Source organism: Rana temporaria, chromosome 2 (genome assembly GCF_905171775.1).
Source record: "Rana temporaria chromosome 2, aRanTem1.1, whole genome shotgun sequence".
NCBI classification, from domain to species: domain Eukaryota; kingdom Metazoa; phylum Chordata; class Amphibia; order Anura; family Ranidae; genus Rana; species Rana temporaria.
In genome coordinates, this window is record NC_053490.1 from 504,098,599 (window position 1) to 504,170,687 (window position 72,089).

The 72,089-nt window shown below is 45.7% G+C and overlaps 1 protein-coding gene across 2 annotated transcripts; it reads left to right on the forward strand.

Annotated features, from left to right (window-relative positions):
* The first annotated feature begins 13,067 nt into the window (after positions 1 to 13,067).
* On the forward strand, positions 13,068 to 49,825 carry LOC120927900 (interferon alpha/beta receptor 2-like). 2 transcript variants are annotated; one of them, XM_040338889.1, is made up of 8 exons: positions 13,068 to 13,230; positions 19,885 to 19,938; positions 24,350 to 24,476; positions 25,522 to 25,691; positions 28,373 to 28,551; positions 31,888 to 32,056; positions 41,256 to 41,389; positions 49,212 to 49,825. In XM_040338889.1, exons 1-8 carry the CDS (start codon positions 13,179 to 13,181, stop codon positions 49,377 to 49,379), a joined length of 1,053 nt encoding a protein of 350 aa, XP_040194823.1. In that variant the 5' UTR covers positions 13,068 to 13,178; the 3' UTR covers positions 49,380 to 49,825. The 2 variants fall into 2 exon arrangements, with proteins under 2 accessions (XP_040194823.1, XP_040194824.1); XM_040338890.1 differs by lacking the exon at positions 19,885 to 19,938.
* Positions 49,826 to 72,089: the final 22,264 nt, after the last annotated feature.

Consider the following 72,089-nt stretch of genomic DNA (forward strand, 5'->3'; position numbering starts at 1 on the left):
CACTTTTCAGTACACAATGGGACCAGAGCATGTATGTAAAACGAAAATGTACTTAAAGTGAAGCAATACCTTTCTTCACTTCTGGGGTGTCAGGGGCTGTAGAGGGGTGTCAGGGACTATGGTAGGGGTGTCAGGGACTGTAGTGGGGGTGTCAGGGAGTGTTTTTCCAAGTAGCAGGGAATCTGAACTATCCGTGCACGGATTACTCAGCTGCAGCTTTAGCTTGAGAGCCACTTTACATACACTCACAGTTATGTCCTTACTCGCCAAGTATGTAAAGTGAGTGTACTTAAAGCGGGGTATGCCTGTATACTCAAAGAATGAATATGATGAGTATCCAAACACACAAATAAATAAATGAGAATAAAATTCCAACTAAAGCCCAATGGTAGGAGTCAGTTCATATAAAGGTAAAAATCTCATAGGATTAACTTGATATAAGCAAAAACAGACAAACCACCAATCCAAACATCGATTGTTAAATTTTTGAATTGGCCGCTCACCTCCAACAATGACCCAAGGGTCAAACAAGGCTCATCAGATAGTCAGATAAGGAATCCCGCTGATGGATCTGTAAAGGCATCCAGGTTCCACGCGAAGACGAAGAACTACGTGCAAAACTTGGCATTAAAAACATCTTGGTAAATTCCATATATAGAGGAAACAACTCGCTCCAAGGAATGGCACTTCTTGTATAAATAGCGCTCAAAGGAAACAAGGAACAGCCATAGTGCAATATTGCCAAATGAAAAGTAAATGGATTTAGTAAAAGAAGCTGCTTGCATCAAGTAAGAGTAAAAACCGAGGATCATCCCTGAGGAAGTCACGTGACCAGTGATGCAACGCGTCGGGTGGAGCCTTGTGACGTCAGTTCCGGTGGTGTTTTACGGAAGTACAGTGATGAGGCCTGTATGTCACTACTCCCAATGCCTTTTACTGTGGTTTTTACCGTTATTGATGCAAGCAGTTTATTTTACTAAATAAATTTACTTTTCATTTGGTAATATTGCACTATGGCTGTTCTTTGTTTCCTTTGTGAGAAAAACATGGGATTGTGGGTAAAACTTATACCCATAAACACATGTTTTTTCCTTGTAGTTAAGAGGGCTGGGCTGGAAGGGAGTATTTGTCTTTTAGACACATGCCCCCTTCTATGACACTGCAGGGAGAGGCGTGTTTCCACTGTAGCATTTTTATTGGACAGCTTGGACCAATCGTACTTTACCCTTGGTCCAAGGCTTCCAGCTATCCATTGAGCTCAGTGCTTCTGATAATAAGTGAGAGGACATTTTCATGGGATGAGGACAGAGGGACGCAGTAGGATGAGAACAGAGGGACAGGGTGGGATGAGCACAGGAGGACAGGGTGGGATGAGGACAGAGGGGCAGGGTGGGATGAGGACAGAGGGACAGGGTTGGATGAGGACAGAAGGACAGGGTGGGATGAGCACAGGGGGATGAGGAAAGAGGGACAGGGTGGGATGAGAACAGAGGGACAGGGTGGGATGAGAACAGAGGGACAGAGTGGGATGAGCACAGAAGGACAGGGTGGGATGAGAACAGAGGGACAGAGTGGGATGAGCACAGAAGGACAGGGTGGGATGAGCACAGGGGGACAGGGTGGGATGAGCACAGGGGGGCAGGGTGGGATGAGCACAGGGGGGCAGGGTGGGATGAGCACAGGGGGGCAGGGTGGGATGAGCACAGGCGCTTTTTCGCCGCCCCCCTGCAAAGTGCCGCCCTAGGCCTGGGCCTTGTCGGCCTAGGCCATAATACATCTCTGTACCTACCCCTCAAATTTGGGGTGTCTGTGACCCCAGATTGCCAAGCTACGACCCTCGAAGCTTAATCGTTTTTTTTTTGTTTGTTTAAGTTTTTTTTTATGTTCATGGCTAACTGCACGTCCCTGAGAAAATAACCTGTTTACTTCCAACGGTGGAACTCGCTGGCTAATAAATCACACACAATAATAATAGTAATATAATAACAACAACATCCTCCTAGTATAATAGCCTAATCTAGATACATTGTGGTGTAAACAGCAGCATGCGGTGAATATTACGTGGCATCCTCCATCATCATATGAATGCTGCCTTAGTTTCAGGATGAGCAATGTGTAAAGCCACTAACTACTGAATGTTCCTCACACCTCTAAATGTCACAGTTCCTACCATAGGTATGAGATGGAGACAACAACGAAGATCACTAGAAGGGGGTCCCCCTGAAAAACATTTGTCTTTACAGCAATAATACTATCACTATTCTTATGTTTAAAGGTGTTGTAAAGGTAAAAAAAAAAAAAAAATCTCTAAATAGCTTCCTTTACCTTAGTGCAGTCCTCCTTCACTTACCTCATCCTTCCATTTTGCTTTTATATGTCCGTATTTCTTCTGAGAAATCCTCACTTCCTGTTCTTCTGTCTGTAACTCCACACAGTAATGCAAGGCTTTCTCCCTGGTGTGGAGTGTCGTACTCGCCCCCTCCTTTGGACTACCGGAGAGTCAGGACGCTCTCTACGTTGCCAAGGGAGGGGGCGGGCACGACACTCCACACCAGGGAGAAAGCCTCGTATTACTGTGTGGAGTTACAGACAGAAGAACAGGAAGTGAGGATTTCTCCGAAGAAATAAGGACATTTAAAAGCAAAATGGAAGGATGAGGTAAGTGAAGGAGGACTGCACTAAGGTAAAGGAAGCTATTTAGGGGAACAAATTGTACCTTTACAACCCCTTTAACCCCTTTGCACCTAAGGCTACAATGTATCTCTCTCCTCCGTTAACAGAGGAAGAAAACATGGGGGCGGGCTTCAGCTAATCAAGCCTTGTACACACGACCGAGGAACTCGACGGGCGAAACACATAATTTTCCTCGTCGTGTTCCTTGTTAGGCTGTCGAGGAACTCGACAAGGCAAGTTTCTCTATTCCCGTTGAGGAAAAATAAGACATGCTCTCTTTTTGGCTCGACGGGATCCTCAACAGTTTCCTCGTCGAAAAATGTACACACGACCGGTTTCCTCGGCAAAAAAAAAAATCCCAGCAAGTTTCTTGCTGGTTTTTGCTGAGAAACTCGGTCGTGTGTACGAGGCCTCAGAGACTATCACAGCGATCAGGTGATCTGAAATCTTGAGTTCCAGGTAATGATCGTTAGTACGGGGCTGGGGGCTCGCGGTGAGACCCCGGTCTCTGTGCTGGGAGAGCGCTGTGCCCAGCACAAAGATTGCACCCCAGAAAAAAGCCCAGTCTAGTGGGGCCGCTTATTGTGTTACATTGGCGTGAGAGAGTTAAAATTTAACATCAAAACTTCTCTTTAGTCTTGGATAGAGTGGAGAGGGATTCGAACACCCTTTATATTGTAAGGCGCTGCGTAAACTGTAAACGGCATTATATAAATCCTGTATAATAATAATATGATAATATAGACATAGGTGTAACAACCACCCTAAGGCCTCGTACACACGACCGAGAAACTCGACGGGCGAAACACATCGTTTTCCTCGTCGAGTTCCTTGTTAGGCTGTCGAGGAACTCGACAAGCCAATTTTCTTCATTCCCGTCAAGGAAATAGAGAACATGCTCTCTTTTTGGCTCGTTGAGTTTCTCGGCAGTTTTCTCGACGAAAATGTACACACGACCGGTTTCCTCGGCAAAAAAATATCTCCCAGCAAGTTTCTTGCTGGTTTTTGGCGGGAAACTCGGTCGTGTGTACGAGGCCTCACATATTATACTTATGATTGGCAGTTTTGCCACTAGGTGGTAGTGTTCTTCCCGGAGGAACTACGTGGTTATAAAGTAATTTCCTGTCTCTGTGTTCCTGTTGTCTAAATAAAGCAAGAAGGGCTCAGTCATGTATCCAGCACCATCGGACTGGTGGGAGTCCAATCAACAGAAGTTTTACAACAGGATATAGGCCCAGTTACAGCCAAAGTAATAAACACTGCTGCAGAAACTGCTGAGATACAGCTAATAAAAAAAAAAAAAAAGGTTAGAAAGCATGTATGATGGATACATGGAAGTGTGTACATGAAGCCCGGAGTAAACCTACCTATAGATAAGTGGATGCACAAAAATCAAAAAGCTTGAAGTGTTATATCCTTGTGAGCCGTCCCCGGGTGGTGAGAATACTGTTCCGCAGAGCTTTTTTACTAAAAAAATAGGTGCAGGAACTCAACCATGACCCCATTCAATTTTCCAACAGTAGAAGGGTCTTAAAGGGGCATTAAATATCAGGATTGCATTACATACATGGTGTAGAGTTCAGGGGGTTACACACAGAGTGCAGAGCTGTCACTTGTAAACACAGAAACCAGACTTCTGTGTTTACAAGTGATTGTGGTGAGCAGGCACATAAGGGTCTGAGCCAAAGGTGGTGGAACTGAGTTCCCCCAAGTTCCCCCTGAAAAAAAGCCCTGCTTTTCCGGTACTTGCTTCAGTTACTCACTGTGGTCCCTGGTAACAAGGTGGATGGATAGTGCCTTAGTGGCGACAGCTTCACCTCTACCTCCGACCACGATGGGTTCTCCGGCCGGCAGAACCGGCACTTCTGGTTGGACTACAAGCCGCAGTCCCAACCCTACGCTGCTCTCTTGCTTCTGGATAGGCCCTCAGACAGCCTAGCAGCCAGATGTCCCGGGATAGGCCTCAGGCCGTCCAGGTGGCACAGAACCCCGATCACCTGACCTCACCCAAATAAAAACATTCCCCCTGCAGGCCAAGGGACCCAAGAATAAAACTATCCCCTATTTTGTAACTGCTATAAATTTTGCGCAAACCAACCGATAAACGCTTATTGCGATTTTTTTTACCAAAAATAGGTAGAAGAATACGTATCGGCCTAAACTGAGGAAAAACATTTTTTTATATATATATTTTTGGGGGATATTTATTATAGCAAAAAGTAAAAAATATTGAATTATTTTCAAAATTGTCGCTCTATTTTTGTTTATAGCACAAAAAATTAAAACCGCAGAGGTGATCAAATACCACCAAAAGAAAGCTCTATTTGTGGGGAAAAAAGGACGCCAATTTTGTTTGGGAGCCACGTCGCACGACCGCGCAATTGTCAGTTAAAGCGACGCAGTGCTGGATCGCAAAAACTGTCCGGGTTCTTTATTTGCCGGCGTATAAGACGACCCCCAAATTTTCCAGCTAAAATGTTGGTTTTGGGATATACTCGCCGTATAAGACGACCCCCTTCCTACTAGTCATGCCTCGCCTCACCTCACTGTGCCATTACATGCCTCACTGTGCCACCATTACATGCCAGACTGTGCCACCATTACATACCAGACTGAGCCACCATTACATGACTCACTGTGCCACCATTACATGCCAGACTGAGCCACCATTACATGCCTCACCATACCTCCCAACTTTTTGAGATGGGAATGAGGGACACCTATCAGCAAAAGTATGCAGGCATAGGACACACCCCTTGCCACGCCCCCTTAAAGGAGAATTGTACAAAAAAACAAGATTGGTTAAACCCACAAGTGCTTTTCTACCACTAATATTCATTTATATTGGCTTTTGGAATTTACAATTGAAGCAATTTAGAAATCAGATGAAAGGTTTAGCGCTGGAAAACACTTTTTGATAGATAAAATGTGCATTTTATGTACATCTATATAGATCAGACCAAAATGAGGGACAAATGAGGAGGAATGAGGAACAGAGGGACATTGCTCCAAATCAGGGACAGTTGGGAGGTATGCCTCACTGTGCCACCATTACATGCCTTACTGTGCCACCATTGCATGCCTCGACGTGGAAGCGGTGCGCTAGCAGGAGTGCACCAAAAGTCCTGCTAGCCGCATCTTTACCGCGGTATAGGAGCGGTGTGTTCACCGCTCCTATACCGCGCCTTCCCATTGAAATCAATGGGAAAGCGCGGTAATACCGCCCACAACGCAGGCGGTATTAACCCTTTTTCGGCCGCTAGCGGGGGTTAAAACCTCACCGATAGCGCCCGAATATCGCGGTAAATACGACGGTATAGCCGCGCTACAAATAGCGCGGCTATACCGTCACCGCGGCTGCACGCCTCAGTGTGAAAGCAGCCTAACATGCAGACTCTCAGTCAGACCGCAGGCGTCCATTTTTCAAAAGCTGCGTCTCCTCCTCGTGCTGTTCTGTGATAGGCGCAACACTCGGCTTCCCAGCAGACACTGTGTTCAGTGTTCCGCCTATCACGGATGCCCTCTTGTCGGAGACCGAGGACGAGAGGGCATTCATGATAGGCGCAACACTGAACAGAGGCTCTGCTGGGAAGCCGAGTGTTCCGCCTATCACGGAACAGCATGAGGAAGAGGCGCGGCTTTTGAAAAATGGACGCTCGCGGTCTGACTGAGAGTCTGCATGTTAGGTACCGGCGTATAAGACGACCCCCGACTTTTAAGAAGAATTTCTTGTGTTAAAAAGTCGTCTTATACGCCGGAAAATACGGTAGCGTGATTTTTTAACCACTTCCCGACCGCCGCATGTAGATATACGTCGGTAGAATGGCACGTACAGGCACATTGGCGTACCTGTACGTCCCTGCCTAGACGTGGGTCGGGGGTCCGATCGGGACCCCCCCCGCTACACACGGCGGTCAGGTTCCCTCGGGGAGCGATCCGGGACGACGGCGCGGCTATTTGTTTATAGCCGCTCCGTCGCGATCGCTCCCCGGAGCTGAAGAACGGGGAGAGCCGTGTGTAAACACGGCTTCCCCGTGCTTCACTATGGCGCTGCATCGATCGAGTGATCCCTTTTATAGGGGAGACTCGATTGATGACGTCATTCCTACAGCCACACCCCCCTACAGTTGTAAACACACACACAGTGTACACTAAATCCTACAGCGCCCCCTGTGGTTAACTCCCAAACTGCAACTGTCATTTTCACAATAAAGAATGCAATTTAAATGCATTTTTTGCTGTGAAAATGACAATGGTCCCAAAAATGTGTCAAAATTGTCCGAAGTGTCCGCCATAATGTCGCAGTCACGAAAAAAATCGCTGATCGCCGCCATTAGTAGTAAAAAAAAAAAAAAATTAATAAAAATGCAATAAAACTATCCCCTATTTTGTAAACGCTATAAATTTTGCGCAAACCAATCGATAAACGCTTATTGCGATTTTTTTTTACCAAAAATAGGTAGAAGAATACGTATCGGCCTAAACTGAGGAAAAAAAAATGTTTTATATATGTTTTTGGGGGATATTTATTATAGCAAAAAGTAAAAAATATAGCATTTTTTTCAAAATTGTCGCTCTATTTTTGTTTATAGCGCAAAAAATAAAAACGGCAGAGGTGATCAAATACCACCAAAAGAAAGCTCTATTTGTGGGGAAAAGGGACGCCAATTTTGTTTGGGAGCCACGTCGCACGACCGCGCAATTGTCTGTTAAAGCAACGCAGTCCCGAACTGTAAAAACACCTTGGGTCTTTAGGCAGCATATTGGTCCGGTCCTTAAGTGGTTAAATATATAATTATTATACACTCTGACTTTGAGTAAGGTATAAAAACTGAAGGAACAATTGGGCTTCCTCTGAATAAATAATACAGTTATGACATAAGCTGGAGATCTGACATTGGGAACGCGAGTCTGTGATGAATGTTACTGAGAATCTCTCACTTCTTTCTCTCTGCATACTGATGATGAGCAAACTGCAAAAGCCACGAAGTGAATATTTCCAGACACCTCTAAATGTCGCCCACCACTCCCCCCAACATGACACACACAGCTTGTGAAAGTGTCGCTCCCCATAGCTCCACAATGACTGGATTTATAGACGCGTCCTATATATAGTTTGTATACATTTTAAAATGACTTTCATATTTTATTTTAGTATTAGTATTCGGTGTTAAGATTGTGGAATTTCCCTTTATGTTAACCACTTAAGACCCGGACCTTTAGGCAGCTAAAGGACCCGGCCAGGTTTTGCGATTCGGCACTGCGTCGCTTTAACAGACAATTGCGTGGTCGTGTGACGTGGCTCCCAAACAAAATTGGCGTCCTTTTTTTCCCACAAATAGAGCTTTCTTTTGGTGGTTTTTGACCACCTCTGCGGTTTCTATTTTTTGCGCTATAAACAAAAATAGAGCGACAATTTTGAAAAAAAATGCAATATTTTTTACTTTTTGCTATAATAAATATCCCCAAAAATATCAAAAAAAATTGTTTTCCTCAGTTTAGGCCGATACGTATTCCTCTACCTATTTTTGGTAAAAAAAATCGCAATAAGCGTTTATCGGTTGGTTTGCGCAAAATTTATAGCGTTTACAAAATAGGGGATCGTTTTATTGCATTTTTATAATTTTTTTTACTACTAATGGCGACATCAGCGATTTTTTCGTGACTGCGACATAATGGCGGACACTTCGGACAATTTTGACACATTTTTGGGACCATTGTCATTTTCATAGCAAAAAATGCATTTAAAATGCATTGTTTACTGTGAAAATGACAAATGCAGTTTGGGAGTTAACCACAAGGGGCTATGTATGATCTAATATGTGTTTCTAACTGTAGGGGTTGTGGCTGTAGGTGTGACGTCATCGATTGTGTATCCCTATATAAGGGAACACACGATCAATGACGCCGCCACAGTGAAGAACGGGGAAGCTTTGTTTACACACAGCTCTCCCCGTTCTTCAGCTCCGGGGACCGATCGCGGGACTCCAGCGGCGATTGGGTCCACAGGTCCCGGTCACAGAGCTTCGGACCGGGCCGCGGGCGCACGCCCGTGACCCACGGCTGGGTACTAGCAGAGGACTTACCTGTACGTGCATGTGCCCAGCCGTGCCATTCTGCCGACATAAATGTGCAGGAGGCGGTCCTTAAGTGGTTAAGTAGTATTAGTGGTAATGTAATCATAGCTTTAGTAGTCACAGAAAAGAAATAAATTGTCCTGTATAAGTTGTACCTGTTTATCTGCTGTCCAGAATTTATAAAACTTGTCTGAGCGTTCAGAAAAAAAAGAGTCCCACACTGCAGAGCTCAGTAAGGAGAGTTCTGAGAGCTGATTGGAAGGAAGGGACACCCACCCCCTTCACACAGCACACAGGAACAGAGCTGAGGCTGTCAATCACAGGCTGTGTGCTGGAGCTCCCTCCCCTGTCACCTTTTTTTCTCTTGATGTCAGGAAAACATGTCAGAAGTGACTCATGCAGATAGCAGAGGAATGAAGCAGCAGACAGAAATGACACTTAGGGGGTTATTTACGAAAGGCAAATCCACTTTGCACTACAAGTGCAGCTGGAAGTGCAGTCGCTGTAGATCTGAGGGGGACATGCAAAAAAAATAAAAAACAGCATTTTAGCTTGCACATGATTGGATCATAAAATCAGCAGAGCTTCCCCTCATTTCAGATCTACCCTTCAGATAGTGCACTTGTAATGCAAAGTGGAGTTGCCTTTAGTAAATAACCCCCACGTGCTCTTAATTGAGACAAATAGGCCCGGATTCACAAAGCACTTACGCCGACGTATCTCGAGATACGCCGCGTAAGTGTAACTATGCGCCATCGTATCTGTGCGCCGTGCCCACAATCTGAGATACGCCTAAAAATAGGCTTCCTACGACCGACGTAACTTGCCTACGCCGTCGTATGGTGGGCGCATATTTACGTTGGGCGCATTTTCCGCTCCCATTGATTTTCTATGCACATATGCAAATGAGGGAGATACGCCGATTCACAAATGTAGTTGCGCCCGACGCATAATATACGCGGTTTGCGTAAGTCATACGTCCGGCGTAAAGTTATTCCCCATATAGGAGGCGCAACTCATGCAAAGGTATGGACCAGGGAACACAAGCCGTCGTATTTTACGTTGTTTACGTAGTACGTGAATATGGCTAGGCGTAGGTTACGTTCACGGCAAACTACAAGTGTAAAGTGCAACTTTCAAGTGCAGTTGCTGTAGCTCTGAGTGGGACATGCAAGGAAAATAAACAGCATTTTAGCTTGCACATGATTGGATGATAAAATCAGCAGAGCTTCCCCTCATTTCAGATCTTCCCCTCAGATTTACAGCGACTGCACTTCCAAGTGCACTTGTAGTGCAAAGTGGATTTGCCTTTTGTAAATACCCCCCGTTGTGTTTTTGTGTTTTTTTCAAAATTGTCGCTGTTCTTTTTGTTGATAGCGCAAAAAATAAAAAACGCAAAAACAATGATCAAACACCACCAAAAGAAAGCTCTATTTGTGGGAAAAATAGGACGCAAACTTTGTTTGGGTACAACGTCGCACAACGGCGCAATTGACGGTTAAAACGACGCAGTGCCAAATTGTAAAAAGTGCTCTGGTCAGGAAGGGGGTAAAATCTTCCGGGGCTGAAGCAGTTAAAGGGCTTGTAAAGGTAATTTTTTCCCCTAAATAGCTTCCTTTACCTTAGTGCAGTCCTCCTTCACTTACCTCATCCTTCCATTTTGCTTTTAAATGTCCTTATTTCTTCTGAGAAATCCTCACTTCCTGTTCTTCTGTCTGTAACTCCACACAGTAATGCGAGGCTTGCTCCCTGGTGTGGAGTGTCGTGCTCGCCCCCTCCCTTGGACTACGGGAGAGTCAGGACGCTCTCTAACACACAGCTCCTTTCTCTATCTGCAACGTAGAGAGCATCCTGACTCTCCAGTAGTCCAAGGGAGGGGGCAGGCATTAGGGTGACCACATTTCCAAACTACCATTCAGGGACACCCTCACTTCCCAAAAATCAGCTTGTGCTGTAACGAATCACAGCACAGTGATTGGACACAAGAGGCAGGATTTATGATTTCTCCAATAACAAGCAGAGGGCGGGATTGTGCTCCTCCAGGCATTCCTGGCCAGGACAAGTACTGTCAGTGAGTAAAGCGGTGATGTGGCGGTCTTTTTTGGGGGCATAAGTATGGCCCAGGGGGGGGGGGGGGGCTGGGGTTGGCTCTGTGTCAGTTTCATTCCGGGACACTGTATTGTCCTGGAATGAATGTGCCCGGGACAGACCTGCAAAATGCGGGACTGTCCTGGGCAAAACCGGGACATGTGGTCACCCTAGCGAGCATGACACTCCACACCAGGGAGAAAGCCTTGCATTACTGTGTGGAGTTACAGACAGAAGAACAGGAAGTGAGGATTTCTCAGAAGAAATAAGGACATTTAAAAGCAAAATGGAAGGATGAGGTAAGTGAAGGAGGACTGCACTAAGGTAAAGGAAGCTATTTAGGGATTTTTTTTTTTTACCTTTACAACCCCTTTAAGCTTTGATGATAAAACCTAGAAGCTGATTGGTTACTATGTACAGCTGCACATAGGCGTGGGCACAGGGTGTGCCTGGGCACACCCTAATCACCATGTGTGGTGAAGATTGCACCAAAATATACTGCGTTAAACGTGCACTAACGCACAGAAAAATACAGCATTAAATGGCACATAACACACTGAAATATACATGTTAAACGTGCACTAATACACAGAAATATACTGCGCTAAACATGCAGTAATGCACAGAAATATACTGCGCTAAACGTGCACTAACGCACAGAAATAGACCCCTGATATTTCACCAAAGCTCCCTAATAGGGCTCCTAAAATAAAAAAAATATAATACAAATAAAAACTACTGACATCAATCTCTGCCCTACTAACACCATCCACCGCTCTACTGACACCATCAGTACACTGGGCCAGATTCACAGAACAGATATGACGGCGTATCTCCTGATACACCGTCATATCTCTTGTCCTATCTATGCGGCTGATTCATAGAATCAGTTCCGCATAGATAGCCCTAAGATCCGACAGGTGTAATTGACTTACACTGTCGGATCTTAGGATGCAATACTTCGGCCGCCGCTGAGTGGAGTTCGCTTTGTTTTCCTGCGTCGGGTATGCTAATGAGAATTTACAGCGATCCACGACGGTTTTCGCGTTCGTTACTTCGTCGCTAGTAATTTTTTCCCGTCGCAAAGTTACACCGGCTTTAACATGGCTTAACTTTAGTCGAGCCATGTTAAAGTATGGCCGTCGTTCCCGGGTCGAATTTCAATTTTTTTGTTGTTTTGGCGTAAGACGTCCGGGAATACGAATGGACGCTACTCACGTCGCTGTTCTAAAAAATGACGTCACATCGCGCAAAGCACGGCGGGAATTTCTAAACTGAGCATGCGCAGTACGTCCGGCGCGGGAGCGCGCCTAATTTAAATGGTAGACGCCGGACGTGTTTACGATACACCGCCGCAAGTTTACAGGTAAGTGCTTTGTGGATCAGGCACTTACACTGAAAACTTGCGGCAGTGTAACGTAAACGGGTTACGTTGCGCCGCCGCAATTGTACGAGAATCTGGCCCACTGTATATACACATGCACGCACATGCAATTATGTTTCCGCTTCGGGATGCACACCCTAATGCAATAGGCACACACCAATGCAGCTGCACCAGATTCGGTGCGCTCCAGTTTTTGTAAATGCCCTCCGATTGGTTCCGATTGGTTCAGAGCAGATGAATTCTACAGATAAATTCTTAGTTTAGACTGTATTTCCTCTTTGAACCTCTGCTAAGCTCTTCTCATATTCCCGGCAATGTGCGTTTTCAGAGGAGAGGACCCCCCCCACTGATTTACAATCACCCCACGCTTTCATATCCCAGCTGGAGTCGGAATAGTAGCAATGGTCAATAGAAATACTTTTCCTCCCCTGTCTTTATGTTGACTCCTTTGTTTTACATTTACTGGAAATACAGCATTTTTCTCTCCGGGTTCTGCCTGCCAAGTAAAGGAGGGTGGAGCTGAACTACAGATTACAGAGAGAGAGCCTCGGATCCCAGCAGAGCAGATTTCCTGCACAGGTGATCACATTGCTGGACACGTCTTCTAGGTGTCACCCTCTGCCGTCCTCAGGTCACCGTCCTCAGGTCACCGTCCTCAGGTCACCATCCTCAGGGACCGTCCGCTCCACACAGGTATTCCAAGAACTTTCTGCTTAGCTGTCTGTATTAAGGATCACTCCACCAAATACTGATATTTCCATCATGGGTAGATGCTGGTTGGCTGAATCACTGAGTGAGTGAGAAACTTATATAGCGCAACATATGCCAACTGAATCAACTCACTGCTGATTGTCCAGAAACTGGGATCCAGCAATCAAGATTTCCTAGCTATGATCCCTTCCCACACTGAGTCTCACTCCTTCTGCTGCATTCTCTATAGCAAAGTATCTCCATAAATGCAAAATCCGACAAGGAATATGGGACCGGAGATCCTCATCACCGCAGGAGGTAGGTGGAGCTGGGAATCACTATTTGGATTTGGGGAGGGAAATAGCCAGCTAGTGACGTAGACTGGCAGCATCTAGTCATGTGTAATGAAGAATCTGGAGGGTATATCTTCTGTTTTATTTAAATATCAATTCAATATTACATACTAAACATTCATCCCAATGTGGACATTACAAGGGGGAGATGTGGACATTACAGTGGGGAGATGTGGACATTACAAGGGGGAGATGTGGACATTACAGTGGGGAGATGTGGACATTACAAGGGGGAGATGTGGACATTACAGTGGGGGAGATGTGGACATTACAGGGGGGAGATGTGGACATTACAAGGGGGAGATGTGGACATTACAGTGGGGAGATGTGGACATTACAAGGGGGAGATGTGGACATTACAAGGGGGAGATGTGGACATTACAGTGGGGAGATGTGGACATTACAGTGGGGGGGGGGAGATGTGGACATTACAATGGGGAGATGTGGACATTATAGTGGGGAGATGTGGACATTACAGTGGGGAGATGTGGACATTACAAGGGGGGAGATGTGGACATTACAGTGGGGGAGATGTGGACATTACAGTGGGGAGATGTGGACATTACAGGGGGGAGATGTGGACATTATAGTGGGGAGATGTGGACATTACAGTGGGGGAGATGTGGACATTACAGGGGGGAGATGTGGACATTACAGGGGGGGAGATGTGGACATTACAGTGGGGGAGATGTGGACATTACAGTGGGGGAGATGTGGACATTACAGTGGGGAGATGTGGACATTACAGTGGGGGAGATGTGGACATTACAGGGGGGAGATGTGGACATTACAAGGGGGAGATGTGCACATTACAGTGGGGAGATGTGGACATTACAGGGGGAGATGTGGACATTACAAGGGGGAGATGTGGACATTATAGTGGGGAGATGTGGACATTACAAGGGGGAGATGTGGACATTATAGTGGGGAGATGTGGACATTACAAGGGGGAGATGTGGACATTACAGTGGGGGAGATGTGGACATTACAAGGGGGAGATGTGGACATTACAGTGGGGGAGATGTGGACATTACAAGGGGGAGATGTGGACATTACAAGGGGGAGATGTGGACATTACAGTGGGGGGGAGATGTGGACATTACAAGGGGGAGATGTGGACATTACAGGGGGGAGATGTGGACATTATAGTGGGGAGATGTGGACATTACAAGGGGGAGATGTGAACATTACAGGGGGGAGATGTGGACATTATAGTGGGGAGATGTGGACATTACAAGGGGGAGATGTGGACATTACAAGGGGGAGATGTGGACATTATAGTGGGGAGATGTGGACATTACAAGGGGGAGATGTGAACATTACAGGGGGGAGATGTGGACATTATAGTGGGGAGATGTGGACATTACAGTGGGGAGATGTGGACATTACAAGGGGGAGATGTGGACATTATAGTGGGGAGATGTGGACATTACAAGGGGGAGATGTGGACATTACAAGGGGGAGATGTGGACATTATAGTGGGGAGATGTGGACATTACAAGGGGGAGATGTGGACATTACAGGGGGGAGATGTGGACATTACAAGGGGGAGATGTGGACATTATAGTGGGGAGATGTGGACATTACAAGGGGGAGATGTGGACATTACAAGGGGGAGATGTGGACATTACAAGGGGGGAGATGTGGAAATTACAAGGGGGAGATGTGGACATTACAAGGGGGAGATGTGGACATTACAAGGGGGAGATGTGGACATTATAGTGGGGAGATGTGGACATTACAGGGGGAGATGTGGACATTACAGGGGGAGATGTGGACATTACAGGGGGAGATGTGGATATTACAGTGGGGGGAGATGGGGATTGCCGTTGTCCCGCAATCGGGTCACAGGAGCTGAAGAATGGGGAGAGGTGAGTGTAAACACACCTTCCCCGTTCTTCTCTGTGGCAGTGTCACTGATCGTCTGTTCCCTGTTATAGGGAACGACGATCAGTGACGTCACACGTCCAGCCACGCCCCCCTACAGTAAGAATCACACCCTTAGGGCACACTTAACCCCTTAGCGCCCCCTAGTGGTTAACTCCTTCACTGCCATTGCCATTTTCATAGTAATCAGTGCATTTTTATAGCACTTATGTGAAAATGACAATGGTCCCAAAAATGTGTCAAAAGTGTCCGCCATAATGTCGCATTCACGGAAAAAAAAATCGCTGATCACCGCCATTACTAGTAAAAAAAAAGAAAACTATTAATAAAAATGCCATAAAACTATCCCCAATTTTGTAAACACTATAACTTTTGCGCAAACCAATCAATAAACGCTTATTGCGATTTTTTTTACCAAAAATAAGTAGAAGAATACGTATCGTCCTAAACTGAGGGGGAAAAAATGTTTATGTTATATTTTTGGGTGATATTTATTATAGCAAAAAGTTCTATTTTTGTTTATTGCGCAAAAAAGAAAAACCGCAGAGGTGATCAAATAATACCAAAAGAAAGCTCTATTTGTGAGAAAAAAGGTTTTCAATTTTGTTTGGGAGGCTTAAGCCCCGGACCATTTTGCAGCTAAATGCCCAGGCCAGGTTTTGCGATTCGGCACTGCGTTGCTTTAACAGACAATTGCGCGGTCGTGCGACGTGGCTCCCAAACAAAATTGGCGTCCTTTTTTCCATACAAATAGAGCTTTCTTTTGGTGGTATTTGATCACCTCTGCGGTTTTTATTTTTTGCGCTATAAACAAAAATAGAGCGACAATTTTGAAAAAAATGCAATATTTTTTACTTTTTGCTATAATAAATATCCCCCAAAAACATATCTAAAAAAAAATGTTCCCTCAGTTTAGGCCAATACGTATTCTTCTACCTATTTTTGGTAAAAAAAAATCGCAATAAGCGTTTATCGATTGGTTTGCGCAAAATTTATAGCATTTACAAAATAGGGGATAGTTTTATTGCATTTTTATAATTTTTTTTTTTTTTCTACTAATGGTGGCGATCAGCGATTTTTTCCGTGACTGCGACATTATGGCGGACACTTCGGACAATTTTGACACATTTTTGGGACCATTGTCATTTTCACAGCAAAAAATGCATTTAAATTGCATTGTTTATTGTGAAAATGAAAGTTGCAGTTTGGGAGTTAACCACAGGGGGCGCTGTAGGAGTTAGGGTTCACCTAGTGTGTGTTTACAACTGTAGGGGGGTGTGGCTGTAGGACTGACGTCATTGATCGAGTCTCCCTATAAAAGGGATCACTCGATCGATGCAGCCACCACAGTGAAGCACGGGGAAGCCGTGTTTACATACGGCTCTCCCCGTTCTTCAGCTCCGGGGAGCGATCGCGACGTCGTCCCGGATCGCTCCCCGAGGGAATCCGCCCGCCGCACACAGCGGGGGGGTCTCGATCGGACCCCCCCCCACCCGCTAGAAGGCAGGGACGTATATACAGTATACGCCCATCTGCCTGTCCGTGTCATTTTGCGGACGTATATAGTCGTGCGGCGGGCGTTAAGGGGTTAACCTGCATAAGGTTTCGGGACTTAAGTGGTTAAAGGAGCCGACGTACAATGAGGGCGATTCGTGGGAACGTGCCGAGCTGCCGCTGTATAATGACGGCGGCTGGTCGGCAAGTGGTTAATAGAAGTCCATGCAAGCTGCTCGGAAGTCGCCCCCCCCCCCAAGTAGTACAGGAACCTGTTTTTAAGTCGGAGCGACTTGTGCCGGTCCAATTAGAACGGTTCCATTGCACTGAATAGAGCGTGACTTGTCAGGTGTCTAAGTCGTCTGACCGGTCGCCCCAGTGTGAACCGAGACTAATTGTGACTTTCCGCTTCAATTAATCTTCAAAGCCAATTCTTCCCACTCCGCGCTCTCCGTGCCTTTATGGTGTAATATACATGCAAGTGTAATAATATCCAGCTTTCTTCGCTCACATCAGAGTTTCATATCAGGGTCCTTGGCACATCTGTAATGTGGCCTCCCACTCACTAGGGTGTCTCATCCACTTAGATGTTCCTCCTAGGTAATGGGGTTGTGGTCCCTTTAAGAGCATTTAACCCCTGCACTGTTGGATGCCATTTCATATAAAAGCCTTGCTCTTCTATTAGTTCTACCTTCATCAATAATAATTGTTCCTCCTTCAGCATATATCCGCGCTTTGGGATGAACCACGGTTCTTCGCTAGGGGGTTGTTTTTCACTGGATGGGGGAGTATGCTTTTGAATATTAAAAATTAATTAAATAGCGGTTTTGATTTGTGGTGCTCAGATGCAGTGTAGTTCCGCTTTAAGGAAAGGATAAGTTGACTTTAACCGCTTAACCCTCGGACCATATTGCTGGTCAAAGACCAGAGCACTTTTTGCGATTCGGCACTGCGTCGCTTTAACTGACAATTGCGCGGTCGTGCGTTGTGGCTCCCAAACAAAATTGGCGTCCTTTTTTTCCCACAAATAGAGCTTTCTTTTGGTGGTATTTGATCACCTCTGCGGTTTTTAGTTTTTGCGCTATAAACAAAAATAGAGCGTCAATTTTGAGAAAAATTAATATTTTTTACTTTTTGCTATAATAAATATACCCCCAATATATAAAAAAAAAAACTATTTTTTTCCTCAGTTTAGTCCGATATGTATTCTTCTACCTATTTTTCGTAAAAACAAATTGCAATAAACGTTTATTGATTGGTTTGCGCAAAAGTTATAGCGTTTACAAAATCGGGGGTAGTTTTATGGCATTTTTATTACGGGGTTTCATGCAGGGGAGCCATTCGGCCCCCTGTAAATACATGTGAGCCAGTCGGTAACCGGTTAAGGAAGGGGCCTCCAAACTTTCTAAACAAACTTTAGGAGGGCCAGACTGTGGACATTGGAAGTAGAAAAGGTCCCGGTGTCTGTGGGGAAAATCAATGCCCCATTTGTTGTCAATGGAGGAGTTGTGCCCCATCATTGGTGTTAGTGGGAGGAATTGCAGCTCTTCTTAACCACTTGCTGACCTGCCTCACTGTACCCCATTACATGCCAGACTCACTGTGCCCCATTACATGCCTCACTGTGCCACTACATGCCAGACTCACTGTGCCCCATTACATGCCTCACTGTGTCACTGCATTTTTTGACGATCCCTTACATTATCCTAAGACATGCAGTATCTGTCAGACCGCGGCCGTCCATTTTTTTAAAAGCCGCGCCTCCTCCTTCTGTTGTTCCGTGATAGACGGAACACTCAGCTTCCCAGGAGACACTGTGTTCAGTGTTCGCCTATCACGGAGGCCCTCTCGTCCTGGGTCTCGGACGAGAGGGCCTCCGTGATAGGCGGAACACTGAACACAGTGTCTCCTGGGAAGCTGAGTGTTCCGCCTATCACGAAACAGCAGAAGGAGGAGGCGCGGTTTTGAAAAATGGACGGCCACGGTCTGCATGTTAGGTTACCGGCGTATAAGACGAACCCCGACTTTTAAGAAGAATTTCAGGGGTTAAAACGTTGTCTTATATGACGGAAAATACAGTATAAGAAAAATGAAATTTTCGCACCCTGAAGGGTCTATGAAGTTTCTTGTTTGCACAATATATATGAAAGGCTCATCCTGTGTACAACAAAGGCTACAAAGGGAGCCCGTTGTGGAGCCTGCTGGCTGCGATCCAGCGATATTATATTATAAATATTTTCCTGTTTTACGCCTCAAACCTTTGAAGTTTGATAACCTTTCAAAGAGTTTGTGTGGCAATAAATAGAGCTAGGAAGAAGTGTCAATGCACTTAGAGCCAGTTCACACCGGGAATCGCACAGGAAAGAGCCGCGTGTTCCTGTGCGATTCACATGCACTTCTGTGTGGTGCAATTTCAGGCCATTTATTTTGAATGGGCTGAAATTGCACCACACCAAAAGTAGTGCATGCACTGTTTTCGGATACTGACTGCAACCAGATCATACAGTATTTCTGTGTTTCAGCATTGGAAGACCACCACGATGTGTACAGAATGGGGGCTTACCTGATTCTGACCCTCACAAAGGAAAGGTCAAAAAAAGCTCATGATTATCCACATACTTCAGGGATCACAACAGGCCATTGCACTTCAGTGCATTCCACCAATCAGTATGTGATGAGGCTACACACAGGCAAGAGATTATAAAAGAAGAGAGAGACACTTTCCGTAGCATAAAACCATAAATACAGCAATATTTTATAAAATCGAGTGCGCTTTCAAATCACATATGTACTCCATTGCCCAAATCAAAAATGTGCATGGCCGGATCACACATGCGCCGTGGCACGTGTCTCCGCCCTACGTGTTTCGTCATACATGACGTCAGGGGTGATGGGGCTGATTTACTAAAGGCAAGGAGACTGTGCACTCTGCAAGGATATTTGCTTCAGAAGCTTAGTAAATGAGGAGAAGCTCTGCCGACTTTAATCATTCAATTATGTGCAAATAAATGCAGTTTTTTTTTCTTGTATGTGATTGGGTATTCTTTGCGAAGGGAAGCGTCACCTCATTTACTAAGCTCTGGAGAAACTGCGCTTGCAAAGTGCACAGTCTATTTTACCTTTAGTAAGTCAACTATTGTGTCTTTCTTTGTGTTTCATGGATATAGGTTATTATGCAACAAATTCGTTTTATTACTGTTTTACTAAAATTTGTGTTTAAATATGTGTTGTGCTGCAGGAGTGATGACCTGTCTACAAGTTCTGCTGCAGCTTTGTGGCCTTCCTATAATAGGTACGTGTTTTACTTTTAATAGTTTTACTTTTCTATCAACTTCCTACCAGCAGAGATGTCATAATTTACAAATACATGGTAAGAACACCCCTGTGACCCCTGAATGGGGGGTAATCTCTCCATTACTGACAATAATAGGCAGTGGCCCTTATTGTTTTGCTTTACTTGAAGAAAACGATGCACAACACTCAGCAACTAATCTGACCTTATAGAGCAGTCGTTCTCATCCTAGGGGTCGGGACCCCCTCGGGGGTCAAATGATGATTTGCCAGGGGTCACCAAATCCTGGGCTGTTCCTGAAGCCCACACTGTTCTCCCAGCCTTTTCGTGGCCGCTCAGCTGGGCTGTTCCTGGAGGCCTGCGGCCGTCCACTCAGCCTTTTCACAGCCGCCTATCCAGTTCACGGCATGGCTGGGGGACAGAGACTAGAGGTCAGCTGACTGGTGAGGAATATGAAGTCGGAGGGGCTGGAGGAGATCCTGATTTCGGCATAGGTGTCACTGCTATGAGACACCACACAGTCGGAGTAACACTACCTTTGATTAGAGTTGTCATTAAAAGTCCCCACTACAGTTTTCAGGTCAGCAGATGACCTTGATCAAGAGCACCTAAGTTGGCTGATCAGGACTGCAACTCATCCTAACTCCCCACCAGGACTGCCACTCATCCCAACTCCCCGCCAGGACTGTCACTCATCCCAACTCCCTGCCACGACTGCCACTCATCCCAACTCCCGGCCAGGACTGCCACTCATCCCAACTCCCGGCCAGGACTGCCACTCATCCCAACTCCCCACCAGGACTGCCACTCATCCCAACTCCCCGCCAGGACTGCCACTAATCCCAACTTCCCACCAGAACTGCCACTCATCCCAACTCCCCGCCAGGACTGCCACTAATCCCAACTTCCCACCAGAACTGCCACTCATCCCAACTTCCCGCCAGGACTGCCACTAATCCCAACTTCCCACCAGAACTGCCACTCATCCCAACTCCCCGCCAGGACTGCCACTCAGGACTGCCACTCATCCCAACTCCCCGCCAGGACTGCCACTAATCCCAACTTCCCACCAGAACTGCCACTCATCCCAACTCCCCGCCAGGACTGCCACTCATCCCAACTCCCCGCCAGGACTGCCACTCATCCCAACTTCCCGCCAGGACTGCCACTCATCCCAACTCCCCACCAGCACTGCTACTCATCCCATTCCCCCCACCCCCCACCAAGGAGTAAGAGAAGGAATAAAAATAGAGAATACATGTAAGGGAGAGGAAAAGATTGGTAGGAACAAAGAAAAGGGGAGAGAAAGAATAAGAGAAAGAACAAGAAAGACGGCTAGAGAGAGGGATGGGAGGGAAACATTGTGGCACATTCACCTCTATGTGGCTCGCCGTGAAGCACAGATTTGGGGCCATGGCAATGTGTATGGGGTTATCCAAACAGACATTGTCTGGTTTTGACGTTTTAAAAAACGTGCCTCAACCGGGGCAGTGAATGAATGGGAAGTGCTCTGTGCTGAGTGGCTTCCTGTTCAGTCACAAACTGAAGCATTCCGTATGAATGGACACAGTAAACGAGTTTGTTCATTTAGAAAAGGAAGGAGCCAGTATATTACATATTTATTAGCCCCTTCCCCTGCTGTCTATCCCCTGCATCAGCTGGGGGGAGAGAAGGGGGGGAAGCAAGCAAAACTGTGAGGCGGGGGCCAAGTCAGGCGGAGACTGGGCAGTAGGGGGAATAGGCATAACCCCATGCAGTCCTGTTGGGTGATCTTATAAGTGCCCTTCTGGGTGAAGGACTTTTGAGTTCTTCATGGAGACTGGCAGATGTTAAATGGTGGCAATAGATATCCCTGATGAAGATAATTTACAGTTATTCGAAACGCGTTGGTTTTCTCTTTTCATACAAGAACTGTTACTGAACCTGTTTGGAATGTCCAGTCGTATTTGGTATTGGTATTTATATAAAAAAATATTAAATTTATATTTATACAAAGTTAAAATTGGTCAACAATAAAATAAACATTGTTTTACATATATTGTGCAGTCTTTCCAAATCCATCTACATGTTTTGCTATGAATTTAGCTTCTTTAGGAGATAATTATGGATACTGCATATGCAAACACTGCAAAAGATACATATCAATTAGTCTCAAAAAATACAATAGTAATATTCAGCATTGGTAATTAAGCCAAATAAGCAATGATGCTTATATTAATAGGAATACATATTATTCTTCCCGGGGACCTATTAATGTAAGCACCATTGTTTATTTGGCTTAATTATCAATGCTGATTTTTTCTATTGTATTTTTTGTATTTTTACAATATACTGTATGTAAAAAAAAATGTTTTATTGTTGACAATTTTTTTTTTTTTAAATCAAATAATTTTTATTTTGTTTTTGTTACTGCTTATTACATACACAAGTTTGAAAGCTTGATAATAAGTATAATAATAAATAGCTTTTCATTTACATTCTATAATAGCAAATATGTAGAGAGTAATTAAATCCAACATTAGATTAGATATCTATTATATCAAGAAAAAAAGGAGACAACTCAACAACATAAAACATCTAACAGGACAGTACAACAATAAACATATACCTCTATATAAGCAGTTGCAAAAAAAAGTATGTGAACCCTTTTGGAATGATATGGATTTCTGCACAAAATGGTCATAAAATGTGATCTGATCTTCATCTAAGTCACAACAATAGACAATCACAGTCTGCTTAACCCTCCTGGTGGTAACCCCGATTTTTTCGACCAAAATCGGTAACCCCGAGTCACGCTCGGGGTAGCTGTGCAGAGCCTGCAGCGCACGCTGCTTACCTTCTCCTGGATCCAGCTATGTCACCGCGCTGTGTGAACGAGCGGGACCTCGCTCGATTCACACAGCGTCCTCCTGTGCCGCCGATCTTCGTTCCCTGCGACGTTACGACGCACGGGAGCGGAGATCGGCGCCAAATTCAAAAAAGTAAACAAACACAATACATACAGTATACTGTAACCTTATAGATTACAGTACTGTATGTAAAAAAAACACACCCCCCTTGTCCCTAATGGTCTGCCCAGTGTCCTACATGTACTTTTATATAATAAAAACTGTTCTTTCTGCCTGCAAACTGTAGATTGTCCATAGCAACCAAAAGTGTCCCTTTATGTCAAAAATGGTTTTAGATCACCTAGAAAACAGCGATAATAAATTATAATCACTTGCAGAACTGTGCGATAGCGATTTGTGGGGAAATTCGTCATAAAAAAAAAAATAATGACAGCGACAATTCTGCAACTGAGCAAATTTCAGTGATTTTGAGTTGATTACATTATTGAATCATTTTTATTAGAATTATACTATTATTTGTTATAATTATTTATAATTATTTATTATATTATAATTTTGTTTTTAAAAAAATGTCATACCCGGGATGCCTATTAGATTCTTGTTTAGTCAGATTTAAGTGAGTTATTCCTAAAAATTACAGACCTACAGTATAAAACGCCAAATTTCCTTGCAAATAATGGTACCGCTTTCAGCACCTTTTTTCTGAAAGAATCATACCGCCAGGGAGGTTAAACTAATTACACACAAATAATTAAATGTTACCATGTTTTTATTGAACCCACCATGTAAACATTCACAGTGCAGGTGTAAAAAGTATGTGAACCCTTGGATTTAATAACTGGCTGAACCTCCTTTGGCAGTAATGAACTTCAACCAAACGTTTCCTGTAGTTGCAGATCAGACATGCACAACGTTCAGGAGTAATTCTTCACCATTCCTCTTTACAGAACTGTTTCAGTTGAGCAATATTCTTGGGATGTCTGGTGTGAATCGCTTTCCTGAGTTCATGCCACAGCATCTCAATCGGGTTGAGGTCAGGACTCTGACTGGGCCACTCCAGAAGGCGTATTTTCTTCTGTTCAAGCCATTCTGTTGTTGATTTACTTCTATGCTTTGGGTCGTTGTCCTGTTGCAACACCCATCTTCTGTTGAGCTTCAGCTGGAACCCAGGATGTAAAAAAAAAAGGCTTTAGGGTCAGTTCTGTTCTATGAAGATTATGAGACTGGTCCATGCTATGTGATTGATTTACTAAAACCGGAGAGTGCAAAATCTGGTGCAGCTCTGCATGGGAGCCAATCAGCTTCTAACTTCCGCTTGTTCAATTAAGCTTTGATAATAAAACCTGGAAGCTTATTGGTTTTTATGCAGAGCTGCACCAGACTCCGCCTGCTCCAGTTTTAGTAAATTAACCTCAAAGTCTTAAACTGGAGTCAATCACAACTCTTCCTTCTAACATCTGTAGTTTTGTTTACACATCGTGGCAAAAGTTAATGAGTCGTTTTACATTAAAAGTCATATTTATTGGTTTATTAATACAATTTTCTTGGGGCTTTGTCTGCAGTGTCAGCTGTTCTGCAGCCCCCGAGGAACCTGCAATTCTCTTCTAACAACTTTCAGCATATCCTGACTTGGGAAGACCCCAACAATGAATCGGCTGTCTACTACAAAGTGGAATATTCTAAAAACTAGTAGGTTTATAAACTCCTCCATGGCTGTTCCAAAACCTTCCTGTCATGCCCAATTCCATGTCCGCTCTTACACTCAAAGCTCCAAAACTTCTGCTTCATCTCACCCTACACTCACTTCTTTTGTCCCATCACTATAATAGGCTTTTCAGTGGCTAACACTATTGTAGAGGAGGTAGGAAGAGTCAGAAATGCTTATTTATCACTATAAATACAGTGGGGATCGAAAGTTTGGGCACCCCAGGTAAAAATTTGTATTAATGAGCATAACGAAGCCAAGGAAAGATGGAAAAATCTCCAAAAGGCATCAAATTACAGATTAGACATTCTTATAATATGTCAAAAAAAGTTAGATTTTATTTCCATCATTTACACTTCCAAAATGACAGAAAACAAAAAAATGGTGTCTGCAAAAGTTTGGGCACCCTGCAGAATTTATAGCATGCACTGCCCCCTTTGCAAAGCTGAGACCTGCCAGTGTCATGGATTGACTCATCTGACCTTGCCCCAACAATCAGCACCATGGGTTCTTCTAAGCAGTTGTCTAGAAAACTGAAACTGAAAATAGTTGACGCTCACAAAGCTGGACAAGGCTATAAGACCGAGAAAGATGTGGATCACATAAACACGTGACAAGACTTACAACATAAATAGACCTTGGTGGTCTGGTCGGTATGCCAAGAAAAGGGGGCATACCCAAGGTAAGTAATGGGTAGCTAATTGAAGAAGAATATGCTGAGAAGTGCCCTGAAAAGGGGAAGGGCAGACAGGTATCGAATGGGATTGAATGCGCAGACTCACGAACACGAGGTGAGCGGGGAAGAGTCGGCCCAGTGACATGTAGTATTGCGCACTGAACCGACAAAGAGCATGTGTGAGTGGGCTGCTTAAATACCCTCCGGGCTCCTCCCATAAACTCAGGCCACCATACTGGCCTTTTTATTTATATATATATATAATGGAAAGCTATTGTGGTGGTGATTTACAGTAAGCCTGGTCCTGAAAAGAACAACTAATTTATCTTTTTTTTTTTTTTTCGCTGTAACAGCCGAGAATTGGTCCCCACCAGAGATTGCGCCAATATCAGCATTCCCCGCTGTGACCTGACAAAAGATTTCACAGACATCTTTGGAAATTATGCGGCACAAATCCAGATCTTCACTCATAATGATTCATCAGTTCCAGTTTTCTCCCCATCCCTGAACCCCATATCAGACAGTAAGTACAAAACTGGATTCTGCACAATGGCTGGGATATTCCTACCTACTGTTATAACTGAACGCATCAATGCACTTCAAATCCAGAGTTGATACACCGTGGGAAGCACATAAACTAAAAAGCACCAGTAACGCAGTAGAAAACCTTTGTGCAGGGATGACATGTCCACATGGGATTGATTTAAAGGGATTGTAAAGGAATTTTTATTTTTTCCCTAAATAGCTTCCTTTACCTTAGTGCAGTCCTCCTTCACTTACCTCATCTTTCCATTTTGCTTTTAAATGTCCTTATTTCTTCTGAGAAATCCTCACTTCCTGGTCTTCTGTCTGTAACTACACACAGTAATGCAAGGCTTTCTTCCTGGTGTGGAGAAAGCCTCTTGAGGGGGGAGGGGGCGAGCAGGAGTGTCAGGACGCCCACTAACACACAGCTCCTTTCTCTATCTGCAAAGTAGAGAGTGTCCTGACTTGCCTGCTCGCCCCCTCCCCCCTCAAGAGGCTTTCTCCACACCAGGGAGAAAGCCTCGCATTACTGTGTGTAGTTACAGACAGAAGAACATGAAGTGAGGATTTCTCAGAAGAAATAAGGACATTTAAAAGAAAAATGGAAAGATGAGGTAAGTGAAGGAGGACTGCACTAAGGTAAAGGAAGCTATTTAGGGGGGAAAAAAAATCCTTTATAACCCCTTTAAAGTTATATCTACAGAGCTGTTTCCATGCCCTGTAAACCATATCCTCCAATTGGTCTATTGTATTCATTTTTTTTGCACTTCTTATAACAGAACATGGCAGCACAGAAAAGAATGGAGAGTTTTAAAGGAAGGGTTCAAAAGGAAAACTGAGATAGGATAGAAACCTTGGAGATAAATGATGGCGTATAAAAGAGGTGCTAAGAACAAGTGGGTCAACTAAAGCTTATAGAAGACATGGAAACACCTCTGTAGATCTATATACAGGGGGTCCCCGACTTATGAACGCCCGACTTACGAACTACTCCTACTTACGAATGGGACGCTGCAGGGACCATCTGCCATTCTGCGCGGACCATCTGGCTTTCTGCGCATGCACGGCGCCAGACAGAGCCTCGGAAAACATTGGAAAATGTCGGAAATGTCCGTAATTGGCCGCGCATGCACAGAACGGCATTCGACGGAACATCGGAAAAAATTAGAAATGTCCGTAATTGCCGTTCTGCACATGCGCGGCCCGACTTACGAACATTTACGGATTACAAGCAACAGGAAAGTCCCCAACTCGTTCGTAAGTCGGGGACCCCCTATATTAATAATGAAAAATATAATCCTATAACCACTTTGAATCAGGGTGTGACCAAGATGTACTGCTTGTACAGTGCAGGGACAGGACTTGGCTGGACTGTTTGGCAGAGGTACCTGGATCACAAGCCTGTTTGAAAAGGAAACACGTTTTTGGAACTGGGGCTTAACTGGAAATCACAGGGCCCCATGGGAAAAATTTGATGGGGCTCCATGAGCAGGGCCCCCCGGGGCAGGAAGGGATGCCTAATTACCGTATTTATCGGCGTATACCACGCACTTTTTTCCCCTTAAGATCAGGGGGAAATCGTGGGTGCGCGATATACGCCGACCCCCGCTGTCTCTCCGAGAGCTGAGCCGAGTGTACTGCGCACTCAGCTAGGCTCGGCCACGCTCGGCTCCGCCCAAAGCAGCTTAGAGCCGATACGAGTGTACTGCGCACTCGGCTAGGCTCGGCCACGCTCGGCTCCCCCGCAGCCACGCGAGAGAAGCCGAGACAAGCCGAACACACAGGAAATTCGGCTCCTCTCGGCTCGTGCCAAAAACGAACACCGGACACGCTCACCTGGATGGAGGTCGCAGACGGACACGCTGGACGGAGACGGACACCTGGATGGAGGCCGCAGACGGACACCTCCAAAGCCGCAGACGGACCCCGCGCAAGGAAGCCACAGATGGACACCCACAAGGCCGCAGACGGACGCCGGACAAGGCCGCCGATGGACGCAGGGCAAAAATGTAAGTTTTCTTTTTTTTCCTTTTTAACCTTGCTAAGCTTGGGGTGCGCGTTATACGCGGGGCGCGGTATACCACGATAAATATGGTACTTATTGCATTTGTGTATTTAAGCCTCGTACACACGATCGGATATCTGATGGAATCTAATCCGATGGATTTTTTCGTCCGATATCCGATGAAGCTGACTTTTATCAGTCTTGCCTACACACCATCGGTCAAAAATCCGACCGTGCCAAACACGGTGACATAAAACACTACGACGTGCTGAGAAAAATAAAGTTCAATGCTTCCGAGCATGCGTCGATTTGATTCTGAGAATGCGTGGATTTTTGGACTTCCACACAGACGATCATTTTTTTCTATTGTTTTTTTATCCATAGGAAAGTTTTAAAACATGTTCTAATTTTTTTCACCGATGGAAAAAAAAAAACGATGGGGGCCACACACGATCGGTTTGTCCGAAAAAAACAGTCCATCGGTCCGTTTTCATCAGACAAACCGATCGTGTGTACAGGGCTTTAGTGTAATATTAAAATTTGTTTGATGATATGAATTATTTAGGTGTGACAAACATGCAATAACAAAAAAAAAAAAAAAATCAGGAAGGGGGCAAATATTTTTTCACAGCACTGTAAATATATATATTTTTTTTCATTTATCTCCTTTTTAGCTTGGCTAGGCCCCCCCATTGTGGATGTTATTTCAGATGATAATGGATTACAAGTTTCTATCCGCCCTCCAGTCTCTCATCTATGGAGTGAAAATGAGCAGCGCAATGTTACCATGCTGAGTGACAATGTCTATCCATTGCTGTTGTATACAATTCAGTGGGTGAAGGACTCAGCACAGGTAAGCTAAAAACCGAACATTTTTATGTTATTATCCTATGAGTTAAAAAGTTTTAGAATCTTACCACCTCCTGCAAAATCCAAGAGGGACAAATCTAACTTAGGGCCCTTTCACACGTACGGACCGTATGTCCGCATTTTCATCCGTCCGTTGCGGATAAAAACGGGACATACATAGGTCCCTATGTGATTACGGGTGTCAACGGATGACCATCTGCTGACACCCGTAATTTGTCCGCCTCCGCAAAGACCTGCATTTTCAGACGGAAGAAAACCCTATTTTTCTTCCGTCTGCCGGATCGGATGAACACGGACATACGGTCCGTGTTCATCCGATTCTCCATAGGGGAGAGCGGAGGAAAGACAGGGCGGTCCCTGCACAGTGTGCGGGGACTGCCCTGTCAGCTACCAGCTCAGCGGGGATTTTACGGAGGATCCCCGCTGAGCTGTACGGACACACGGAGGCGGATCATTACTGATCCGCCCCGTGTGAAAGGGCCCTTACTTAGATCCCTTCGGATTGAATTCAGGTAACCACTCATATACATAAATTTTCTGACCCCAAAATCCAAAGAGCTCATTTAATCAACAAGGATAATCAAAAAGTTCCTAACCTTTGTGTTAGATGCCAGGTCCGAACCTACGACCTATGCTGTGTCTGGCAATGTCTCTTCTTTCTGAGCCACCTGAGAAGCTGGGCAGCATGCTGTCTGATCCATTGGATAATCCTGCCTTCTTTCTGCTGAACCTTGAACTCCTTGCTCCTCCCATGAACTTTCTATTGAAGCCCTGAATTTGCACTTCCTGTTTCCCGGATTATTTTTCTCTCTCCAGCCAATATCTCGCTCTTGTCACTCCTATTGCCATCTGTATCTTCATTACCACTTGTTACTCACCTTTGGCTTGTTCCTGAGCTACTCTGCTTAAACCTGCAACCACTTGTTACTAACCTCTTGCCTGTTACCTGACTACGTTCCTGCTTGATCCCTACCTGCCATATCTGCTACTGGCCCCCGGCTTGCTCACCCTCCGGTGGGATGATTCCAAGGACTGCAACCCGGTACTAACACACAGCAAAACTCATCTCCACCATCAGGAGCTCTGGTGAACACCAGTTAGTACTTAGACTCCGCACCTCGGGTGTCATCTACCAGGGTGACCTACTCAGTTAGATGTGGTTATTCTCGCAAGGTGGAAATCAGAAAGTCAGGTACAGGAGAGTCATGCTGAATTCTGATGCAGCAGTGCCTTTGATCTCATACTGCAAATATACAGCTATGAGGCTGTAGGCACTTATCAGGAAGTGAACTGCTATTTTTCTTGAGGAATTCAAGACACAAGATGGGTGCTCAACGTGTAGACCTCCAGCTGTGGAACTACCAGTCCCATGAGGCATGGCAAGGCTGACAGTTACAAGCATGACTCCCACAGGCAGAGGCATGATGGGACTAGTTTCGCAGCAGCTAGAGGGCCACACTTACACTTGTAGGCAACAGGATTGCACCCAAAATTCTCCCTATAGCACATTTTCACTATATGAGTTCAATTAGATCTAGGGAAAACGTATTTATCTTCCGTTCATGGACGGACACACCAGCAATTGACCTTAGGGTATTATCCTCCCTTTTAGGAGATTGACTAGGCAGAAAAAACAGCATGTTAAGTGTTAAACACTCCACACAGTACAGTACCTCCCAGGGGGCAGTTCCCCCGGGTACATCCCCCACTCTCTGCTCTGCAGCCCCACTGCGAGAGAATCTTCTGTTGCAGGGTCCTATCTTTCATCCTGCCTTACAGTCGTTGGCTTTCACGGCGTGGCTGTTGAGAGCCAGGTGCTGAGGGACCGGGGTCTGTCGGATTCGGTAATCTCTACCACGCCCTGGGAGGCACTGTACTGTGTGGAGTGTTTAACACTTAAAGTGGAAGTAAACCCTCCTATCGTTTTCAGCCAAGGAAGCAGCCATCTTGACCTCTGTTTAATCTGCAACTGCCATGATGCTGTACATGTGACATGTTATGAAACCAGCCATTGGATGGTTTGGCAGTTTGGTTGAGAGCACAAACAAATGTGACAGCTAGCATTTCCGGCATGCCGGGAATGTTAACTGTTTTTGTAACTATCAAATTGAAGGGTTTACTTCCACTTTAACATGCTGTTTTTTCTGCCTAGTCAATCTCCTAAAAGGGAGGATAATACCCTAAGGTCTATTGCTGCTGTGTCCGTCCATGAACTCAGAGAAATGGATTTTACGGTGAGTACAAAAATCCTATTTTTTTTTTACATTGTGGATAGAGTAGGGGAGTGTTATGACCCCTGTCAGTTTTTATCTCACCATCTGTGCCCCATTGGGGAGATTTACCTTCACTTCCTGTAGCCCATAGCCAAAACCAGGAAATTAGATACAATCCCTGCAAATTAAGGGAATCTTTTATAGGCCCACAGGTCACCAGAACTAGTTTCACCATTGAAAGATTTAACCTCTTTTACTGTCCTGGGGACAAGTCAAAATGTTGGAATTTCTTTTCAATGATGATGGTAAACATGACATATAGAGAGGCTGAATCTCCATTACGGGGCATAGACAGCAAAATAAAAAACTAATGGGTGTTCTAATCCCTCTCCATACAATTTTTAGTCCAAAACTAAAAAAAAGTTTTACCTTTAGTTAAAGTCTTGATCTGTGTTCACGGTTCTAGTTGAGTCTTGATCTGTGTTCACGGTTCTAGTTGAGTCTTGATCTGTGTTCACGGTTCTAGTTGAGTCTTGATCTGTGTTCACGGTTCTAGTTAAGTCTTGATCTGTGTTCACGGTTCTAGTTGAGTCTTGATCTGTGTTCACGGTTCTAGTTGAGTCTTGATCTGTGTTCACGGTTCTAGTTGAGTCTGGATCTGTGTTTACGGTTCTAATTGAGTCTTGATCTGTGTTCACGGTTCTAGTTGAGTCTTGATCTGTGTTCACGGTTCTAGTTGAGTCTTGATCTGTGTTCACGGTTCTAGTTGAGTCTTGATCTGTGTTTATGGTTCTTGTCTTCTACGTATTGTGAAACCTTCTCACTGCTCTGTCGAAAGGGACACCGCACAGTGGGAGGAAACCTAAAGTTTCAGGTAGACATGGGCACCCTCCACCCCACTACATCATTATTTATGCACCAAACCCTCTGTCTGCAGACAGCTTCATCAGTTAATAAAAATCATTTTAAACCTTGATGACCCTTGATTAACCCAACACTGATGTCAGTATGAGAAAATCACAAGATTTTGTTTGCAAATTTTTTGGGGGTTTACCTGAAAGCTAAGATATTTTTATTAAAGTAATTAAATTTTGTTATTTGAACAGGCTTCCATACAGGAAACCGAGACTGGTAACGGAATTTATACTGAACTGATACCAGACAGTGTGGGATGCAGTAATTACTGTGTATCTGTAAATGCATCTACTGACCTTAATGACCATTCAGTAGCATCTCCAATGAAATGTATCCTCACTAAACCTCCACGTGTAGGATGTAAGTAAAAAATATACCTTTTTTCAGTTTTCATACCACATATAGAAGGAAAGTCACTTTTTTCTGTTTGCTGATGGTGGGTGATGTTAATAAAGATGATGGATGATGTATGGAAAGGCTTTTTCACAGTAACAGCTGTGAAAATGTTGAATAGATCCCCTCAAGAACAAAGCTCAGTAGATTATTTAAAAAAAAGTCTGTATGCATTCCTAAAATGCCAAAATATAACTGGACATGAACATATAGGTAATATGGGGTAGCTGACCCAGGGAATATCCAGTTACCTTCTGGGGGATCAGGAAGGCCCCCCCCCCCCTCTGGAGCAAAAATCAACTGTGGGTCTATGAGGTTTTTCTATTTGTTTGATTTTATACTTCTATTGGTTGAACTGGATGGACTTGTGTCTTTTTTTTTTCAGCCTCACTAACTAAAGCCCCTTACACGTGGGTTGAATATTGGGCTGTATTGACTGGTTCAATAGAAACCGGCCGATGCTCATGGCCGCATGTATGGCAGTCGGTCCGACAGAAGCCGGCTGACTGCCCGGCTTCTGTTGAAGGGGTGTTCCGTTTTTTTTTAACCACTTCTGGACCAGCCACAGCAGTTATACTGCAGCAGGGTGGCTCCCCTGCGCAAGCAGTCGTAGCTGTACGTCAGCTCTTTAAGACGCCTGTGCGTGCACGCCCGCAGCGTGTCCCTGGAGCCAATGCGATGACCGCCGGGCAGGGGAGAGGAGAGAGATTGTGTGTTCCTACTATGTAAGAACAACGATCTCTCTCCTCCTCTAGTCCGCCACATTACCCCTCACAGTTAGAACACACATAGGGAACACATTTAACCCCTTGATCGCCCCCTAGTGTTAACCCCTTCCCTGCCAGTGACACTTATACCGTAATCAGTGGCTATTTTTAGCTCTGATCGCTGTTTGAATGTCAATGGTCCCAAAAAAGTGTCAAAAGTGTCTGATTTGTCTGCCACAATGTCTCAGTCCCGCAAAAAATAGCAGATCACCGCCATTACTAGTAAAAAAAATAATAATAATAAAAATGCCATAAATCTATCCTTTCTCTATTTTTTGTAGACGCTATAACTTTTGCGCACACCAATCAATATACGCTTTTTGCAACCGTTACAACCCCTTTAAATGTTTTTGTGTGATATTTATTATAGCAAAAAGTAACATTTTTATTTTTTTCAAAATTTACGCTCTTTTTTGGTTTATAGCGCAAAAAATAAAAACCGCAGAGGTGATCAAATACCACCAAAAGAAAATAGAAAACATTTTCCAAACAGGAAAAAACACTGCGCTAAAAAATAAGTATATGTATAAATGTGAAAGCTCCCACAATGATAGTGGGATATGAAGCTGCCAGTACCAAAAAACTGAAATACCAAATTTTGCCACAATATATATAACAAGGTACAGCGCTAAGTGAATAACCCGTGACAAACCTAATGTATGAACACAGGTGTAAATAAATAACTGGACATATGTTTAACCAGTAATACAAAATTGATAGAAATGAATAAAAATATGAGAAAAAGTTCCAAAATTGTGAATAAGGATAAGAAGCAAAAAGAGCAAAAAAAGTCCATATGCTGTGATTCACATCGGTGCACATAGGTTAAATGTGTGAAGAGAGGAGTTTTCTTCCACCAGAAAAACACCCAAAATAGTGATAATGTAGTCTCCTTACCAAAGGTAGATGACCGTTATCACAGCGGTCTCTCTGAGCACAGGGGTTTAAAGTCTCCCAAAAGACTCAATCCAGATGGTCAATAGGCACAAGATGGTAACTCAGTGTCTCATGGCATGAGAAACAAAAAGAGGTCCCATAGCGTAATACTGTTTAAAATTATTTTAATTCTGCTAAAATGTTGCACTTACAATTAAGCGGTTAAAATCTCGTAGTGAAAACAACATGGAGGGACGCGGCGTCTCCTCGGGATTTCTCCTGTCTATGGAGCTCCGTAGCTGTGTGTCTCCGTGTACAGAGTGTAATGACGTAGAATCAGCTAGGCAACACCTACGCGTTTCATCATCGAAAGGACGTCGTCTGGGATAGGCTGATCCCAGACGACGTCTTTTCGACGACGAAACGCGTAGGTGTGGCCTAGCTGATTCAACATCATTACGCTGATAACGAGACTACATTATCACTATTTTGGGTGTTTTTCTGGTGAAAGAAAACTCCTCTCTTCACACATTTAACCTATGTGCACTGATGTGAATCACAGCATATGGACTTTTTTTGCTCTTTTTGCTTCTCATCCTTATTCACAATTTTGGAAAAAATTTCTCACTATTTTTATTAATTTCTATCAATTTTGTATTACTGGTTAAACATATGTCCAGTTATTTATTTACACTTGTGTTCATACATTAGGTTTGTCACGGTTTATTCACTTAGCACCACCAAAAGAAAGCTCTATTTGTGGGGAAAAAATGACATACATTTTGTTTGCGTACAACGTCGCATGACCGCGCAATTGTCAGTTAAAATGACGCAGTGTGGGATCGCAAAAAATGGCCTGGTCATTAAGGGGGAAAATCTTTCGGGGCTGAAGTGGTTAAACCATTATGAAGATTTTTACGAATTGCTGTTTATTTTCACAATTTTGCAAGAACTGGCCAGGTTTGGTAGGTTTAGCAACTATAAATTAAACCTAAAACGGAAGCTTTAAACATATCTCTACCTCAATCAATCCTCAACATCCTTAAATCTAATTTTTCATTTCAATGGAGGCAGAGCTCTATTTCTTACTTAGGAACAGCCATTCCTGCACAGCTATCGGAGGTTTATACCCTAAATTATTGCCCTCTTTTAACAAAATTAAGACGCCTTATGGAGGATCGTTTAGACCTTCCCATATCTTGGTTTGGGCGAATGAATGTTTTGAAAATGGACGTTCTGCCTAAGACACTATACCTATTCCAGGCACTTCCGATAGCGCTGCCCTCTGCTTTTTTTCGTTCACTTCGATCAATGGCCATCCGGTTTGTCTGGAGAGGAAACCCTCCAAGGCTAAAACATAAACTCTTATGCTCCCCTGTTACTAATGGAGGAACAGCCCTCCCTGATTTCGAATTATACCACACCTCTGCGGTACTTTCACGTGTTCTAGAGTGGTTTCCTCGTCCCCTATGTAAAGTCTCCACTATGGTAGAGCAAGATCTATCCCCTGTAGACCTCAGGGCTCTACCATGGGGGTACGCCAAGACATATAGGTCTTTTAGAGGGTTGTCTCCTTTGACTTTAGATGCCTTGGATATCTGGTATAGGAAGAGGGAGGCATATGCCCTCTCAACTGATCCAGGGCCCTTGACCTCATTGTTCGACAATCCAGCCCTTCCGGAGAGTAGATGTATTTCGACAATAGACAATTACAACAGAGACTCATGGCCTACTGCCAACTGCTACTTGAATGCTTTGTCCGGGATATTTATTACATCTAAACCTATGATCTCTTCCCGAGTGACCTGGCTTACCCGACTACACCTTTCAACATACTGTAAATCGCTTCATGAAAGTGGCCAGGTCCATAGACCGTTGACTAACTTCGAGCAACTATGCTCTGTCTCACACACTCCGCCACACACCTTATCTCAGATATATAAACTGATCCTGGGTCATACACATGACTCCTTACCCAGGTTTGCTGCAGCCTGGTCGGAGGACTTAGGCAAAGATATCAGTGAGGCAGATTGGCATAAATCTTTCTTTTATACACATAAGTCTTCTATTTCGAGCTATGCTCAAGAAAAAAATTACAAAGTATTGGCAAGATGGTATCGTGTCCCAGTCACCCTCAAGATCATGTTCCCTTCCGCTTCTGACTCCTGCTGGAGATGCAATCACGATATTGGTACGTATTGCCATACATGGTGGGACTGTGACATAATCCGCCCTTTTTGGGAAATGATTTTTCAGATTTATGGAGACCTCTATGATAAAATACTAACCCCTTCTCCCTTTATAGCCCTTCTTTCCATTCTCCCTGGTTCTTTTAAGTTTGAAAATCATACCCTTCTAAAATTCTGTGTCAGTGCTGGTAGACAGTTGATTTCCAGACATTGGAAATCTCCTGCCCCTCCGACTCTGGTCGAATGGGTAAGCGAGATGAACAATATCATGCTTATGGAGGAAATGCATGCCAAATCTCTTGACACCCAGGCTAGATTTCTTTCTATTTGGAGTGTATGGAAACAGTATAGCACCTCGGATAGATTAAAATCTAGGTTGAGCTCATCTTAACCCTTTGTGAATTACTAAAAAAGCCGGCCTACACCATCTTATCAGGATGAAAGGCCGCCCTGTACTGGAAGACGCCGACTCCACCCCCCCCCCTCTCCCCTACACCTTCCCCTTCTCCTTTCCTTCATTTTCTTCCTCTTTCCTTTTTCTGCTTTTCTTTTTAGCTTTCTCTTCTTGACCCCATCATATATTTTTAGTTCTGTTCTATTTTTGTTATGTGGCCTTTACTTGGGGTTAACTAAATTAAATGGATTATATTTAGTCCTTACCTGTTGTCTGTGGGCTTGGTACTTTTACCAAGCGCCCAGACAACAATGTTTCTATCTCTTGGTTCTCTCTTCGAGCCATGACTATATAAATATTATAGATATCTCCGCCCCAATCTCGGCTGCAGTAGGTTCCCAGAGGGGCAGTGGGGACTGGGGTGGCTTTAATTCTATGTTCGGTTAGAACTTATCAGGTATTATTCATATAAGTATATTTTATTAATCTGTCTACCTAACATTCATTTCCATGTATCTTTTTCTCCAAGCACTGGCTACAGTAATTTAAATGCTATCTATATCATTTATAACAACATTTTCATTTAACTGTATTAATCGGGTAAACCGATGTTGGGTTTATGACCCGGTTGTTGTTGTTGTTATGTTTGTTTAAAAATTTGAAATTAAAAACTTATTGAACTCTATTTTCACAAATTGCTGTTTGGACACAACACTGGCAACCTGAATAGAGTCCAGTGCACGATATTATGAGCGGAGATTGTTACTCCGCTCCAACACTAACCAAGAAAATGTCCGACTCCGCGGCGGCGACAACTTTGTCCTTGTTAACCGCTGTGCTGTGAAAACAGCAAAATCTTCCTGTACTGGACTGTATTCGGTAGCCAGTGTGTCCAAACACCAATTGATCCAAATCAGCAATTACTGATGGTTTGAAGAAAGTGGAAGTGACCTGGATAGATTTTCTGCCAAGTTGCCTATTTTGTCAGGACACCAGGTTGAATGGAAAAAAAATTATAGTCCTTTTGTCGGTATATGAGCAATTTGGATCGGGTAAACCAGGGGTCGTAAATCCCCGGCCCGCGGCCCACTACCGAGCCGTGGCCCTTCTGCAGCCAGGCTGCGGTTTCGGGCGGGCGACATGAGAGAGTCCAGCGGCCGGCTGTAGGAAATGGAGTTCCTCCGAGCGGATGAACAATTTCGGGGAAGGTAAGAGTGAACAGGGAGTGTCTCTCACACGGACACTCCCCGTGCAATGTGAATGGACGTATCCAGGCACGGGCTGGGCCGGGGGGGGGGGGGGGGGATGGGCGGAGAATTCCCCCCATGACGGCGTCTATGTTAAAAATCGGGTGGCCGCCGATTGGTTGGCTGGAGTGGCTACTCCTGTGCAGGCTGCGCTGCACGGTGGGAGTTGTAGTCCGGCCACGCTAAAGATAAGTTACTTATCAGCGCAGGCACAGCAAACTACAACTCCCACGAGTCTCAGACTGAGGCAGGTCATGTGGCACGTCAGGGGAGGGGACGAGCGGCATCACCTCTGTCAGCACCTCTGTCAGCCCCAGCAGGGTGCACTGTGCCAGCCACCCACCCAACCACTGACCCACAGCAGGAAGCCATGCCAGCCACCTGCAGCAGAGTGCACCATGCCAGCCACCCACCCACTAACCTACAGCAGGGAGCTAGGCCATCCACCTGCAGCAGGGAACCAGGCCAGCCACCTGCAGCAGGGTGCCAGCCACCCACACACCCACTGACTCACAGCAGGGAGCCAGGCCAGCCACCCACAGCAGGGTGTACCGTGCCAGCTAGCCACCCACCCACTGACCCACAGCAGGGAGCAAGGCCAGCCACCCACAGCAGGAAGCTATCCACCCATGGTGACCCACCCACACCAGGGAGCCATCCAGCCACAGCACGGTGCCAGACAGCCACCCAAAGGAACCAGCCACAGAGGATGTGGGAGCCAGCCACAGTACCCATAGTTAAGGTAAGAAGATTACTACATGCTACCTTCATCTGTGGAGGGGGGCTACCTTCATCTGTGGAGGGGGGCTACCTTCATCTGTGGAGGGGGGCTACCTTCATCTGGTGGCAGGCAGCGTGGCAAGTGACATTCCGTATCTGGTGGCAGGCGACATGGCAAGTGACATGCTCAAAGCTTCCACTGATTTTTCATTATGGTGGGTAGAACTATTTAATTTATTACTACAATGTAATAATAGAAATAATGCGCTGACAAATTGCCCGCGAAAAATCGCTTACCCCCCGCGTGCCAACCCCAATCTCCCCCCAATCGGGCCTTGGCACAATTTTCTTCCACTCAGCCAGTCCCCGGTGCCAAAAAGGTTGGGGACCACTGGTGTAAACGATACATTACCCAAATATCTATATTGTTATTTTTCTACTCCTTTGTAAAAAAAAAACTTTAATAAAAACATTGAAACAGAAAAACATCTGATAGTGTGTACTACAACTTGGCCAACATCCCAGACCCAACCTGTGACTACACAATGAAGTACAAAAATAGTACAATGACCAGATCAGGCCTGTTATCTTTCCTCTTGTAAGTATGTTTGCAAAGTTAGATTGCTAAACATGCAAAACAATAGGGCCTGTTTGGCAGACTATCCCTCTCACAGTCTGTGCTCTGTTGTTAACCACTTGAGTACCAGCCTGTAATACCCCGTCATTACCAGGCTATTTTTTCGTTTTCAATGCTGTGATAACTTGACTGACAACTACTCCATTATGCAATGTTGTACCCAAATAAATTCTATCTAATTTTTTAGATCATTTTGGTGGTATTTCATAACAACTGTTTTTTGGTTTTCTTCTTACCATAAAAAAAAAAAAGTTTGAAAAAATTACTTTTTCTCTTAGCTTTTTTGTAAAATAAAAAATGTCAGGACAGTACGACAACCCATAAAATTACCCTTTTTTGGAAAAGCCAACACCCCGAGGGGATCTCATTTTTTTGCCACAACTCTTTCGAAATGAAGAAACACGCTGGTTATACACGAAGCTTAGGAATAGTGCACTAGGAAGAGCAGCAAAAAATCACTATATTACCAAAAGTATTGGGACACCTGCCTTTACACACACATGAACGTTAATGGCATCCCAGTCTTAGTCCGTAGGGTTCAATAATGAGTTGGCCCATCCTTTGCAGCTATAACAGCTTCAACTCTTCTGGGAAGACCATCCACAAGGTTTAGGAGTGTATCTATGGAAATGTTTGACCATTCTTCCAGAAGTGCTTTTGTGAGGTAAGGCACTGATGTTGGACGAGAAAGCCTGGCTTGCAATCTCCGCTCTAATTCATTCCAAAGATGCTCTACCAGGTTGAGGTGCGGGCCAGTCAAGTTCCTCCACCCAAAATTCGCTCATCCATGTCTTTATGGACCTGATTTTGTGCACTGGTGCGCAGTCATGTTGGAACAGGAAAGGGCCGTCCCCAAACTGTCTACCAAACTGTTCCCACAAAGTTGGGAGCATGAAATTGTACAAAATGTATTGGTATGCTGATGCCTTAAAGGCCCATACGCACAATCAGATTTTTTGACAACAACGGTCCGACGGACATATTTTTAATCGGACAATCCGACCGTGTGTATGCTCCATCGGACAATTGTTTTAGGTTTTTCAACGGAAAAATGTTTGCTGTGCATGCTCTCAAACTTTCCAGCAACAAATGTCCTACGTCGGCTAATCCGATCAATATTGAACCCTATGGACAAAGATTGAGATGCCATTAAAGTTCATTTGTCCCAATACTTTTGACTAGGGATGCACCGACATATATCGGTGGCCGATACATATCGGCCGAAAACAGCTGTTTTTGGGACATGCCGAAACAGCTTTAAAATTGCCGATAAACGATAATGAATAGTGGCTGCAGAGCGGTAAAACACATACTGAAATTGTCTCCGCTCTGCTCGCACACAGCCCCGCCTGCTCCTAACCACTCTGTGATAAACAGAATGCCGGTCTAATGCTGAGATGTGTGGGGTTAGGAGGAGGCGGGGGTGTGTGCGAGCAGAGCGGAGACAGTTACAGCATGCGGGCAGCAGTGAGTTGCTTTCTTTTCTAGCAGCCATCCGTCCTCCCTGTCCCCCCTACATCACATACCTCCCTCCGGCTGGCTATATCTTTGGGACTCTGTCCCCCGCCCCCTCTCCTCCTCCTTCCGGCTGCCTAGTTTGGCTACTGTCCCTGACGCCAATCCACCCTTGAGGTGACAGGGTTAATAAAGAGAACCTGTCACCTCCAATTGCTATCACACAGGGAATTATTTTCTCCTGTGTGATAGCAATAAAGTTAAGTGTAAAAAAAAAAAAAATAATAATAATTAAATTAATAAAATAAGTAATTAAAAAGTAAAGAATAAGAAAAATAATATTAAAAATAAGAAAATTATACAAAAATAAAAAAAGTAAAACGACAAGCTACAAAAAAAAGTGATAAAGTAATAAAAAAACAAACAAACAAGAGGCGTCAATTGGGGGCACAGTGAGGCATCAATTGGGGGCATAGCGAGGCGACAATTGGGGGCACAGCGAGGCAGCAATTGGGGGCACAGTGAGTGTATGTTTTAACATACAATTATTTAAAAAAGAAGAAAAGTAATTTTCGGTTTCGGCCTGACATTTATTTTTATTTCAGTTTCGTTTCGGTTCTGAAATTTCCATTTCGGTGGACCTCTACTTTTGACACAAGTCTTTTAGGATTAGACTTTCAAGTGTCTGCAGCAGTGTTCCCTAGATTACCCCCTCAGAATAGGCCCACAGAGAGTGCAGGAGTTCTCTTTATATATAATACTTTTGGTAATAGAGTGTTTCACAAAACTCCTTGTTGACTTCCAACATCCTTATTAACCTCTATCATTCACAAGTGTAACATACCAGCAGCTCACCGGTTATATCATACTTCTCATTGCAGGTGATGGAAGAGTCTATTGGATGGTTGTGATATTTGTGGTCGTCATTCTGGCCGTTGGATTGGCGCTGTTTACAAACTTTTTTTACCAGGCGGGAGGTATCTGCAGGAAACAGATCTTCACTCCAGAAGTGTTGGTAAGAGACCCAATCAGTTTCCACTTTTTATTTCCTGCATGTTCCACCCCTGATCTGGGCAGAGAAGACTGAGGCTCCACTCAAACACTAGTGCGACTTCTTTGTGTCCAAAGTCTCATGACAAGTCATTGTTTTTAATGGCACCGAATCCAATCTATGCGACTTAAAGTCACAGTGACTTTGAAAAAGTTCCTGCACTGCTTTGATGAGATCTTCTTGCAGCTTAAATGCCAGAGAGTGTAGAGTCACATGAAAGATGCAACAAAGTTGCACTCAAAATCGTGAGACTTTGCAGTCGCACTAGTGTGAATGAAACCTGATGGAATGTGTAGGAGGATGGGCGTAGGATGGAGAGATAAACAGCTAGATGGAGGAGGGATTGGTGGATGAATGTATAGGAATATCAATGGATGTATAAAGAATAGATATTTGGATGGATGGATATGGAGTGATTAGATGGATGGTTGGATCAATCAATGTATGCATGCTTGGTGGATTGATACATGGCCTGACATTGGATGGTTGGATAAATATATATATATATATATAATGAATGGATACGGAGTAAATGGATGGTTGTATCAATCAATGTATGCTTGATGGATGGATAAGGAGTGAATGGATATGGAATGAATGTATGAGGAGTGAATGAATGGATGTATCAATCAATGTATGCTTAGTGAAAGAATCCATGGCCTGACATTGGATGATGGATGTGGAGTGAATGGATGGATGTATAAATCAACGTTTGCTTAGTGGCATAGACACATATAGCTAGATTCAGGTAGATGGGCGCATCTTTGAGGCAGCGTAGTGTATCGTATTTACGCTACGCCGCGGTAAGTCAGAGAGGCAAGTGCTCTATTCACAAAGCACTTGCCTCCTAAGTTACGGCGGCGTAGCGTGAATGGGCCGGCGTAAGTGTGCCTAATTCAAATGAGGATGAGGGGGCGTGTTTTATGTGAATTACTTGTGACCCGATGTGATTGACGTTTTTTTACGAATGGCGCATGCGCGGTCTGTGGACATATCCCAGTGTGCATTGCTCCAAAGTACGCCGCAAGGACGTATTGGTTTTGACGTGAACGTAAATTACGTCCAGCCCCATTCACGGACGACTTACGCAAACGACGTACATTTTTCAAATTTCGATGCGGGAACGACGGCCATACTTAACATTGACTAGTCCAGCTATTTGTTCGACTAACTTTACGCCAGAAATCGCCTTACGTAAACGGCGTATCTTTACTGCAAAAGGGCAAGCGGACGTTCGTGATTTGGCGTATCTCGCTGATTTACGCATTCTAGGCGTAAATCAGCGTTCACGCCCCTAGCGGCCGGCGGAACTAAACAGCTAAGATACGACGGCGCAGGCCGTCGTAGCTTAGCTAGGTTTAAGTGTATCTCAGTTTGAGCATACACTTAAACATACGACGGCTTAGATTCCGAGTTACGATGGCGTATCTACTGATACGCCGGCGTAACTCTTTGTGAATCTAGCCAATAGACTGACATTGGATGGTTGGTTGGATGGATATATATATATATATATATATATATAATGAATGGATACGAAGTAAATAGATGGCTGTATCAATCAATGTATGCTTAGTAGATTGATGGATATGGAGTGAATGGATGGATGAATGAATGAATTTTGAGTGAATAGATAGATAAGGAGTGAATGGATGGATGGATGAATGGATGGATATGGAATGAATGTATGAGGAGTGAATGGATGGAGTGAATGGATGGATGTATCAATGTATGCTTAGTGAAAGAATACATGGACTGACATTGGATGGTGGATATATTGATGGTGTGACAGTAGATGAATGGGGAGTGAATGGATGGATAGATGAATGGAGAATGGATGGTGACTAAATAGATAGACAGAAATGAAGGATATATGGATAGATAGGAAGTGTCTGCATTGATCGATGGACAGATAAATAGTTTAGAAAATTAGCTTCACATGGAATGCAAGGGTTAGGGTGAAGCAGGAGATCACTTAAGCATTATGCATATCTCCAGGCAGACACAGATGATATAAATATACAAGCAGTTTTACCTATCCAAGCAGTGGCGGCCTGTTTTTTTTAAGCACATGATACAAGCCTGAGGCTCTAATTGGCTTCAAAAAAGGGTGGGCTTGGGGTGCAGAGCATTGTGCCCCGAGCCCGCCCAGTTGTGTGACATTAGTATTATATTAATTATATTAAAATATTAATATTCGCTATTGTCTTCCTGATCTTCTCCCAGCCAATCAGGAAGCAGGTCCTAAGACCTGATTGGCCAGGGAGCCTTAGGACGCCCAGCCAATCGGGTTTTAGGACCCACTTTCTGTTCAGCCGGCAGGATAAGCAACAGCCCCAGGGCGAGGAGTAGCTGAAGCGAGAAGCAGCAGCCCTATCCCAGATACTCGTCATCTGCCTTCCCATTCATCTGCTGCTGGGATTGGTTTGATGCCCCCCCCCCCAAAAAAAAAAAAATTGAGCACCAGCCGCCACTACATCCATGGATACAAGAAAAGTCCTTTCTTGTATTAAGAGAGGTATGAAATCCGGAGGGATAGATATAATTTTGCCCCCCTGTACAAATCATTAGTAAGACCTCTGGAATATACAGTTCAGTTTTGGGCCCCAGTTCTCAAAAAGGATATCGGGGAACTGGAGAAAGTGCAGAGAAGAGCAACTAAACTGATAAGAGGCATGGAGGAGCTCAGCTATAAGGAAAGATTAGAGGAACTGAACTTATTCACTCTTGAGAAGAGGAGAATAAGGGGGGATATGATCCACATGTACAAATATATAAGAGGTCCATACAGTGTACTTGGTGTTGAGTTATTCACTTTACGGTCAACACTGAGGACAAGGGGGCACTCTTTACGTCTAGAGGAAAAGAGATTTCATCTCCAAATACGGAAAGGTTTCTTCACAGTAAGAGCTGTGAAAATGTGGAACAGACTCCCTCCAGAGGTGGTTCTGACCAGCTCAGTAGATTGCTTTAACCACTTAACCACCAGCCGCCGTCATATAACGGCGGCAAGGTGGTTGCTTAACTGGGGGTCGCCGTTATTTAACGGCGCCCACCAGAAGCAGTAATGCGCGCCGCCTCGGGCGCGCACACTGAAAATTCTGTGCGCGCCGGGTCTATGAGACCCGGCGCTACACAGATCTCGGTAATTGACCGACAACCGCGGTCTTTTACCATGTGATCGCGCCGTCCAATGACGGCGCGATCACAGGTAAACAAACCGGCGTCATTTGATGACGCCGGTTCCTCTCTCCTCTCGCTGTACCGATCGATACAGTGTGAGAGGGGGGAGCGCGGGGTGTCAGCAGCGCTGTGGATGGATCTGTGACTATTGCAGTCACAGATCCATCCATCCCTGCATTAACCCCTGCAATACTCTGGCTTCCCTGTGCAATACTCTGCATTAACCCCTGCAATACTCTGCCTTCCCTGTGCAATACTCTGCATTAACCTCTGCAATACCCCCCGCGCGATAATCTGCAATACCCCCCGCGCCATACTCTGCAAAAACCCCGCGCCATACTCTGCAAAAACCCCGCGCCATACTCTGCAAAAACCCCGCGCCATACTCTGCAAAAACCCCGCGCCATACTCTGCAAAAACCCCGCGCCATACTCTGCAAAAACCCCGCGCCATACTCTGCAAAAACCCCGCGCCATACTCTGCAATGCCCCCGCGCCATACTCTGCAATGCCCCCGCGCCATACTCTGCAATGCCCCCGCGCAATACTCTGCAATGCCCCCGCGCAATACTCTGCAATGCCCCCGCGCAATACTCTGCAGTACCCCCTGCCAGTACTCTGCAGTACCCCTTGCGCAATACTCTGCAGTACCCCCGCACAATACTCTGCAATACCCCCCGCGCAATACTCTGCAATACCCCCCGCGCAATACTCTGCAATACCCCCCGCGCAATACTCTGCAATACCCCCCGCGCAATACTCTGCAATACCCCCCGCGCAATACTCTGCAATACCCCCCGCGCAATACCCCCCGCGCAATACTCTGCAATACCCCCCACACAATACTTTGCAATACCCCCGCACCAATACTCTGCAATACCTCCCGCACAATACTCTGCAATACCCCCGCACCATACTCTGCAATACCCTCCGCACCATACTCTGCAATACCCTCCACACAATACTCTGCAATACCCCCCACACAATACTCTGCAATACCCCCCACACAATACTCTGCAATACCCCCCACACAATACTCTGCAATACCCCCCACACAATACTCTGCAATACCCCCCACACAATACTCTGCAATATTCCCCACACAATACTCTGCAATACCCCCCACACAATACTCTGCAATACCCCCCACACAATACTCTGCAATACCCCCCACACAATACTCTGCAATACCCCCCACACAATACTCTGCAATACCCCCACACAATACTTTGCAATACCCCGGCCAATACTTTGCAATACCCCGGCCAATACTTTGCAATACCCCGGCCAATACTCTGCAATACCCAGAAAATACTCTGGGGAAAAAAATGTGTTTTAACCACTTCCCGCCCACGTCATATGAGGTCCTTGACTTTGTGCAGGGATATCTAAATGATGCCTGCAGCTACAGGCATCATTCAGATATCATTTTTTTCAGTCGGCGATTCTCTACACCATAAGAACGATCATGGCGGCTGTTCCGCCTCTTGATCGTTCTTACGGGAGGCAAAAGTGGACGTCCCCACTCCCTTCGCCCTCCGGTGCTTCTTCTGACTCACCGCTGCGATCGAAGCCAGGATCATTTTTTGTTTTTTGTTTTTTTTCAGGCTTCCCAGCCTAGAGGTGAGATGTGGGGTCTTATTGACCCCACATCTCACTGTAAAGAGGACCTGTCATGCTATATTCCTATTACAAGGGATGTTTCCATTCCTTGTAATTGGAATAAAAATGATCAAAACATTTATTTTTGGGGAAAAACGTGTCAAACTAAAATAAATAAAGTAAAATGAACAATAAAAATAAAAAATAAATATTTAAAGCGCCCCTGTTCCCGCGTGCTCGTATACAGAAGCGAATGTGTACGTAAGTCCCGCCCACATATGAAAACGGTGTTCAAACCACACATGTGGGGTATCGCTGCGAACGTTAGAGCGAGAGCAATCATTTTGGCCCCAGACCTCCTCTGTAACTAAAAAGATGTAACCAGTAAAAACATTTAAAACGTCGCCTATGGGGATTTTTAAGTAGCGAAGTTTGGCGCCATTCCACAAGCGTGTGCAATATTGAAGGGTGACATGTTGGGTATCTATTTACTCGGCGTAACTTCATCTTTCATATTATGCAAAAACATTGGGCTAACTTTAATGTTTTTTTTTTTAAAAAGCACAAAACTGTTTTATTTCCCAAAAAAATGCGTTCGAAAAATTGCTGTGCAAATACCATGCGCGATAAAAAGTTGCAACGACCGCCATTGTATTCTCTAGGGTCTTTGCTAAAAAAGCATATATAATGTTTTGGGGTTCTATGTAATTTTCTAGCAAATAAATGATGATTTTTACATGTAGGAGAGAAATGTCAGAACTGGTCTGGGTGCTCCAGAACGCCTGAAGGTGCTCCCTGCATGTCGGGCCTCTGTATGTGGCCACGCTGTGTAAAAGTCTCACACATGTGGTATCGCCATACTCGGGAGGAATAGCAGAATGTGTTTTGGGGTGTAATTTGTGGTATGCATATGCTGTGTGCGAGAAATAACCTGCTAATATGAAACTTTTGTGGGGAAAAAAAAAAAAAAAAAAAACCTTGATTTTGCAAAGAATTGTGGGAAAAAATTACAACTTCAAAAAACTCACCATGCCTCTTTCTAAATACCTTGGAATGTCTTCTTTCCAAAAAGGGGTCATTTAGGGGGTATTTGTACTTTTCTGGCATGTTAGGGTCTCAAGAAATGAGAAAGGCCGTCAGTACTTCAGATGTGATCAAATTGATAAATTTTCAGTAATTGGTACCATAGCTTGTAGACCCTATAACTTTCACCCAGACTAAATAATAACCCAATTTTTTTTTTTTTTAACCAAAGATATGTAGCAGTATACATTTTAGGCCAAATTTATGAAGAAAAATTCATTTTTTGCAAAATTTTATAATAGAAATGAAAAAAAATTCATTTTTTTACAAAATTTTCGTTCTTTTTTCATTATTAGCGGAAAAAATAAAAACCGCAGAGGTGATCAAATACCACCAAAAGAAAGCTCTATTTGTGGGAAAAAAAGGACAAAAATTTCATTTGGTTACAGTGTTGTATGACTGAGTTATTGTCATTCAAAATGTGAGAGCACCGAAAGCTGAAAATTGGTCTGGTTATTAAGGGTGTTTAAGTGCCCAGTTGTCAAGTGGTTAAGAATGGTCTGGATTCTTTCCTAAATGTACAGAATATAACTGAGTACTGACATTTGTAGGTAAAGTTGATCCAGGGTAAATCCGATTGCCTCTCGGGGGATCAGGAAGATATTTTTTCCCCTTCTGTAGCACATTGGATCATGCTCTGCTGGGGGTTTTTCTCCTTCCTCTGGATCAACTGTGGGTATAGAATTGGGTATATGGGATTGTACGATATTATTTATTTTATTTATTTTTATGGTTGAACTAGATGGACTTGTGTCTTTTTTCAACCTGACTAACTATGTAACTATATTTCCATCCCTCCAGTCCTAATATTTACATATCTCTGCCACACAGCACAGCCCTGCCTGATTTGTCTCTACTACAGTTAATAACACATGCAGGTCCTGTTCCTTCCCCAGTCTGTGAATGGGCAGGGAAAGGAGAAGCAGCAGGCTAATGAGCTATTCTCTCTGTCACTCTGCTGTATCTTCCTATCGGAATATTTCTAGTTAGTATATAAACAAAGCAGGGCAACTCACCTTATCCTTTTGCTGCATCTCTCTCTTCCAGTGTAAGCTCTGCTCAGAGGCGGCTCTTTAATTAGGCAAATTAGGCAGTCGCCTAAGGCCTTGCACTCACAGGGGCCTCCTGGCCACCTAACTTGCTCAATGCGTTACCCCAGTTTTGAGGGACAGGGGACCTTAATCTGCCCATGATGGGCGAGAGTGTGGCCCCATGTCAAGTTTTGCCTAGGGCCTCACAAAGCCTAGAGCCGCCTCTGGCTCTTCTGCACAGTGCAAGTGGGTGATATCAAATCAAATTCAGTCACTTACACTGCTTGTTTAAAAAAAAAATAATGTATTAATGATTTAGGAGCTGAATTAAGTTGTCTTTTATATCTGCCTAGATTTCAGCTTTAATAAACATGTGGGGCCATATTCTCATAGAAGTTACGATGGAGTATCTCAGGACGCGTTGTGTTTTTTCGTCTGGTACGTCGTTTCCGTAAGTCGTTCTTGAATATGACTTTACGTCAATGACGCACACGTCGGCGTCATTGACGTTTTCCGCCGAGAACTGGAGCATGCGCACTGGGCTTTTCGAAGCCCGGCGCATGCGCAGTTCATTAGAATCGGGGGCGCACTTAATTTGAATACAAGCCGCCCCATTGGAGATCCGCCAGGCTACGCCGGGGCATTTACACTCCGCCGTCCCAACTTACGGAGCAAGTGTTTGGGGAATACAACACTTGCTCCTGTAAGTTGGGACAGCGGAGTGTAAGTGCCTTAAGCGCAGCCCGCGGATTTTTAGAGAGAATATGGGCCGTGCACACTAAGTTAAAATATGTAACAGAGTATACAGTGTATAATCAGTATATGAGCATTGAATAACTTGTCTGATCTGTAGTATTTTCCTGACCTTTTCATTTTTTATACCTAAAGGAATCCTTCCCCTGGGTTAAAAGTTTTCTGGATGACAGCAATGAGTTAAGTCCCCTTGTCTATATCCCTATGGAGGTAATAAGGACAGAAAGCAAACAAGAACAAATGATGGAGCAAGGGATGGGCACAAATATGTCTATACGCACCAACAACGGGATTAAAGTTTGATAAAAACATTTTCTCATTTAGGCTTTTAATCCTCCGAAGAAGAAGAACAGCGCAGGCATTGAGTTTGCACTGGGGCCTGGAGCATGGAAAGGGCCCATTTCCATCAAATTAAAGAGGAACTCCAGCCTAATGGAAAGCGTTGTGTTATTTCATAAGAAATTATTGCTAAAATCTGTGAAGCTGATTTCCTTTGTAAGGGAACCTCAGAACTTGAAGGCAAATATTATCTTTTGTATTATGGGAGAGGCGTTGGTTTTCCTGTTTCAGATCTGTTTTTTTTTTACACGACATACTGTGAAAGAATGACCATGAAGAAGGCTTGAAGAGAATCTAGAATGGTTTCACTGAAGTCAATTTAATTTTAAGTTTATATGTTTTTAAACTGATGTTTTGTAATATTTATATAAAAACTTTGTTTCACAAATAAATATTTAATAAATGGTGTACTCATAACACTGGTGTGATAGAGTATTATGGGTTTCCTAAAGAAAGTATAGCAGAAGCTGTTTTCTTTCAGTCTGTCTCTCTGTAATTGAAAGTCATTAAGCCTTGTACACACGATAGGTTAACCAGAGGACAACGGTCTGAAGGACCGTTGTCATAGGTTAACCGATGAAGCTGACTGATGGTCCGTCACGCCTATACACCATAGGTTAAATAACCGATCGTGTCAGAACGCGGTGACGTAAAACACAACGACGTGCTGAAAAAAACGAAGTTCAATGCTTCCAAGCATGCGTCGACTTAAAGTTTGAGGTTTTGACCTATCGGTTACCAATCCATCGGTTAAATTTGAAAGCAAGTCGGCTTTTTTTTAACCGAAGGTTAAATAACCTATGGGGCCCACACACGATCGGTTTTGACGGATGAAAACGGTCCATCAGACCGTTATCCTCTGGTTAACCTATCGTGTGTACGAGGCTTAACAGTGCTGTGCAGGGAATTTACGTAGGGTGTGTGTGTCACTTTTCCAACACGGTCAGGCAAAACTGTACCCAAATGACTTCTTATGTTTTTTTTCCCACAAATAGAGCTTTCTTTTGGTGGTATTTGATCACCTCTGCGGTTTTTATTTTTTGCGCTATAAACAAAAGAAGAGCGACAATTTTGAAAAAGACACAATATTTTTTACTTTTTGCTATAATAAAAAAAAAAAATTCCTCAGTTTAGGCCGATACGTATTCTTCTACATATTTTTGGTAAAAAAAAAAATTGCAATAAGCGTATATTGATTGGTTTACGCAAAAGTCATAGCGTCTACAAAATAGGGGATAGATTGATGGCATTTTATTTTTTTTGCTAGTAATGGCGGCGATCTGCGATTTTTAATGTGACTGCGACATTGAGACTGACATATTGGACACTGTTGACACATTTTTGGGACCAGTTACATTTATACAGCGATCAATGCTATAAAAATGCACTGATTACTGTGTAAATGTGACTGGCAGGGAAGGGGTTAACACTAGGGGGCGATCAAGGAGTTAAAGCGGAGGTTCACCCTTAGAGAGCACATTTTCCCCTTAGATTAATGCTCGTTTTTCCTAGGGGAATCGGCTAGTTGTTTTAAAATATGATCCGTACTTACCGTTTACGAGATGCATCCTCTCCGTCGCTTCCGGGTATGGGCTGCGGGAATGGGCGTTCCTTCTTGATTGACAGTCTTCCGAGAGGCTTCTGACGGTCGCATCCATCGCGTCACGATTTTCCGAAAGAAGCCGAATGTCGGTGCGCAGGCGCAGTATAGAGCCGCACCGACGTTCGGCTTCTTTCGGCTACGAGTGACGCGATGGATGCGACCGTCGGAAGCCTCTCGGAAGACTGTCAATCAAGAAGGAACGCCCGCTCCCGAAGACCCATACCCGGAAGCGACGGAGAAGATGCATCTCGAAAACGGGTAAGTACTGCTCATATTTTAAAACAAATAGCCGATTCCCCTAGACCAAACGAGCAGGAAGCTAAGGGGAAAAGAGGAAAAATTAAATAAATGGGTGAACTCCCGCTTTAAATGTGTATTCTAGCGAGTGATTTTAACAGTGGTGGGAGGGGACTGACTAGGGGAGGTGACCGAACAGTGTCCCTATGTACAAGGAAGATACCATCGGTCTCCTCTCCCTGATAGGACGTGGATCTGTGTGTTTACACACACAGATCCACGTCCTTGGCTGTGTAACTGGCGATCGCACTTGCCTGGCGGACACGCGCATCGACACCCGAATGATGCAGCGGGCGTGCGCGCGTGCCCCCTAGAGGCCGGGGATGTCATATGATGGCCGCCCAGGATGGCAGAGCCACCTTGAGGCCGTCATATTAATATACGTGGGATGGGAAGTGGTTAAGATAGATTAGTAGATGGACTAAATAAGATAGCAAACCCTAACTGGATGATAGTTACTGTAGGTTGCGCAAACAAATAATATATCATAAACTTTTTCTATATTTTTCTTTCCATCAAATACATTTTTTTATTTGTTTTATCCTTTTTTCCTCTCAGTGCTGCTAATCTCTTCCAGTCTCATTTAGCCGTTTCCTGTTTACATGCACTAACTCCAGAGTCAGCTATATATCATTGGTCAGGAACAGCTTTCTGATGGTGACAATGGTGGGCCATGCCTGTCCAGGGTGTGTTGGCATTTCAGTTTGTAATCTACACCAGGGGAGGATGTGACAGGGTGACAACACAGCAGCACAGTTGAGATATGGGTGTCACCCCGAAACGGAAAGTGCCTCAACCATGGCATGCTCATCAGAATTTTTTTTAGTGGAATTTGCAGCCAATTGAAAACTGCTGGCTAATGACAGTTAAAGTAGAACTATAGGCAAAACTTTTTTTCCCATTGTGGATAGAGTAAGCAAGAGTCATAACCTGTCAGATTTTTTTTCGTCATCTGTGTCCCAATGTCACGAACCTGGATTTCGTCATCTGAACTGACAATGTCACGTACCTGGATTGTGAGCCTGACGTGTAGAGGAGAGCCTCTCTTGCTGCATCGGCTTGTGGGCCCCTGAGGTTGAGACAGTAGCCACAGAAGCACGGTGACGCAGGAGTGCCTAGGATCAGTCCATTATCGGTATGGCTGGATGCTCGTTGCCAGGGATGCAGAAGGTGGACTGGTAAGGCCGGGTAGACCAAAACTGTTGGCAGACTGGATCGCGTGCGATTCGTAGAGCAGAACTGCAGCAGGCTGGAGTAGCAGATGGCGGAGTCAGGCAGGCCGGGTCAGAGACGTTCGCGCGGATCAGGCAGAGCAGCAGGCATAAAAGAAGTACAAAAGCAAGCCGAAGTCAGGGTATCAAGCAGACAGGGTTAGTCAGAGCAAGCATGGTCAGAGGTCAGAGGTCAGCACAGATAACAGGTTTCAGGACACACAGAAGCTGCCGACAAAACAGCAAAGAGTCTTTGGTGCACTCACTTTAAATGGCCCCCTTTGGCGCCAACGTTGGTGACAGGCGCACGTGAGCGCGCATTGACGCGCTGTGAATGTGCGAGTCTGCCGTGCGATTTCTGATGCACGGCCATGACTTCCCTGACAGACAAGGAGACTGTCAAGTTCCTCTAGGAGTGGCTGAGCAAGAGAAAGGCTAAGAGAAGTGCAGGAGGAAAGTAAACAGGAGTCTGTATATAAATGTATATAGGAAGTAGTCCCTGAAGACTGCTAAAGTCCAATGGGCACCCCATAACCTCCCATCCCCATCCAAGTTGTTAACCCCCTAATAAATAAAAAAACAAAGCCACGGACTGTTTTCTCACTCTGTATGCCTGATAACATTCGGTGTGCCTGGCTGTGCAGGAGTGAGGAATACCTTTAATTTGCAGCTCCTATGTGAGGTGTGCTACATATAACAAAGTCACTGGCTATACGCCTAGAAATAATGTTATCGCAATTTTCCCATGATAATGCAGCTGAAGAAAACTACCTCCCCGGCCGTCATTTCTCTGCTTTATCATGGGAAAATTGCTCTCTCTTGTTCTGTTTATATGACCTTGCCCCAGTTTCATCACGCTGTGTCCCGGGGCGAGTGACGCGGCTCTTTACCTACGTGATCAGCTGTGTCCAATCACAGCTGATCACATGTAAATAAGGAAGTGGCGGTAATCGGTTTTTCTCGCCTCACACTGACAGATCAGCAGCATCTCCTCTCAGGGGAGACTGTACATATAATCAGTGCCCTGATTATCAGTGCAGCCCCAACAGTGCCCAGCAGTGATACCAGTCAGTGCCCAGAAGTGATGGCAATTTGTGCCTATTAGTGATGCAAGTCAGTCTTCCCTTTAGTGCTCATCAGTGGGGCATATTAGTACCTCCTCATCAGTGCCACCTCATCATTGCCCATCAGTGCTGCCTCATCGGTGCCCACCAGTGCAGCCTACCAGTGCCCACCAGTGCAACCTCATCAGCACACATCAATGAAGGAGAAGAATCATTTATTTACAACAAAAAGGTAAACTTTTTTTTTAACAAAAAATAAAAAAACTCCTGTATGGCCTCATACACACGATAGGATAGCCAGAGGACAACGGTCTGATGGACCGTTGTCATAAGTTAACCGATAAGGCTGACTGACGGTTCGTCACGCCTACACACCATAGGTTAAAAAAACGATCGTGTCAGAACGCGATGACGTAAAACACAACGACGTGCTGAAAAAAAAACGAAGTTCAATGCTTCCAAGCATGCGTCGACTTGATTCTGAGCATGCGCGGGTTTTTAACCAATGCTTTTGCATACTAACGATCGGTTTTGACCGATGAAAACGGTCCTTCAGACTGTTGTCCTCTGGCTATCCTATCGTGTGTACGAAAGCCAAAAAGTAACTCTGTGCCCTACATGGCAGCTGTGAAGTTTTACTATTTGTTCTGATGTGTTTTTCTTTCTGTTTTTCCTTCAAATAAACATCTTTGATTTAAAAAAAAAAAAAACTGCGGTGATTAACCACTTAAGCCCCGGACCAAAATGCTGCCTAAAGACCCAAGGTGTTTTTACAGTTCGGGACTGCGTCACTTTAACAGACAATTGCGCGGTCATGCGACGTGGCCCCTAAACAAAATTGGCGTCCTTTTTTTCCCCACAAATAGAGCTTTCTTTTGGTGGTATTTGATCACCTCTGCGGTTTTTATTTTTTGCGCTATAAACAAAAATAAAGCGACAATTTTGAAAAAAATTCAATATTTTTTACTTTTTGTTATAATAAATATCCCCTAAAAACATATATAAAAACATTTTTTTTCCTCAGTTTAGGCCGATACGTATTCTTCGACCTATTTTTAGTAAAAACAATCGCAATAAGCGTTTATCGATTGGTTTGCGCAAAATTTATAGCGTTTACAAAATAGGGGATAGTTTTATTGCATTTTTATTAATTATTTTTTTTTTACTACTAATGGCGGCGATCAGCGATTTTTTTCGTGACTGCGACATTATGGCGGACACTTCGGACAATTTTGACACATTTTTGGGACCATTGTCATTTTCACAGCAAAAAATGCATTTAAATTGCATTCTTTATTGTGAAAATGACAGTTGCAGTTTGGGAGTTAACCACAGGTGGCGCTGTAGGAGTTAGGGTGCACCTAGTGTGTGTTTACAACTGTAGGGGGGTGTGGCTGTAGGACTGACGTCATCGATTGTGTCTCCCCTATAAAGGGGATGACACGATCGATGCGCCGCCACAGTGAAGCACGGGGAAGCCGTGTTTACATACGGCTCTCCCCGTTCTTCAGCTCCGGGGAGCGATCGCGACGGAGCGGCTATAAACAAATAGCTGCGCCGTCGTCCCGGATCGCTCCCCGAGGGAACCCGACCGCCGCGTGTAGCGGGGGGGTCCCGATCGGACCCCCCACCCGCTAGAAGGACAGGACGTACATGAACGCCCATGTGCCTGTACGTGCCATACTGTGGACATACATTTACATGCGGAGGTCGGGAAGTGGTTAAATACCACCAAGGCCCCGTACAGACGACCGAACATGTCAGCTGAAACTGGTCCGCGGACCAGTTTCAGCAGACATGTTCGGCCGTCTGTACAGCCGAGCGGACAGGATTCCAGCGTACATTTGCCCGCCGGGCCTTTTTCGAGCGGGCAAATATTTCTAAACATGTTTAGAAACATGCCCGCTGGAATCCTGTCCGTCGGACATGTTCGGTCGTCTGTACAGACCTACCGTACATGTCCGAGCGGCCGCCATCCCTCGCATTGAACTGCCAGGGCCGCGCACGTCGCCGCTTCATCGTAGCGGCGAAGGCGCGGCCTCGTCGCCGTGTATCGAGTACGCGCGGATTTCTGTATGATGGTGTGTACGGCGGACCGTTTTCATCGTACATGTTTGCCCGTCTGTACGCGGCCAAAAGAAAGCTCTCTTTGTGTGAAAAAAATGATAATAATTTCTAATGGGTACAGTGTTGCATGACCGCGCAATTGTAATTGAAAGTGTGACAGCGCTGAAAGCTGAAAATTGGCCTGGGCGACAAGGGGGTAAAAGTGCCCAGTAGGCACGTGGCTAAGGGGGACCCCTACGCATAAAACAAATATAAAAATTTAGTTTCTAAAGCATAAATCTGAGCAAGGACAACTTGCTCAGGTATCAAAATGTATCAGCTAGTTTACATGCTTTTCACTGAAGCTACTTGTGAAATTGGTTATCTAACTGGTGCCTGTTGGTCACTTTTTTTGCACGCCACCATTTGCATCGCCTGAACCTCAGCGTGTAGAACTTTGTAAACCACACTGACTACACAGGGGAATATGGTGAATAATACTGAGAATCGGCTAGTGCTGGTCACTGCTCTTTTTTTTTTTTTGTGAGACTACTGGGCCAGATTCTCGTAGTTTTCCCGCGGCCGTAGCGTAAGCCATTTACACTACGCCGCCGCAACTTACTGGAGCAAGTGCCATATTCCTCAAGCACTTGCTCCGTAGTTTGCGGCGGCGTAGTGTAAAAGGCCCGGCGTATCCCCTCGTAATTCAAAGGGGGCGGCTTATATTTAAATTAGGCGCGCCCCCGTGCCGATCGAACTGCGCATGCGCCGGGCTAAAAATAGCACAGTGCGCATGCTCCAGTTCTCGGCGGAAAACGTCAATGACCCTGACATGTGCGTCATTGACGTAAAGTCGGATTCAAGAACGACTTAGGAAAACGACGTACCCGACGGGAAAAGACGACGCGGACCCGACGCCATACTTAACATGGCATACGTCGGACTGGCGTAAGGTTACCCCTCATATAGCAGGGGTAACCTTACGCTTACGCAAACGTTAACGCCTCCTAGCGACCGGCGGCAAATTACATTTAAGATCCGACAGTGTAAGTGACTTACACCTGTCGGATCTACAGCGTATCTATGCAAAAATGATTCTAAGGGCCAGATTCACAAAGAGATACGACGGTGTATCTACAGATGAACCATCGTATCTCTGACTTACACTGGTCCTATCTATGCGCCTGATTCATAGAATCAGATACGCATAGATAGGGCTAAGATCTGACAGTGTTACACTGTGTTACACTGTCGGATCTATTTTTCAATTTAAAAATGGCGCCGGGGGTGTTCCCGCTGATTTACGATAAATAATATGTAAATCAGCGAGATACGCAAATTCACGAACGTACGCGGACCCGACGCAGTCTTCTTACGACGTTTCCGTAGCGGCGTACCCGTCGTATACTTACCCCTTCTTTTATCAGGCGCAGCCAATGTTAAGTATAGCCGGCGTTCCCGCGTCAAATTTGAATTTTTTAACGTCGTAAGTCGTTCTCGAATACGGACGGACATCGTTTACGTAAGCGTCGAAACCACTGACGTCCTAGCGATGTCAGTGGGAGCAATGCACGCCGGAAAATTTTGCGGACGGCGACTGCGCATTTAAATCGGCGCGGGAACGCGCCTGATTTAAATAGTACACTCCCCTAGCCGCAGAATTTGAATTCCGCCGGGGGATTTAGGAGGTAAGTTGTTTGTGAATTAGCCACTTGCCTCCTAAACTTGCGGGAGCGGATCTTAATTCACGTAGATCGAGCGGATCTATAGATCCACTGAGCTACGTGAATCTGGCCCAAGGAATCACTCGCATAGATACCCGGGTCAAAAAACAGAGATACGACGGAGTTTCCTGAGATACTCCGTCGTAACTCTACTGAGAATCTGGCCCACTGTGTTTGCTAGTAAGATAATTGTAAAGTCCAGTTCATCATATACTATGCCAGGGGTGCATTTCTCAGTATTTCCACACTTGAACCAGAGGTATGACTGGTGTTATCAAAAGGATTTCCGTCTCATTTGTAGCATTAGGAGCACTGACTTACCTCCCAAAAATCTGAGCATAAGAAAAAAAAGACATCTCGGAAAAAAAAGTTTGCTACATGCAGCATGTCCCCGCAAAAAAAAGGTGTGACTAAATTGCTCTGAATATTTGGGCTTATCCTTAAAGTAAAACGAAAGGCTCCCATGAGACAATCTACACAAGTACCAATTCCAGTTACCGTATATACTCGAGTATAAGCCCACCCGAATGTAAGCCGAGGCACCTACCGTATTTATCGGCGTATACCGCGCTCTTTTTTGCCCTGAAAAACAGGGAAAATTGTGGGTGCGCGATATACGCCGATACCCGCTTCCCGCACTGTGTTTGAACCACTGCGCCGGCATATACCGAGCACAGTACACTCGGGTATAGTCGGGCAGGCTCGGCTTCTCTCGCGGTCACGTCCTGTGCATCCTGTACGTCCTTTACGCGAGAGGAGCCGAGCCTGCCCGACTATATCCGAGTGTACTGCGCTCGGTATATGCCGGCGCAGTGGTTCAAACACAGCGCGGGAAGCGGGGGTCGAGCGGGGAGGACACCACGATGGCCGCAGAAGGACGCCGGAATGGACTAGGCCGCCGATGGATGCGATGGACGACGGGCAGGACGACGGACAAGACACCGACGAGGGCATCCAAACAGTGAGTATTTTTTTTTTTCAGGAATTTTCCTTCAAGTTCGGGGGTGCGCGCTATATGCCCGGGCGCGTTATAGCAAGATAAATACGGTAATTTTACCACAAAAAACTTATTGACTTAAGTATAAGCCTAGGGTGTCCATTAGGGATGAGCTCCGCGTTCGATTCGAACGTATGTTCGACTCGAACATCGGTCGTTCGATCGTTCGTCGAAACTCGAACAAAACGGGTCGTTCGCGCCAAATTCGAGTGACGCAAAACGTCCCATAATTCACTGGGGCGTTGAGCGCTGATGATTGGCCAAGCATGCTGTATGTCCCGCATGCTTGGCCAATCACAGCGCTCAAAAAACGAAGAGCCATAATTGGCCAAAGCCAGGGTGGCTTTGGCCAATTATGGCTCAGGGGGATTAGTACACGCCCCCCACTATAAAAGGCAGCCTGCACGGCTGCCTAGTGTAGTGTGTTGGCGGTTCTAGAGAAGATCAGTCAGTCAGACAGAGAGAGATAGAGAGATAGAGACACAGGGCCATATTCTCAAACAAGTTACACCGGCGTATATGGAGATGCGCGGCGTAAGTGTAAAGATGCGCCGTCCTATCTATGCGCCGTAGTCACAGAACCAGATCCGCCAGAAATCAGGCTACTCCTGTCCGTCTTAACTAGTTTAAGTTTACGCAGTGTAGGCGTATATTTCAGCTGATGGCATCCTAGGCTGCCATAGAATTAGTATTCAAATATGCAAATGATGTAGATGCGCTGATTCCCGAACCTACGCGCGATCGGCTTAGGCTACGCGCTGTGCGCGTAAGACGATTGTCCGGCTGAAAGTTACCCCTTATAAAGCTCGGTTAACTTTGCTCCAGACCTGAGTAAGTTAGCTTGAAAAAAGCAAATACAGCAGCACCATCCCGGACGAGCTGAGCAAACAAATTTTGCGGACAACACATTCGTATGCCAACATGCCAGGGGCAGGCGTGGTCTTAGCACTGCTAGTGTGTGAGGAGGAAGAGGCACTTAGAAGGAGGAGGGCACGGAGGAGGGCACGTGAGAGGATCTACCCACAGCGCATTAGCCTCTTTGGCATGGCTGATGTGGATGTGTTTCACCGTTATAGATTCAGCCCTGATGCCATACTTGAAATTACCAGAGCCCTGAAGAATGACATCAGCAGCCCAACACAACGATCCCATGCAGTGCAGCCACTGGTGAAGGTCCTGGCAACATTGCATTTTCTTGCCACAGGCTCTTTTCAAAGAACCAGTGGAGACGTGGTTGGGATATCCCAAACCAGCATGAGTAGATGCGTGCACCAAGTTGTCCCCGCAATACTCCGACGCATGTCGCACCACATAATCAGACCCACCCAGGAGGACATGCGGCTGAAGGCAATGACAGATTTCTGCCTAATTGATGGTTTCCCACGCACTGTGGGTGCAATTGATTGTACCCATGTGGCAATACAGCCCCCCCACGAGACCGAGCACATATACCGCAACAGAAAACATTGGCATTCTATCAATGTCCAAGTGATCGTGGATGCACATGGCCTCATATGGCACGTCCGTGCAAAACACCCCGGATCCAGCCATGACAGCTTTATATTCAGGCAAAGTGACATCCCAAGACAATTTGAGCAGAATGTGTATGGGGACAGTTGGCTGGTTGGTGAGTGACATGGGTGTCAGGTATGACTGTCCCCCCCCATGATGCAGACATCACGAGGGGCACATGCATGACTAACATCCTCCTGTCTTTTCCCTTCCAGGTGACTCTGCCTATGCCCTGGGACCTCATCTCATGACTCCATTCCGCAATCCGCAAACACCAGGAGAGAGAAGATATAACGAAGCACACGCACGCACCCGTGCAGTGGTTGAGCGAACATTTGGCCTCCTTAAGTCACGATTTCGATGCCTGGATAAGACTGGGGGTACCCTGCTGTATTCCCCCAACTTCGTGTGCCAAATCATCGCTGCATGTTGCGTGCTGCACAACTTCGCAGTGAGAAAGGGCCTGCAGATTGACCTACGTGATGACCTGACCCCCCAACCACCATGTCCCCCCCTAACCGAGGCTACCCCGTCTGCTGATGGTACAGCAGTCAGGAGATGTCTCGTGGAGCGAATCTTTGAACGTTAAACACAAACATTAAACATGGCACACAGAAAATGCACGCATGCACACCACTGTGGTCCCTAACACACACCCCACATGCACAGAACATTGGATTAGACCGAAGTACACCGCACGGTACTAAGGAGCAGCAACGCCGCGTCAAGGCCCCAATGATGTTGCTGTCCATTCATACGTCATTCATACGGACCTGGGGAGAACTTATCACCAGCGCCCGAGGGTGACACCCCTTACTGGCAGGAATGTCACCACCCCACATTCACACACCATTCACACTGTACTCTGCAACACTGCCTGTGTGCAGCACCCAAACTAAAAAAAAAAGCTCTTAACCAGAGCAAATAATAAAATAAGCTCTTAACCAGAGCAAATAATAAAATAAGCTCTTAACCAGAGCAAATATTAAAATAAGCTCTTAACCAGAGCAAATAATAAAATAAGCTCTTAACCAGAGCAAATAATAAAATAAGCTCTTAACCAGAGCAAATAATAAAATAAGCTCTTAACCAGAGCAAATAATAAAATAAGCTCTTAACCAGAGAGAGCAAATAATAAAATAAGCTCTTAACCAGAGCAAATAATAAAATAAGCTCTTAACCAGAGCAAATAATAAAATAAGCTCTTAACCAGAGCAAATGAACAATAAATAATCACTTGCCCCGGCGCGGGCTACGCCTGGTGCCCAGGTTCCTGGCCCTCACTTGCCTGGGGGGAGCTGGGGCATCAGGTGGAGGAACATCTCCAGGTGGAGGAACATTCCCAGGTGCCTCCCTGCCTGCCTGTCTGCCCTCCAAAGCTAGTGCTATGCGGGTGAGCAATGACTCCTGGGTAGCTGTCTGGGCCTGAACAGCCCTTCGCAGGCACCTGACCTCCCCCACAAGTTCGGCAGTTGTAGTCTGCAGCTCACCCAGGCTGGTGATTGTGGCTGCGCAGTTTCCAGCCACATCTTGCAGAGCATCTGGTACTGCTCCCGAGGAGGCCAAGCTGTCGGACAGGCGCCTCAACTCCACCAAGATTTCACCCATATGACGGGTTTGCTGGTCCTGCTGCCTGGCCAGATTCTCATGAAGCATTTCTGCCGCACCCCTTGTCCTGTGGGTAGCCCTCCTGGGGACAGGAGTGGCTGGGCCCCTTGCATAGAGTGAGGACCTGGAGGGGCTGGAGATGAGGGGGATGGGACGGGAGGGACTGGAGAGGGTGTTGGAGGACCCTGAGGGGCTGGATATGCGGGGGCTTTGTGATGGTCCTGCCACCACATGCGACTCCTCCAAAAAAAGGAAGACCTCCTGCTCGCTGTGGACCACCTCTTCCTGGACCACCTCTTCCTGGACCTCCTCTTCCTGGACCTCCTCTTCATGGACCTCCTCCTCAACAACCTCCTGCGCGGAGGACTGACCACTCCCCTCCACCAAGGCCTGTTGGCTTCCCAGGAGGTCAGTCACAGAAGCAGACTGCTCAGTGGATGATGGTCTGTGACGGCCACTGGCAGCATTGGATGGCCCCGCTTCATCCTGCTCACCTGTGGATGACACAAAACAGTCACATGTTGGTGGACCAACACACTTGTCACATAACCCACCACCCCCACCACACATGCAACACACCAGAAGATAAAACACACTTACCTGTCCTCATGGGTGGCTCACTTGAGTCATGGCCCTCCAGGCCCTCCACCTGCTCCCTCCGAAGGCAGTGGGCAATCACTTCCTCCTCTTGAGTGAGCCGGGTAGAACAGGGTGGCCCCCCTCCTGTGCCCCTGGCATGCTTTGCAATGATGGCCATCTTGTTCCTGACCACACCACGCAGGTCATTCATTTTTTTCTGAATTTCCTGGGGGGTCCTTGCCTCATGGCCTAAGGCATTGACCTGGGCAGTCACTTTCCTAAGGATCTCCTCCTTTTTGGTTTTACTTGTGCTGCCACTGTCAGCACCATGGAGTCTTGAATCGTATCTCTCCATGGCAGAGACTACGATGGCCCTCTCATCTTGGCTGAAATTCTTTTTTCTCCTTTCCTTCCTGGGTCCAGGCATTGCAAAGCTAAAGAGAAAAATCTCCACCAACAGAATCAATGGAGTCACTTTGCACTCGTTGGGCGCATGTGGTGACGCATTTATACACTGGGCCGGCCCAACTCAGCAGGGATTTACGCCTACTGTTGTTTTGCGCATGCGCAGAGGGCGGGGCACGTCCGGCGCATGCTCCGTTCGGTCTGGACATCATTTGCATGGGGTCACGGTTCATTAGCATTCTTCACGCCCACATCCCTCCTACCGTCACTTGCGCCTACTTACGCCGACACATTTCAGCTCCGCGAGCGCAACGTAGGACGCATGTGGTACGGGAATATGGGAGAGCTCTCTCCAAGTTAAGCCGGCGTAGCGCAACTATGATGCGCTACACCTGAGTAAATCTGCGCCGATCTACGAGAATATGGCCCACAGTGTCTTAACCAGATAGATAGATAGATAGATAGATAGATAGAGTAGGAAGTGTAGTCAGTATAGTTAAAAGTACAGTTTGTAGAGAATATATTCACATCCTTAGGCGTTGTCAATATATTTATAAACTGTACAGCTCAGCTAGTTTATCTATCAGGCAGGAGATTGTTCTACATGCAGCGCTCTAACGTGTTGTATTGCCTGCATTAGGGATTTACTTTAAATATAATTATTCTGTGTTATTTAACGTGTGCTAGTTAATTGCACACACAGACGCATTACCTGTTACTGCATGTGTGCAATTTATTTGCACAGAAGCGCAGTCGCTGTTAATGCAACTGGGCTATTGAATTGCACAGAAACGCAGTCGCTATTACTGCGTGCGTGCTGTTTAATAGCAACTAAAGGCAGTTGGTGTCACTGCGTGCGTGCTGTTAAATCGCATTTGACCGCAGTCGCTATTACTGCGTGCGTGCTGTTTAATAGCAACTAAAGGCAGTTGGTGTCACTGCGTGCGTGCTGTTAAATCGCATTTGACCGCAGTCGCTATTACTGCGTGCGTGCTGTTTAATAGCAACTAAAGGCAGTTGGTGTCACTGCGTGCGTGCTGTTAAATCGCATTTGACCGCAGTCGCTATTACTGCGTGCGTGCTGTTTAATAGCAACTAAAGGCAGTTGGTGTCACTGCGTGCGTGCTGTTAAATCGCATTTGACCGCAGTCGCTATTACTGCGTGCGTGCTGTTTAATAGCAACTAAAGGCAGTTGGTGTCACTGCGTGCGTGCTGTTAAATCGCATTTGACCGCAGTCGCTATTACTGCGTGCGTGCTGTTTAATAGCAACTAAAGGCAGTTGGTGTCACTGCGTGCGTGCTGTTAAATCGCATTTGACCGCAGTCGCTATTACTGCGTGCGTGCTGTTTAATAGCAACTAAAGGCAGTTGGTGTCACTGCGTGCGTGCTGTTAAATCGCATTTGACCGCAGTCGCTATTACTGCGTGCGTGCTGTTTAATAGCAACTAAAGGCAGTTGGTGTCACTGCGTGCGTGCTGTTAAATCGCATTTGACCGCAGTCGCTATTACTGCGTGCGTGCTGTTTAATAGCAACTAAAGGCAGTTGGTGTCACTGCGTGCGTGCTGTTAAATCGCATTTGACCGCAGTCGCTATTACTGCGTGCGTGCTGTTTAATAGCAACTAAAGGCAGTTGGTGTCACTGCGTGCGTGCTGTTAAATCGCATTTGACCGCAGTCGCTATTACTGCGTGCGTGCTGTTTAATAGCAACTAAAGGCAGTTGGTGTCACTGCGTGCGTGCTGTTAAATCGCATTTGACCGCAGTCGCTATTACTGCGTGCGTGCTGTTTAATAGCAACTAAAGGCAGTTGGTGTCACTGCGTGCTGTTAAATCGCATTTGACCGCAGTCGCTATTACTGCGTGCGTGCTGTTTAATAGCAACTAAAGGCAGTTGGTGTCACTGCGTGCGTGCTGTTAAATCGCATTTGACCGCAGTCGCTATTACTGCGTGCGTGCTGTTTAATAGCAACTAAAGGCAGTTGGTGTCACTGCGTGCGTGCTGTTAAATCGCATTTGACCGCAGTCGCTATTACTGCGTGCGTGCTGTTTAATAGCAACTAAAGGCAGTTGGTGTCACTGCGTGCGTGCTGTTGAATCGCATTTGACCGCAGTCGCTATTACTGCGTGCGTGCTGTTTAATAGCAACTAAAGGCAGTTGGTGTCACTGCGTGCGTGCTGTTAAATCGCATTTGACCGCAGTCGCTATTACTGCGTGCGTGCTGTTTAATAGCAACTAAAGGCAGTTGGTGTCACTGCGGCTATTTTGTTACTTTACACTTGAGCCAAGTCGCTCTTACTGTGTGGTTGCTGTTTAATACCATCTGAAAGCAGTTGGTGTGACAGCGACTATTTTGTTACTTTACACTTGAACCAAGTCGCTCTTACTGTGTGATTGCTGTTTAATACCATCTGAACGCAGTCGGTGTGACAGCGACTATTTTGTTACTTTACACTTGAGCCAAGTCGCTCTTACTGTGTGGTTGCTGTTTAATACCATCTGAACGCAGTTGGTGTGACAGCGACTATTTTGTTACTTTACACTTGAGCCAAGTCGCTCTTACTGTGTGGTTGCTGTTTAATACCATCTGAATGCAGTTGGTGTGACAGCGACTATTTTGTTACTTTACACTTGAACCAAGTCGCTCTTACTGTGTGATTGCTGTTTAATACCATCTGAACGCAGTCGGTGTGACAGCGACTACTTTGTTACTTTACACTTGAGCCAAGTCGCTCTTACTGTGTGGTTGCTGTTTAATACCATCTGAACGCAGTTGGTGTGACAGCGACTATTTTGTTACTTTACACTTGAGCCAAGTCGCTCTTACTGTGTGGTTGCTGTTTAATACCATCTGAACGCAGTCGGTGTGACAGCGACTATTTTGTTACATAACACCTGAACGCATAACTATGGCTGGAAGGACAAAGAGAGGCAGAGAGTCACGAGGGCAAGCAGGCTCTGCATCTAGAGGTAACGCTGGTGGTGGATGTGGTTTATCCTCTTCAGCACGTGGCCGTGGCCGCTCGTCCTTCTTTTCGGGAGCTGGCCGTGTTGAGCCTCAACATGCTGAGAAATTAGTTGAGTGGATGACCAAGCCGTCCTCATCCTCCTCATCCTCTCTCACACAGACTGATTATAGTTTGTCTGGCAAAGCAGCTGCCAAGGCGTCCTCTACCCTCTGCACAATGGGATCACACAATCCTTCCCTAGTCCCACCGTGTCCTCCTGAGGAGTCCCCCGAACTGTTTCAACACAGTGTTGGGTACATGCTAGCTGAAGATGCACAGCGTTTTGAAGACTCCGATGACGGAACACTGATAGAGGAAGGCATTGATGTGAGCCCAGAGAGAGGGGGTGGCCGAGAGGGACAACAATCTGGGAGTGATGTTCCCCCAGCTGGAGCATACTGCCAGGTTGTCGCCAGTGATGATGAGGAGGGAGGGGATGATGAGGTCATTGACTCTACCTGGGTGCCTGGTAGGAGAGAGGAGGAGGAGGAAGAGGACGAGGCACAGGCACATCTTCAAAGAGGCAGGAAGCCCTCCAGGGGTCAGCTTAACGGCAGTACACCAACTGCATTACGTGGCGCTGCTGTGTCTCAACGGTACAGCAAAAGTTCTTTGGTGTGGGCCTTTTTTGAAACCTGTCCATCAGATGCTACCTTTGCTGTTTGCAACATATGTCTCAAGCGTATCTCGCGTGGCCAAAACATCACCCGCTTGGGCACCACATGCTTGTCCAGACATATGTCGACCTGCCATGCAGCTCGTTGGCAGGCATACCAGAAAGACCCACACCAAAGAACAAAGCGGTCCTCCCCTTGCCCTTCTGTGACCTCAAACCCCACTAGACCCCTAGTCCTCTCTGCAGCCTGCACCGAAGGTGTAGAAATAGGTGTGTCACAACGTAGTAGTGGTAGTACATCCGGCCAATCTACTGATATTAAAAAAGAAAAAAACAGTGCAGCGCTAGTGAGTGATATTGTGCTCATATAAATTAATAATAAACAAAAAAAGTCATTCTGGAATAAACTGAAAATTTAGCCAGAATAGGAAAAAACATAAAAATGCAGATGGATATATGAAGAAAAAGTCTTAAAAAGCCACGAAACAAATTTCATATGACTCTATCCAGTAATTTTCCTTGTGAAAGAGAAGTGGATTGTGCAGACAATGTGAAAGACTCTTGATTGATGTGAGGTAAGCTGTCACCAATACACCCGTGAGGAAGGATAAGATTGCCTGCTTACCAGATGAAAAGACTGTTTTGCATCAGTCTAATAGGGCCTGTGGGAAGTCTGGTCTCCCAATACCTTAGCCGTCAAGATAACCACGGTATAGCTCAGCATACAATCCGAAGAGTCATAAACCAAAAAAAAGAGAAGAAGGACCTCTCATAGCGTATAACGTTTAAAAATAGAAGAGGGTTTAATAAAAATTGCACTTACAATTAGGCAATATAAATACAGCATGGATAGCAAAACGTCTCCGATCTCTTGTTCCGATGCTTCTCGCTACTCGGTCAGGAAAACACAGCCGGCGTTCAGGACGGAACGCGATGACGTCACGGCACCCTACGATCGTTTCGTCGCTAATGGACTTCAACGGGGGAGTAAGCCGGCTTTAATTTAATTTAGCGCAGCGTCAACCTTTTGGTTTTTGTTTAAATCTACTGATATTACCAGACAAATTTCCCTGCCCCAGCTGCTGCAGCGCCGAAAGAAGTACGCTCCCAGCCATCCACATGCCCAGCGGTTGAATGCTAGCTTAGCAAAATTGCTAGCACTTCAACTGCTACCTTTTCAGTTGGTAGATTCTGCCCCCTTCCGTGAGTTTGTGGAATGTGCAGTACCTCAGTGGCAAGTACCCAAACGCCACTTTTTTTCACGGAAGGCGATTCCGGCTCTCTACCGGCATGTGGAAGGCAATGTCCATACCTCGCTGGACAGGGCGGTCAGTGGTAAGGTGCATCTTACCGCTGACTCATGGTCCAGCAGGCATGGACAGGGACGTTACCTGTCTTTTACGGCCCATTGGGTGACTCTGCTGGCAGCTGGGAAGGACGCAGGTCAAGGCACAGTAGTTTTGGAGGTTGTTCCACCACCACGCCTCCAAAACACTACAACTGCTTGTGACACACCTCTCTCCTCCACCCCCTCCTCTTCTTCTTCCTCTGTGGCCTCTTCCTGTGGTGATGTTGGCTCAGAACCAGCCGTGCTCCGTAGGCGTACGACGGGCTACGCAGGAATGCAGGCCAAGAGATGCCATGCGGTCCTAGAGCTGGTGTGCTTGGGAGACAGGAGCCACACTGGGGAAGAGGTTCTTTCAGCTCTGCAGGGGCAGGCTCAGAGGTGGTTGACGCCAGCTGAAGCCTGGAATGGTGGTCAGCGATAATGGCACCAACCTCCTCTCTGCCCTGCGACGTGGAAAACTCACCCATGTGCCCTGTTTTGCGCATGTTCTCAATTTGGTGGTGCAGCGGTTCTTGGGCAGGTACCCTGGCTTACAGGATGTCCTGAGGCAGGCCAGGAAAGTCTGTGTGCATTTCCGGAGGTCATATAATGCCACTGCTCGGCTGACAGACCTCCAGAGGGAATACAACCTGCCCAAGAACCGCCTAATCTGTGACATGCCCACCAGATGGAACTCTACGTTGGCCATGCTGCAGCGGCTGCACACGCAGCAGAGGGCCATCAATGAGTACCTGTGCCAATATGGCAGCAGAACTGGCTCAGGGGAGCTTGGGTTTTTTTCACCACGCCAGTGGGCCTTGATCAGGGATGCATGCACTGTCCTGTCACCATTTGAGGAGGCCACGAGGATGGTGAGCAGTGACAGTGCATGCATCAGTGAGACTGTCCCGCTTATTCACATGTTGGAGCACACCCTACGTGGAATAATGGACAGGGCCCTTGAGGCAGAACAGAGGGAGGAAGAGGAGGACTTCCTTACCTCTCAAGGCCCCCTTTATCCAGACACTGTTCCTGCTTGCCCACCTGGAACACAGGAAGAGGAGGAGGAGGATGAGGAAGAGGAGGAGGAGGAGGATTGTATCAGCAGCATGGAGGTGGAGCCTAGCACTCAGCATCAACAGCAGCAGTCTTCAAGGGATCATTTACAGTCCCAAGGAACACGTGGACTTTTACGTGGCTGGGATGAGGTGGCTGAGGATCCTGTCGTCCTCAGTGACCCAGAGGACTGTGCCCCGAATGCCTCTGCAAACCTACGCTGCATGGCCTCCCTGATTCTGCAAAGCCTGCGTAAGGATCCTCGTGTACGTGCTATCAAGGAGAGGGATCATTACTGGCTGGCAACTCTCCTTGATCCACGTTACAAGAGTAAGGTAACGGATCTTATGTTGCCATCGCAGAGGGAGCAGAAGATGAAACTACTGCGGGAGGCCTTGCAGAAGGGTCTGTGCAATGCGTTCCCAGAACCGGGGGGATTACCAAAACCTGGCCCTGGACAACGTCTTGCTGAGGCTTCGGTGAGTCAGAGAAGGAGCGGTGGAGAAGGTGGCCGTCTGACCGATGCGTTCAGACAATTTTTTAGTCCGCAGCCCCAAGGTCTGACCGGTTCCAGCAACCATCGCCAGCGTCTGGTTTACATGGTCCGGGAATACCTAGCGGCAAGATCCGACTTGGACACCTTCCCCACGGAAAATCCTCTGGCTTACTGGGTCTTGAGGATGGATCACTGGCCAGAGCTTGCACAGTACGCAATTGAGCTACTGGCTTGCCCTGCATCCAGTGTTCTTTCAGAACGTACATTCAGTGCTGCTGGAGGCTTTGTGACCGATCACAGGGTACGCCTCTCCACCGACTCTGTTGATCGACTGACCTTCATCAAAATGAATCAGGCTTGGATCAACACCGGCTACCAAGCACCTGATGCTGATGTTACTGAATAAGAATTTTGTGTTGAAATATCAGATCCCTTTGAGACTGCTGATGCTGAGTGACTGTCCTGTTGTGCTGCTGATGGAATATCCTTCTCCTCCTCACTTTTCATGCTGTTAGCTAGTAAGAAATTTTGTTTTTCTGTGCTCCGTTATTAGGGGCGCCTAATAACAATTTTTGATGCAATACTTTGCACGTGGCCTAAGGCCTAATTTTTGTGCCCCTGTGTAACACGGGCGTCTAATAACAATTTTTGATGCAATACTTTGCACGTGGCCTAAGGCCTAATTTTTGTGCCCCTGTGTAACAGGGGCGTCTAATAACAATTTTTGATGCAATACTTTGCACGTGGCCTAAGGCCTAATTTTTGTGCCCCTGTGTAACAGGGGCGTCTAATAACAATTTTTGATGCAATACTTTGCACGTGGCCTAAGGCCTAATTTTTGTGCCCCTGTGTAACAGGGGCGTCTAATAACAATTTTTGATGCAATACTTTGCACGTGGCTCCTTGTTGCGCTCCAATTACAGATATTGGGAGGGGTTGCAGTGTTATGTTGCGCCTAATAACAATTTTGGATGCAATACTTTGCACGTGGCCTAAGGCCTAAGGCCTAATTTTTCTGCCCCTGTGTAACAGGGGTGTCTAATAACAATTTTTGATGCAATACTTTGCATGTGGCCTAAGGCACAATTTTTGTGCCCCTGTGTAACAGGGGCGTCTAATAACAATTTTTGATGCAATACTTTGCACGTGGCCTAAGGCACAATTTTTGTGCCCCCGTGTAACAGGGGCGCCTAATAACAATTTTTGATGCAATACTTTGCACGTGGCTCCTTGTTGCGCTCCAATTACAGATATTGGGAGGGGTTGCAGTGTTATGTTGCGCCTACGGACACATTTTTATGCCCCTGTGTAACAGGGGCACATAATAACAATTTTTGATGCAATACTTTGCACGTGGCTCCTTGTTGCGCTCCAATTACAGATATTGGGAGGGGTTGCAGTGTTATGTTGCGCCTATGGACACATTTTTATGCCCCTGTGTAACAGGGGCACCTAATAACAATTTTTGATGCAATACTTTGCACGTGGCTCCTTGTTGCGCTCCAATTACAGATATTGGGAGGGGTTGCAGTGTTATGTTGCGCCTACGGACACATTTTTATGCCCCTGTGTAACAGGGGCACCTAATAACAATTTTTGATGCAATACTTTGCACGTGGCTCCTTGTTGCGCTCCAATTACAGATATTGGGAGGGGTTGCAGTGTTATGTTGCGCCTATGGACACATTTTTATGCCCCTGTGTAACAAGGGCGCCTAATAACAATTTTTGATGCAATACTTTGCACGTGGCTCCTTGTTGCGCTCCAATTACAGATATTGGGAGGGGTTGCAGTGTTATGTTGCGCCTACGGACACATTTTTATGCCCCTGTGTAACAAGGGCGCCTAATAACAATTTTTGATGCAATACTTTGCACGTGGCTCTTTGTTGCGCTACAATTACAGTATGTTTGAGGGGTGCCCTTTTTTCTACAATTTTGCTTTCCCAAAAAGATAATGCCACCCCCCCACCACCCCTAAAATAATCGAGATATTGTTCCCACACAGCACGTGCGCAACCAGTATTAAATTACTTTGTTCTTATAATAATTTAATGTTGTGCAGGGACATTTCTAAACATGTGCCACTACTAGAGACACACAGCAGGTGTGATATTTGAATGAATTTTTCATTTTTTTTTTTCACTTTAAACATCATTAAAATCGCTGCTCCGCAAAAACGTCCGTTTTTAAAATATTTTTTTCGATTGATACATGTTCCCTGGGGCAAGACCCGGGTTCTGAAAGACGTTTACCAACATTAAATTGAATATTGGTCTTTAAAATGATCGTTTTTGAATTCGAACGTTCGAGTCCCATAGACTTCAATGGGGTTCTAAATGTTCGCGCGAACCCGCGGTCTGTTCGAACGTTCTGATGCGAACCGAACCGGGGTATGTTCGGCTCATCCCTAGTGTCCATCTGCATGCCTCACTGTGCCTCACTATGCCTCACTGTGTCCATGTGCATGACTCACTGTGCCCATGCCTCACTGTGTCCATGCCTCACTGTGTCCATGCCTCACTGTGTCCATGTGCATGCCTCACTGTGTCCATGCCTCACTGTGCCCATGCCTCACTGTGCCCATGCCTCACTGTGTCCATGCCTCACTGTGTCCATGCCTCACTGTGTCCATGTGCATGCCTCACTGTGTCCATGCCTCACTGTGCCCATGCCTCACTGTGCCCATGCCTCACTATGCCCATGCCTCACTGTGTCCATGTGCATGACTCACTGTGCCCATGCCTCACTGTGTCCATGCCTCACTGTGTCCATGCCTCACTGTGTCCATGTGCATGCCTCACTGTGTCCATGCCTCACTGTGCCCATGCCTCACTATGCCCATGCCTCACTGTGTCCATGACTAGACTGACGTTTAACATGGGAGTCTATGAAAGGGGTGCCCAGGTTTGAAAAAGCGGTGCTCCCCAGCCGTAGGTCCCCCAGACAACACACTTTGCACACTTGCAGGGGAGAAATGGGGCTACATGTTCCGGGTCCAGGGGACCTATGACCGGCCGGTACCGGGTCCCCAGAGAAATGACTGCTTAACATGGGAGTCTATGGAATGGCGGCGATCAGCGATTTTTATCGTGACTGCAACATTATGGTGGACACATGGGACAC

Bases quoted from the DNA above. Each gene is read 5' to 3' on its own strand.
- LOC120927900 (XM_040338889.1), top strand. From the start codon at position 13,179: ATGCAAAATCCGACAAGGAATATGGGACCGGAGATCCTCATCACCGCA. The intron at 24,477-25,521 runs GTAGGTTTATAA...TCGCTGTAACAG, and splicing joins GTGGAATATTCTAAAAACTA to CCGAGAATTGGTCCCCACCA. The intron at 25,692-28,372 runs GTAAGTACAAAA...TCTCCTTTTTAG, and splicing joins CCTGAACCCCATATCAGACA to CTTGGCTAGGCCCCCCCATT.